The 72,089-nt window shown below is 38.1% G+C and overlaps 1 protein-coding gene across 1 annotated transcript; it reads right to left on the reverse strand.

The window, feature by feature from the left end:
- Positions 1 to 1,116: 1,116 nt before the first annotated feature.
- On the reverse strand, positions 1,117 to 35,458 carry CSRP1 (cysteine and glycine rich protein 1). Its single transcript, XM_031937128.1, has 6 exons — positions 35,346 to 35,458; positions 24,240 to 24,352; positions 14,591 to 14,759; positions 11,061 to 11,190; positions 5,315 to 5,408; positions 1,117 to 2,832 (listed from the first exon to the last, which is right to left on the reverse strand). The coding sequence occupies exons 2-6, from the start codon at positions 24,349 to 24,351 to the stop codon at positions 2,756 to 2,758; spliced, it is 582 nt and encodes a 193-aa protein (XP_031792988.1). The 5' UTR covers position 24,352; positions 35,346 to 35,458; the 3' UTR covers positions 1,117 to 2,755.
- Positions 35,459 to 72,089: the final 36,631 nt, after the last annotated feature.

A 72,089-nucleotide genomic window follows, 5' to 3' on the forward strand; every position in this document is an offset into this window, starting at 1 on the left:
TGGTTTTAAACTTTTTTATTTTTATCAATTCTTTTAAAAGACATAAAACTAGTTCTTTGCAATGACTTTCCCTACCCCAACAAGAGAAGGGTCCCTCACAGCAAAGACATGCGGTTAAGCCAATTCTTTTGATTCAAAGATGTTTTATTTATTTTTACCATCACCTCTCTATTTCTGTTATTTTTGTTTTGTCATTCTACACTCAGAGCTTATACAATCAAGATTTGGAAAATAGGTGTGTTCTGTCTTCAAACCAATATGATATTTGACCTTTTTCCTTTAGATGTCAATAAAGTCTTATTATCTAGTGGTTTTGGGGAAAGAAGAGAAAATCCACAAACTCTGCCTTGGGTAAATAAGAGAAAGGGCAAGAGTTTTTTTGACAAGTCAAAAAAAAAAAAATCTGAGAGATTCACAGAGTACACTGCAAGTCAAGCTAGTAGAGTGGGCAGCAGCAGTGGAGATATGGATCTATGTCAGAGAGAAGTCAAGAAAACCTCAGGTAGGATTAGGCAGGCGTGATCTGGACATGGGGGCCTCCTTGCTGCCTGTGATTAATATTTTCTGGACATTAGGAACTGAAATTTTTGAATGACAGATACTCAGGTCTCTAGTCTATCTCATCACTAAACCCCATCAGTCGTCTCTCCCCTCTAGGGGAAGTACACTCTCTAGTTTTGACTTGGTGATGAGTTTGATTGGGTTTTCCTCTCACTATGGGACTTCCCAGGTCAGAATTTCTGGAAGCAATCTATGGGTTTGGTTGGCCAATCTCATAGATGAGATCACAGTTCAAATGTCAAAACACCAGAAGTTCCCTGTTGGTTATCCATTAGACCGGGGGAAAGGACAGGTTACTCCACATGGTGATTAGGTTTTGAATGAACTGAGCTGGAAGGTACAACAGGGGTCACCTAGTAGTGTATGGGCCTGAATAAAAAAGACACACAATATGCCTCGAAACTAGCTATCACATTGTGCACCATCTTCCCGTGACAATCATCCCCATTAATCATATGGCATTGTCTTGAGTCCCTTATCTTCTTGCTCAGCCAGCTTTAGCTTGGTGATTTCCAAAATTCCTGATCCAAAGGAGTCAGCAAAGGGATGAAAACAAAAAGTTGAATAGGCAAAGTTTAATATTCTTTCTGGATTCTTAGGTACCTTTTTACAAGCCCATCCAAATTTCCTTCAGTTCCCAGGGGAATGACATTGTTGCCATCTTCTCAGGACTCTGGATACCAGAATTCTTTTTTTTAACAGCTTTATTGACTACAAGAAATTTGCTTAAATATGTTGCCCTTCCCAGTGGCAGCTATTGTAGTTGTATCCCTTAGAACAAATTTATCCTAACCCAATGGTTCCCCCATAGTCAATGGAATTCTTCCAAGATCATCCTGTTCATCTGGCCACAGTCCAGGCTCACACCTTCCTAAGAACTGCTTCTTCCCTCAGGATTTAACAATGATAGGGATGACTTTGGCAAGGAAGAGACCAAGAGAGGAGGTATAGAAGCATAGTAGGGGGATAAGATGAGCCAAGAGGGAGAGCCTGGAAAGACATCAATAGAGGATGACTTGGAGATGGAGTGGAATAGGGAGGAAGATACCTTTATAATCTTTAAGGTGCCTGAAAATCTTCCATTTACAAATGTTGAGAAGTTCTACAGAGTGGAGACTAGATTGAAGCACTTTTTGGGAAGAGTCAGGGAAGGATTAGGGTCTCTGGGCTGGCCACCAAAAGTTACACTCTCAAGATTCCCCAGGTTAAGAGCTGGCTTTGAGCTTCCTGAGGTTTGGGACACTGATCAGTGCTCAGGAGTCTAGTTGGTCCAGAATTCCCTATGGCACCAAAGCAATGACACAAACCCCTGGGAGATTCCAAAACTGACTCTTTCTTTGAAGGGAGAAGATTTGTACCTAATCCTGATGTTCTAGGTCTGTGGCTCACAAGGGCTTTCCGTCCCTCTTAACAGGAGTGATTCTGGGTAAGAACAGATAGGTCTCGGGCAAATAGCACTGGCCATTAAATTGATAATATTTGGAATGAAATCAAATATTTATGTGTGCCCAGGTGAGCAGGAGTGCTATCCATTTCAACACTTTGTGGGAATACCTTACTGCAAGGTTCTGTCCTGTGGAAACTTTTACCATCCCCTTGTCTGAAGGCATCTGGGAGTTTTAAAAAGTGGCCTTTTCCTTAGCCCTCTTACCTTCTCCCTCCCTCTAAATATATATGACAAACCCAAGGAAGATTTTTCATATGTCTTTTTGTCCCTTTCTCTCCATTTGTCTTCCCTTCCCACTTTCTCCAGGCTGGTAATAGCTCTCTGGATTTCATGAAATTGCTTCTGGTCCCTTGACCAAAATACTCAGCAAGGTAGAATGAGGGGCTGAAAGACAAAAGTTCTGGAGAGCAAGTGAAAAGGGTGCAAGATCATTCCCTGTAAAAAAGCATTAATACTAGTAGAATGTTCACACTGGAAATTGTGTCAGCTGGGTAGGGTGGGTGAGGCGGTGGGCCTTAGGAGCCAGTCTCCTAAGCAGAAATCCACCAAAAGCAAAGCCAAAATCTGTGGTTACAGAGGCTGGTAATAAGTGGCAGAAGAAAGCAAGAGTAGGTGAAAAAGAAAGAGATAGAAAAAAAAAAAGCACACAGCTCCCCTATCTAGCCTGGTCCACATAGGCAAGGAATGGGGCTGGCATTGGTGAGGCACCAGAGGTAAGTAGGGGAAATGGAAACATCGATGACTGCTTCACTCAGAATGGACCAAAGCCCCAGCTCCTTGGCCAAAGCCAAATCCTTTGGGTCCAAAGTTTTTGGCATAACATCCTGCAAAGGAAACAAACCATTAAATTTCTATTTGTCACAAAGGCCAGACAAGTAATAGCATGAACTGCCTACCCCAAAAGGTTGCAGTGAGAATTTGTTAACCATAAAATGTTATCGTTTCCCTGAATTCTGTTCTTCCTCTGTCAAATGGGGGTGACAGATAGCACCTTCCTCCCAGGGGTATTAGGAAGATCAAATGGAAAAATGTAGGCAAAGTATTTTGCAAACTTCAAAGGATTACATCAATGTCAGCTATCATTATCATGAGGCAATTAGGGATCATGGTAGATGTAGTGCTGGACCTGGTATCAAAGACACCCGAGTTCAGATCTGGACTCTGACACCAGTTACTAATTGTATGACCCTGGACAAGTCACCTAAGTCATCTCAGCCCCAGTTTCCTTATTTTCAAAATGGAGGTTTATAATAGTACCTTCTTGACAGAGTTGTTGTGAGGATCAAATGAACAAAAATTTTAAAATGCTTTTAATAAAAGCATTTAACTTTATATATAATAATAATAATAATATAATAATAATAATAATAATAATAATAACTTTAAAAATTACAAAAATTCCAGCTACTAATATTATGAACATCAACAGCAGCATCAGGGAGATAAGCTCTCCTGCTTCTTCAAATTAAAAATTGCATACTCAATTAGAAAGAGCCCCGGACCTCCTCTGGATGCAAGTCTTTTCTAGCCTTAAAATTCTCTTAGAGGCAGCTAATTGGTATAGTAGATAGACACCAGCCTTGAAGTCAGGAGCACCCGAGTTCAAATCTGGTCTCAGACACTGAACACTTCCTAGCTGTGTGATCCTGGGCAAGTCACTTAACCCCAATTGCCTCAGCAAAAAAAAAAAAAAAAAAAAAAAAAAAAAAAAACTTTCTTAGAAAGGACATGCAATGCACTCCAGCCATCACCAGTGAGAGTTCCTCTAATCCCTAGAGAAAGACAATTCTTATGTGAGATATTTCACAGACTTTAAAGTTAGACTCTATAAATGTCAATTAATCTGTTTCGGCTGAATCCCTCTGGCTTTATCATAAATGGTTTCCTCCTCATTCTATCCTTGGTGGAAATGGGAAAGGTACCATCCTTCATAAAAGCACTGAACTCATAGTATTTTAAGTGAGAGTCTAAAAACTTGGGCTCCCTTCCCAACTCTGCCACTGTCAAGCTGGGTGACTCTGTGAAAATCATCTTCCCTTTCTATGTCTCACTTTCCTTATGTGTAAAGTGACTGGATTAGGTTTGTTTTTCCCCAAAATTGTGTTCAAAAGAGCTCTTCATGATAATACCAAACTCTCTTTCCATAGCACTTTTAAGCTTGCAAGGCATTTGATTTGTGTATCTCTTTTGTTCCTCCCAGCAATCCAGTGAGATAGGTGCTATTATAATCCCCATTTTACAGATGAGAAAACTAATGCCAAATGGGAGTCACTAAATGGCTTTCTTAGGTCATACATCACAAGAACTGATTTTAGTTCTTTCTCCAAATTTAGTACTTAATCCACTTTCAGTCAATCCATCATCAATCCCTAACCTACTCTATGCTGGGCTCAAGAAAATGTAGATGCTAGCAAGGAGTCCTCTAAAATGTTAAATATTAAATTTTCTTGCCAACTACCTTGACGCTATAGCTGCTTCACTTTTCCCCACTCAGATCTGAACTCTGTGCACTAGACCCTCCCCGCCCCGCCCCCCGGGGGAAGTAAATCTACTCCTCCCCCCAACTCCACACCCTTTGTAACTTCTCCCTGAATCAGATCTGTCTTAAGTGAATAAAGATTAGCTTAGTCAGTTATATATCATCAGTCCCAGATCAGACTATGCATCCCATTCAGTCCTATTGTCTACACAAGTTATCTAGCCATCATGCTCATCCTGTCCTCCAACAGTGACCCCACCTCAATTTTACTTATTTTAAGTATAATAACCAAATCAGACTTTTACTTTTGGGAATAGCATGTCAATCTACTGCATCGTGGATCAAATAACCATCTTTGGCATTCCCCAGACCATCTCCCTTCCCTGGCCACCATTACCCTCCGTGTGCTATCTCTCTCAATAGAAACGAATTCCTCAAAGGCAGCTGTCTCACTATTTGTATCTCCAGCATCTAAAACTATATCTGGCACAGAGTAAGTGCTTTAAAAAAGCCTTTTCATATGTTTCTACAGCAGATTTTTAATATGAAAATTGGCTTTAATTTTCTCTATTTTGTCCCAAAGTTCTCCTGACCTCCTATTTATTCAAGGGCATTCTATACACTTAAAGTTCCTGGATTAGAATTTATAGATTCAGGCAAACATATTCCATGACCCAAAGTCTTAATTTGTAGAAGATAATAAATACTAGGTGAATACTCTGAAATACTTTCCTGACCTGAGATTTGATGTCTCTTTCATGAAACAGTGGCTTTTCTGTAATGTGAGTGGGCCTAAAGTCATATCTCACTGTCATCTCTCTACTCACCTTTGCAGTAAATTTCTCCATCCTTGTCTGCCAAGGTGGTGGACTCCAGGCCTTTGCCACACTTGGCACATCGGAAGCAGCTCTTGTGCCAGGACTAGGAAGAGAAAGGATGTGTGAGTTCTGTGGTGAATCCTCCCACTCCAGCTCCTAGGAGTAACTATTTGAATAAGTTCAAGATACTAAATAAGGTCTACATTGCCAATGGCTATGAAAAATGTGCTTTGTATTCCAGTTTGGAGAGAGACAGATAGACAGACACACACACACAGAGGAAAAATGAATGAGAAAGGAGACAGAGAGAGAATGAGAGAGACAGAGAGAGAGAGAGACAAACAGAGAGAGACAGAGACAGACAGAGAGAGAATGAGAGAGACAGAGAGACAGAAACAGAGAGAGACCGAGACAGAGACAGAGAGAGACAGAGACAGAGAGACAGAGAGAGACAGAGAGAGAGAAAGAGAAAGACAGAGAGAGAGAGAGAGAGAGAGAGAGAGAGAGAGAGAGAGAGAGCATATATGGGAGATATCACAGTTATTAACATAACCAACTGCACTGAGATGTGGCTATTAAGTCAGACAAATAGCATTTATTAAGGACCTACTATGTGCCAGATCTAGTGCTAAGTGTTAGGGATACCATAAGGAGTTCACAGCCGAATGGGGGACAGGACACAACATACAATTATGTTCAAACAGGAAAAATACAGGAGAAATTGGAGATAATCTCAGAGGAAAGGTACTAGAATCAAGGGGACTTGCAGAAGGAAGGTCCTTTAGCAGGAGGTAGCCAGGAGACTGGGATGAGGAGAGAAAACATTCCAAGCAAGGGGGCAGTGAAAATGTTCAGTGTGGTGTTCGAGGAAAAGCAAATGGGTCATCGTCACTGGACCTAAGGTATGTTGAGAGGAGTGAGATGTAAGAAGGCTGAGGAAGCAGGTAGAGGTCACATTTTGAAGGGCTTTGAAGGCCAAACTTGCTTTATTTAACACTGCATACCTTATAGGTGTTGGCTATGCTATACATTGGCAAAAAGAACAACACTCCCTCCCTTATCTCCAAGGACAGCTATTCAAATTCTCCATAAATCTTGTTATACTTACTATGAATTTTAGAAAGAAAACTCTTTCCTTATTTGTATAGTAACTTCTTATTATGCTGTTTTGTGTATATTTTGTGTATGCTCTTATAGATAATCATTCAAGCCTTTGCCTTGGGAAAAGAGGGTGGTGTATTTGGCTCATTTGTTCACTTAGAGCGTGACTTTTTCCACCTTGGGTCTCATGATTTTTAAGTTGAACACATACTGTTATTTATTTTTAGCTATAAAAATGCACTTCAGACACATTTTGCTGACAATACAAACTTTCCTAACAAAGTGAATTCAGCCATTGTCTTATGGCTGAAAAAAAAGCCAAACGATTTTATCCTAGAGATAAGGTGATGGGTTTTTGGCTATAAATCTAGATAGGTATCAGGGGATCTCCATTTTAATCATCTTTTCAAATGTCTATATCTCTTTTCCTTTTAGGATTATTTCTCATAATTCTTTTTAATAACTCATTTTATAAAAGTGGAAAGAGTACTACTGGACTTGTATTCTAATGACATTTTTAATCCTGGGCAAGTCACTTGCCTACCAGGCTTCTCTTTTCCTAACTATAAAATGAGGTTGATAAAAATAATAATAATACTGCCAGTACCTGCCTCACAGAGTTATTGGGAGAAAAGTCCTTTGTAAATCCTAAAGTATTACACAACATTTTTTAGCAGGTGTAAATCTTCCCTCTTTTATGGATGGAGAAAATAAAACTCAGAAAACATACTAACTTAATGAGGGTCAAGCAGTAAGTGAGTGACAAAAGATTCCATCCCAATCTCCAGAACTACTAGCCCAGAGCCATTATTCCCCAGCTGTGACATTTATCTCATTCTATTACAGATTATCATGATTTGCATATGTTCTGTGCCTCCCACTAGATTGTAAATTCCTTGAGGACAGGAAAGTGGTTTGTTTGATTATTTTATGCTTCCTCAAGTGTGGGCTTAAAAAAGATCTAAGCCAGATCTTAGATCTCTTGATATAAATTGCTTCCAGTTTTATTCTTCTTAACCAGATAACTGTCCCAGATCTTAAGACTTTACTGTTTCATACCTCAATTTCTCTTTCTCTCTTCCCCCTGCTCCTGCTCATATAAAACAGCAAGGGGAACTCAATCTTTCATCCCTGAGAAGGGGAGAGAGAGATGGCAAGGGAAAAAAGAAGTCTCTACAGAACAGGTGAAAACCAAAGTACTCAATCCAAATATGGAAAAAGAGCAGCTTAGTATTAATGTTAGAGTCCATCTAAATTCTTTTTTTAAATAGTATTTTAATTTTTCCAATTGTAGGTAAAGATAATTTTAACATTCTTTTTTTTTCTTTTTTAAATAGTTTTATTTTTTCTAATTACATATAGACAATTTAAACATATGTTAAGTATATAGACTATATGAACATATATATGTATATATATATATAAAACATTCATTTTTATATAAAATTTTGAGTTCCAAATTTTCTTCCTCCTTTGTTGACATTAAATAATTTAGCATAGATTATATTTGTGCAATTATATAAAATATATTTCCACATTAGTCATGTTATGAAAGAAGAAATAGATAAGGAAAAAAAACAAAAAGAAAGTGAAAATATTATGCTTCAATCTGCATTCAGACTCCATCAGTTCTTTTTCTGGATGGTCCACTTAAGTTCTTTACAAAATTCATTGAATTCAAGTGAATTTGAAGTTACTTTGGAAGGAAATCTCAGCTTCAGGATCAATTTATGTCTTCAATACTGATGCTCAGACAAAACTTCAATTTTCTACCCAAATATGAATAGTCCAGACTACCCCCTTCAAGGTCATGTATTTGAGATCTCCCTGAATTAACCAGGCCCTGGGAATTTTATCTTCTAGCTTCCCCACTCACCCAAGGGCCATTAAGAAGATTGTATTTTTTTTTTAACTTTTGATCTGATTTTTCTTGTGCTGCATGAAAGTCGTGAAGATAAGAATAATAGAAATGAACATGGTTAACATATATTGGATTATCTGCTGTCTGAGGGAGGGGGTGGTGAAGAAGGGAGGGAGAAAAAAAATTTGGAACACAAGATTTTGCAAGGGTGAATGTTGGAAACTCTATGCATATATTCTGAAAATTAAAAAAATCTATATTCAATAGGAAACAACCAAGAAATTTATATCTAAAATTATATATTCCTTATGTTGGATTACTTGCTGTCTAGAGGAGAAGGGTGGGAGGAAGAGAGGGAAAAATTTTAGAACACAAGGTTTTGCAAGGGTGAATGTCTGAAACTATGCATATGTTTTGAAAATGAAAAGCTATTATTGAAAGAAACAAAGAAAGAAAGAAAGAAAGAAAGAGAAAGAAAGAAAGATTGTACTAAAGAAGACTCTTCAAGGTGCTTTTAGTTTTAAAAGGAAAAAAAAAAAAAACACTGTCCAATGTTTCCTTAGGAATGTTAAACCACCATGGGACCATCAATGGTCATCAGTGTTTCCCATCCAGACTTTATGGCAAGTGAACAAAGATGGCTACAAGTCCCTTTATGGAAAAATGCAAGATTAAAGTTTGCGCAATTTTACTTGGGACCTCCCCAAAATAGCCAAGTTCTCAGCAGCTGGATCTCATAAAAAATCATTTAATGGGCTGAGTTGCTGATACATGGACAGCTCCCAGAGATAAAGAGAAAACCACAAGATAGTCCAGATGGGATACAATGGTACCTTTCCAGGTCAAAGAGACTGCTGGGTTTGGAGGAAAAGAGGAATACTGTGAAACAAATAGAATGAGGATGGGATTAGAATGGTAACTGCTCATTTCAGCTATAATGAGAGGCTTTCATTCCAGAAAAAGTAAAGGGAACTAGTCAATCTCTGGTTTCCTGGATCTCTGAACCTACCAAGTTTGTTCTCCCCCAGATGACCTTGGGTGAGTGGCAGTGTGGTCACTTAAGGGGCTAAGATCAGGGTGTCCCAAAATATAATTTTTGCCTCCTCAGATTACTTAAATTCCTGTTTCATATCTCTCAGGCTACAAATGGATCAAATCCTGGATCCCTACCATACCCCAGATCCTTCTTACTGTCTCTTCAACCAAGTTCTCCCCATTTCTACACTTGTACAGCTCCAAAAATGTTCTGCTTATCTAGATTACTCTTACGCTCAAAAAAGGTGGCGATAACTTTCCTTTTTCTTTCTCAACACAAAACACAACCTCTCACAAGAAGTCTTTCTGGATCCTCCCAGTTCCTAGTACCTCCTCTCATTATTTTTCTTTCCCATCATCTACAGGAAATCTTTCCCAACCCATCTTAATGCAGGCATCTTCCCTCTCTTAATTATTTCCTATTTATCCTATATATACACATTTGAATATATCTATTGGCTTGTTGTCTCCAACAACAATTAGACTGTAAGCTCACCGGCAGACTTTTTTCAGTCTCTTTTTGTATTCCCAATACTTAGTTTGGTACACAGTAAGTACTCAGTTGATATTTATTGAATGATTGCCTGACTTATTTTGTATATAATGATTTACATATATATTTTCTCCTCCAAAAGAATGTAAATTTCTAGGGGCAACTAGGTAACACAGTAGATAAAGCTCTGAACCTACAGTCAAGAAAACCTTAGTTCTGATACTTACTAGCTGTGTGACTACAAACTAGTCTCTGCCTCAGTTGCCCCAATTGCAAAATACGGATACTAGCATCTCCCTCTCAGGTTACTGTGAGATTCAAATAATATGTTATTTTAAAACTGTTAAATACAATGTTTGGCACATAGTGGGCATTTAGTAAAAATCTCTTCCCTTTGTTTCCCACCCCCTCACCATCACAATCCCACCCAGCTGAAGACAGATACTATTTCATTTTTATCTTTGAAATAAGAGTGCCTAGCACAGTTCCTGGCATACAGAAGGCATTTAATAAATGATCCTTAGTCTAGTTCAGCCTTAATTCAAATCCTAAAGGTAATAAATACATGAGATGACATTTATATCAATTGCCTTTTGTCTGTAGTAATGATGTAGAGTGATAGATAAGGAATCATAGCCTGGAAAACTAGGTCTAAGTCAGACCTTGCCTCTATAGTCATGTGATCCTGAGCATGTCACCTTCACAGGATTATAAATTTAGAGCTGAAAGAGATGTTAGGACCATCATTTCCAACCCCTGAGGTGATGTGTCTGGGGTCACATAGTAGAGTCAGGCCAGATGACTTCCCTGGACCTCAGATCCTCTTCTAGAAAACAAGGGAGTTGAATTCGGTGATCTCTCTTCCCTTCCTCTAGGATTTCCCACCAGTGTGTTTTAGTCTATATGCCCAGAGAAAGGCTAAATCTAGGCAACTATGAACAAGTGCAGACATCTTTTAAAAGTCTATTTAATGGTAACAAAATATAGTAATGAGTGTTTTGAGTTTTTTTGAAAACAGCACTACAAGGGATCTACAAGGAATCAAGTACAGCCAAGGGATCCGGCAGGCAGAGTATTAAAACAAATATAAGGAGTTCAAAGCTGTCTTCAAGAAGGTTGTGAGGAGCCTAACTCTGAAAGTGAGACATGACATTTGGCTAAATGACTTTGTTCAGAACTTATTTCAAAAAAAGCTCTTCTCTTTACCTCCCCAGCCCGCTCATTCCCCACACGTGTTACTTGGCCCTGGCCGGCTGGCGGCTTACCTTCCCAGCTCCGATCACTTTTTCCGCAGCATAGACAGCCTGTCCACACCGAGGGCAGCTTTCGGACCCTCCTATCTTCTGGGCAAACTTGGACGCATTAGGATTGGTGGTGGGTCTGTGTCCAGGGGTCCTAGAGGTGGCAAGGATGAGAATCATGATTTCCCATTTACATAACACTTTAGGTTTCTATAAAGTACTTGCAAGTACCTTATTAAACAGGGGAATTCTTATTAATCCCATTCATACACGAAGGACCTGATACTACATGGGCAAGTGATTGTGAGGCGAGGTCATAGAGTTGTCATGAAGCTGATATGAATGCTCCAAAGACTTTGGCTAAGGAATCTCTTGGAAAGACATATTACCAAACATTTCCTCCCTCCTTTTATCTGAGTCCAGGAATGGAAACCTTTGAACCACAGAGAGAGAAAAGTCCAGAGAGGGACTCAGAAAAAACTGGGGTGACTTGGATGAACTGATGCAAAGTGAAACGAGCAGAACCAGAACAATTTACACAATAACAATATGCTTTAAAGATTTAATAATTCTGATAAAACAATAACAACTCAGAAGACTCAGGAAGTTCTACTTCCAGAGAGAGAACTGATGGACTCAGAGGGCAGATTTGAGGTTGGATTTTTTTGGACATGGCCAGTGTTTAAGGCCATGGAATTTGTTTTGTTTGATTATGCATGTTAATGATGGGTTTTGTTTTTCTCACTTTCTCCATGAGGGAGAGTGAATGCAAACTCAAAATAAAATAAAATAAAATAAAAAGACCTATATAATTCTCTAGACCACTGCTCCCATTTTACAGAGGTGGAAACTGAGGTGTGGCTAAGTCAACTGTGCTAGTCTAGGTCACACAGTTAATTAATGGCAGAGCTGGGATAAGTATGCAAATATCCAAGTTCCTAGAACAATTCCTAGAACATCTTTCTGCTACAATATATTGCCTTTCCAGTCACCTATATTTAAAACCTCAGGATCATTTTCATTTCTTATTTGCAAAACAATGTACTGACCTGAACCATTCCCCAATAATCCAACAATGCTTCTGTTCTAACCTCTGTGCCATGAGACATCTAAATGCAAAGCACTCTCCACAGGACAGACCTTGGTAGAAAACTGGGCAGAAATCTTTGCGGCTTAACAGCCATGCCATTGGGACCAGGAAGCCAATACGAACTGACCACAGGCAAGTCAAAGGGTACTGTGTCTTTAAGGATAATTCTGTTGTAACCACCTGGGAAAGGGAAGTTACTTTGGACAATATCTGAGCAAAAGATGTCCCCACTGAAAGCATGGTTGTTGTAATTGGGACAAGAAATTAAAGTGGTGAGAACTTTAAGAAAAAAAAAATGGGCAAAGATTTTCTCCAAGCCTTCCAATTTTCACTGAAAGCTTTTCAAAATGCTCTGGAGCTGGGATGTAGACCAAAGAGTAGGAATCTTTCCACTATACCACAGTGGTATACTAGAAAAATCACCACACCCAGAATCAGGAGACCAGAATTCTTGGTCCAAAAGACCCAGGATTAAGTCTTTCAGTGTTAATAAAAGTAGGCCTCAGTTTCCAGCTCTGTAAAATGAGACAGCTGGATTATAGAGGATCCCTCAAGTCCTTTCCAACTCTGACATTTACAATTCCATGATTCTGTACAGCTAACTAAAGTTCCTCTGGGGCTTCAGAAATAGTCATAGTACAAGTTATGGCCATAGCCACACCAAGCTGGCTTTCAGAAAATCTCAAAGGTAGTTAAGTTGCCTAGTGGATAGAACACAAACTTAAAGTCAGTTAAGACCTGAGTTCAAATACTACCTCAGATACTTAGATGTATGATTTTGCTTTGTAGTTGAATAATTTTTTTCCAATTACATATAAAAATAATTTTTAGGGGTGCTTAGGTGGCACAGTGGATAGAACCCTGACTCTACAATCACAAGGAACTGAATTCAAATCCAGCCTCAGACACTTAATAGCTATGTGACCCTGGGCAAGTCTGATTACCTCCAAAGAAAAAAAAGACTTTGATATTCTTTTTTAAATTTTGCATTTCATTGTATACAGTAGCAGTAATAATGTGTGATAATCAACTATGATTGACTTAGTTCTTCTCAGCAATACAATAATAATCCAAGATAGTTCCAAATGCCATTCACATTTGAAGAATGAACTATGGAATCTGAACACAGATCATATTATTTTCACTTTTTTAGAGTGTTTTTTCCTTTTGTTCTGTTTCTTTTTTTACATGAAGTGGAAATGTACCACCAAGCTTTGCAGAGCCCTACCTCACTTAAATCCAATTTGCTTGCATGTCACGCTATCACCTCCCTGCTGCCAAGTCAGTCTTTGAGAATGAAAGGACAAACAACAACAATGTGGAAATGTTTCCATGATTATATAAGTATAACCTATATCAGATTGCTAGCTGTCTTGTAGAAAGGAGAGGAAATGGAAGGAAGGAGAAAAATTTGGAAGTCAAAATCTTATTTAAAAAATTAATGTTGAAAACTATCTTTACACATAATTGGAAAAAAATACTATTTTAAAAAAAATGAATTCCAAATTCTTTTTCTCTCCTCTCCCATCCCTGGGACAGCAAAGAATTTGATATAGTTCTATATATATACCATCAAACAAAACATATTTTAATATTGGTCATGTTGTGAAAGAAGAAACTAGCTTTGTAACTTTGGACAGGTCTCTCTCAGACTCAGTTTTCCCATCTTTGAAATGGGGGAATAGTACTCCCTACCTTACAGAGTTGTTGTAAGGATACAATGGGACTACCATAGAAGGTTATTACAATGTTATTACAAATAACAATTACAATGTTATTGGGTTGAGTTGTTAGTAAGTTGCTCTCTATACTGAAACAGGAGCTACCTTCCACCTCTGCTCAGGCAGTATCTCCAATGAGCAATCATCCTGTCTCTGAGGATGTCCAGTGACAAGGAGCTCCCTCCCTCCAGAGAAAGCCCATCCCCCTCTGGGATTGTTCTACTTGTTGGAATTTTTTCCCCTGTCTTGTGCAGAAATTTCTCTTATCTCCATTACTCCAACTTGTGTCCTCCAGAGCCAAGCAGGCTTCCACGTAATAGTCCTTCATATACTTTAAAGGCATTTATCATGTCTTTCCTAAATATGCTCTTCTCCAAGGTAAACATTCCCAGCTCCTTTAGCTCATCCTTCTATAGTAGAGGCTTGAAGCCTTTCACTATTCTAGTGGCATTTTTCTGGATTCTCTCTACTTTTTATTAATATCCTTCCTAAAATGTAATGTCCTCAATTAAAGACCAGATTCCATGTGTGATCTAACCAGGATCATGAGGTCAGTGAGATCATCATCTATCTAGTACTAATCCCGGTGACTCTCTAAACACAAGGTAGAAGAGTATTATTTTTTGTTTATTTCCCATGACTCCCATTAAGCTTGTAGTCCACAAAGACCTTCTGGTTGTTTTCATACAAATAACTAACCACGCCTTTCTCACTCTGTGAAAAAGATGGAATTCTGTACTCACTCCTCATGCTTGATGCCCAGCGACTCCCCTTTGTCAGTGCTCAGTGTTCCAGCTCCCTGACCATAGCCGTAGCCCTTTGGACCATACTTCTTGCCATAACAGGACTTGCAGTAAATCTCTTCACCATGAACAGCCACAGTTGTACTATCCAGATTCTTCTTGCAAACCACTGGAGAGGAAGAAATAAAAAAAAAAAAAAAAAAATCTGTGAGAGCCAGACCTAACCAGGATAGGACAACTGGGGCTTTGGCCCAGGGCATAAAATTTAGAAAGTACTAAAAGCTATTGCAATCCTTTAGGCACGTAAGAAAAAATAGCAGCTAGTTAGCCCCCAAAAAGGCAAAATAGGAAATTATAGATTCCAAGACAGTCCATGTGAATTCCACCTCATTTTAGTCCTACCACCCTTTCCCTCTAGCATGATGGCTTCTCCAGAAATGGTGTCCGAGGGTCTTGGCTTAAAAAATTGATCCTGGGAAACAACATCTTTGGTACAATGTTTCATGGTACAAAAATCATTGATTCCCATTTTAGGGTAGGTTAAAGTCACAGACAGAAATGCAATGATGAAAGGGACCAGACACCTTAGTTTACACAGGAGGAAAGTGAAGCCTGAAAAAATAAAAGACTTGCTTCCCAGGCCAACTCTTCCTCCAAACTTAATGCTCTGAGGATTTATGTACCTCTTAGAACTGAAAGGTAAAAGAATCTGGGATGATCTAGTGCACAAATTATAGAGGGTTTGGATTTAGGAAAATTTTACAGCCAATCCTGGGGCTATTCTGGCTTTAGAAAATCTCCCAAGTCCTCACCTCCAAGGAAAGGGTCACAGTAATTATCACCCTCCCCCTCATTTCACCCTCCCTTGAAGCACCCTGGACTCTTGGCTCCCTGTTTTTGTTTTTTTATTTTGGTACAAATAGCAGTTATCTTTCCTTAAAGGTCCCTTGACTAATTCTTCCTCTACTCTCCCGCCCCTGAATCTTCAGGTTAGAGATTTTTGCCTAAATATAGGTCCTCCTGGCCTGCCCCTGTCCCTCCCAATCCTCACCCTAATCCAGTACAGAAGCAAGACTAAATAAGGAACTTTCCAGCCTCTTCTCTAATGGGCTGGCCTCCCAGGAGGAGCTCCCTGTGGTGAGGAAGGAGGGAGAGGGACAAAAGGCCAAAGGCTCCAACATTCCCATCTAGGGATAAGAAGTCTCCAGATTTGGCCAGGATCATCCTTTTCCTCCCTTGAAGCCCAGATGAGACCAAAGGGAAGGTGGGAAACCTTGAAGAAGCTAAGAGGATTAAAGGGGCTCTTAATTTAAAATATTAGATCTAGAAGAGATCTAAAAGAACATCTGGCCCAGTACCTTCATCTTACAGATAGGAAAGAAAGCGAGATGCTGAGCAGGGAATTAACCTTTGGGAGACTCAGTTTCCTCATCTGTAAGATGGCCATGATCGTGATACCACCTATTTCAGGATTACTTTGATGAAAGCACTTTGTACACCCTTATATTCTCTAAGATCCTGGCAGATCCAGGGTTATAATACAAGTGCCCCGAAACCGTGCTCCATACCACCCCCTCCTTTTTTTGAGACAGGCTTTAAAAATTTAAGCAGTTTTATGTACAATGCAGCATCATACCATGGAGAGCATACATTCAGACACATTTGAAATACTTCTTAAGGGTTCAAAACAGGAACACAGAAAAATAAACAGGAATATACTGAACACTGACCAAAAAAAAAAATGATATGATAAAGAATATAAAGTATCATTTTGCTTTCAACACTTCCAAAGATACATATGTGGGGGTAGCTAGATGGCTCAGTGGATAGAGCACCTGCTCTGGAGTTAAAAGAACCTGAGTTTGAATTATATACACGTAACATCAAAAAGGCTCACCTCATCACATGCTAAAAGCATTGCTTTTTAGTGTAAGGCTATTATCATTTGAGCTTAAATAAGACATATTAGAGCTCAGAGTCCAGATGTTAAACCCAAGGGCCTCAGGCTCCCTTCTAATTATCACTATCTAGTTGTATCTGATTTTTGTGATCCAACCCGGGTTTTCTTGACAAGGATACTGGAATGGTTTGCCTTTTCCTTCTTCAGTGAATTAAGGCAAACAGAGTTTAAATTTCTTGCCCAGGATCACACAGCCAGTGAATGTCTGAGAACAGATTTAAACTAACATCCTTTGGACTCCAGGCTCAGCCCTCAATTTGCTGAATCTCTAGGGTCATTTTTATACCAGAATAAGGTTTAGAAAGAAAAATTTAGTAGTAAAGTCCCATGTTTCAGTGATTTTAGTAATTTATATCCCAGTCATAGGGCTCTTGACCAAAAATATTCAGGGATTCTACACTGTAAATACTCTTGGGAGGTTCTATTGTCCAGTCAGCAAAACTGGAGCAGCCAAATCTAACACTTCACCTGAATATGAAATTAAACTAACCATTTATTCTAATGAAGTTCCCTCCCTATTAGTGTCACTCTTGTATACAGATTTTTCTTTTCAATCAAAAGGGAAGTAATAACAAGTATAATAAGTAGCTGACTGGCCTTGGACTCCAAAAGATCTGAGTTTGAGTTCTGCCACTGACACAAACTGGCTGCATGGCCTTAAACAACTCTGAAGATCATAAATCCAAGCCAGATTTCAGAAGACTTGGAATTCATGACTTTCCCCTCATAGAGATTCAAATAACTTCTCAAAATCCCCAGGGAACTTTAAACAGTAAATAGTAGAGCAAGTGTTATTCTACATTGGTAGAGAGAATTTCCTTAGTGAGAATTCTCTAAATCCATAAAACCACAATCTGATTTTCCAAAAAGTTTCTGAGAGATTTCTGTACTGCTCTTTACCAACCTGTGGGAGCCATCATTGCAGACACCAAAAAAGAGGTCCCCTGGTACATCTTAATAGGGATTTAAGTTAGATTAAAACCTAATTAGAAAATATTTAGCAGAATAAATAACCATACAATAAAACATAGATAATGTTAATTTGTGGTTTTCTATATGTATAGATTAGTGGTCTCCCTTTAGAGCATCTAGGTGGTGAAGTGAGTAGAGAGGTCTGGAGTCAGGAAAGATACTTACTAGCTACGACATTGAGCAAGTAACTTAAATTAACCCTGTTTGTCTCAGTTGCTCATCTATAAAATGACTTGGAAAAGAAAATGGCAAACTACTCCAGTATCTTTGCCAAGAAAATCCTAAATGAGGTCAAGAAGAGTTAGACATGACTAAACAACAATGCTATGGCCAAGTACTGAGGATTCAAATATAAGATGAATAAATGTATATTCATCTATTCACATAGTGAATAAATATTTATTCATTCATTCATACTGTCAACCTACTAGTGACTACTTTCATTAATCAAGGTTAAGACCGATTGAATTTTAATTTCCACAGGGTTCACTGCCAAATACTTCTTTTCCCCAAGAGATGTTTTTTATATATACTTCCTCTCTTCTCAGGATAAACACATGCTCATAAAGCAGGGAACCTGAGACATTGAGGTGGATTGTTTATCAATCATTGCTAGCTACTCTATCTTAACCCTTACTACAAAAATACTGGGAATCCCTTGAAAATATTTAGCACTTGTCTGGCCCCACGTTTCCCCTCCAAGTTGCCTCTTTTTGTGCTTGTTGGATGTCCCATATGCCTCCCATCTCTCTACAACTACTGGTTCCAAGTTTGATTCCTCCCTGCTCTATCTGGTATATCCTAGCTTTCCCTTGTCCTGCCCAAAGTGGTCATACCAGATCAGGAAAATCCACAACCAAGGACTCAAAATGTCAGAGGAAAACAATCTCAAGGTTTTAAGGACAGTAATACGATTATTTCTTTTACAGCTGGTTCAGAGTTTGGCATAGTAGTACCAGGAACTCTGCCTAGACCTCAAATCCTGACGAACCCATCTATTCTTCTAGGAAGGAAAAAAGTCCTTTTATATTGTTGATCTCCCTAAATTCAAATTGAGAGCTGCCATCAGATTAACAAACATCTTCTTGATCACAAATTTTTTCCCTTTGCCTGAAATTTCAATTCAGATTGTGATAGGTTTATAAGTGATGTATCAGAGAACCTCATTATTAGAAAGTATTTCAGAATCCATCAAGTACAAAAAATCCTTTTTTAACCAGGAATAATCTCAATGAAATCTCTAGCTTGTGCTGAGATTTCATTGAGATTATTCCTGGTTAAAAAAGGACTAGCTTGTGCTGAAGAAGAAAGAAAAGAAGGATGGAAGGAAGGAAGGAAGAAAGGAAGGAGGAAGTAGGGGAGAGGAAAGAGAGAGAGAGAGAAAGAGAGAGAGAGAAGAGAAGAGAAGAGGAGAGGAGAAGAGAGAGAGAGAGAGAGAGAGAGAGAGAGAGAGAGAGAGAGAGAAAGAGAGAGACAGAGAGAGAGAGAGAGAGAGAGAGAGAGAGAGAAAGAGAGAGAGACAGAGAGAGAGACAGAGAGAGAGAGAGAGAGAGAGAGAGAATGAGAATCAGTCAACTGCCCAGTGATTCAAAGTGAAAAACATACTACTGTCTGAATTATCTGCACATATCAGTCAAAGGTATTTTTCCAGCCCAGGATATCCAGAGTGTTGCCAATTCCCCATTAGATAAAAATTAGAAGTGAAATGAACAAAATGGAGAACTGGCAATCTGGTGAACAACATGGCAAATTCAACTGGATACTTAAAAGCAAAAGAGACATCTATGACCAAAGAGCCAATATGGCTTCCTAGATACATCAAAGCAATAAATTATCTAGAATCTAACATCTCTCATTGCTCCACAGGTAATATAGCCCATTGGTTACTCCCCAAAAAGGACATTCATCTCTTGCCTCAGTACCTTTGTACAGGTTGTCGCTGATACCTGCCATACTTTCCCTCTTCATCTCCCCTTCCTTAGAATTCTTAGCTCTCTTTAAGGTCATTTCAAGTACTACCTCCTACGTGACGCCTTTTCCAATTCCCCCAGTTGTAGGGCTCTCCTCCCAATGACCATGTATCTATTTTGTATATATCCTGAATTTACTCACCTGAGAACATGCTCTCTTCCTTGATAAGGGAAGGTAAGGACTGTCTCACTTTTTTCATCTGTGTCTCCAGTGCCTATTACAGTGCCTGGGACATGGATACTAAGGTATAGTTGGGAATTACCAGGTAGAGAAGTTCATTCTTCTGTTGCAGGTGAGCACCTCCTCTGCAGCTCATAGTCTTACAGAGTCAGTGTCCCAGTAAGTCCCCTGCCCAGGGTCACACAGCTAATATGTGCCAGAGGCACAGGACTTTCTTGTTTTGGGGCCAGTTCTCTATTCATTACTCCAAGCTACCTTTTAACTACTTAGAACATGATTGGTGCTAACTTAACAAAAGCGCCCTGATTAATAATATTCAGGAACCAGTTTGGATATTCCTGCAAATGTTCCCCAGGAGAATGAACTGTCATTTAAGAATACATTCTGTTCCTTTGGCATGTGTGTGTGTGTGTGTGTGTGTGTGTGTATGTGTGTGTGTGCTCCTTTTATGCCTTTTCCAGCTTTGGATACTGGTCATGTCATGATTGAAAATGCAGAATCATGGTCTCTGTGGTAATCTGGCCCCAGATCCTGCCCTTGCCTATCTGCACCATAGTCCATTTCTGACTATCTCCATTTGTTGTCTTGACTAATCCTGATTAGAAACAAAATCATTCAGGCTACAAGAAAGCTAATACCCCAGCTAGCCCTGTTTAGACAGAGATTAAACAACATTCTTCTGGAAACTGCTCCTCCCCAGAAGACAGGACCCTCCTCTCCACCAGCTTGCCAAGACAGCTCCCACTCACTCTGGAAAGATAAACAACTCAAAAATTCCAAAGTGGAGGCTCTGACAGAAAGCTGCTGATAACAAGATGCTGCTGCTTCTGAGCTCTCCACTGTAGGCCAGGGGCCAACAGGGACTCACTGGGGTCCATTGGGTACATGCTCACCAAACATATCCCTTCCGGCTGTCAACTGAGAGGAAATCAGCAATAACCTTTCTTAGATATGTTTGGGATATCTTCAGCCTGATTAACTTAGCAATAAGGAAAGAGGAATGTCAGTGGACATGGAGCTAATTTTATCTTCTCAGTTAAACTGGATAATTCAAGCTTATATCCTTCCTCAACTTGCCCTGCCATCCACTAATCTTCTTTTCTACCTGGTTCAAATGAATACACAATTAACCAATCTCTGCTTTAACTAGTATAACTCAGAAATAGCCTCAATTTGCAGAATCTCTAAAATGGACTGGGAGCTTTCGGATGTTTCTACAGTAGGATTTGGGGTGATTGGGGAGAACTTTTGATTTCATTCATGTAGGGAATTCCAAACACAAAAACTCTTTCAATGCAACTATAATTTTTGTTTTTAAAGAGTTGCCCAAGACACCGAGAAATTTAATCATTTACTAGTCATACAGCTAGTAAGGCACTACTAGCTTGCCTGTCATTGTAACTTCAGGGACAGGACTTGACTCTAGTTCCTTATAAATCCAAGACCAGTTCCCTATTCTTTGTGCTACAATGTCTCCTGGGCTTTGACTTCAGGTTCCTTACAGATCTTCTCTGGACTGTGCCATACCTCAATGTCTCCCCTTTAATTCTTTAATTAAACCTCTTCCCAGGAAAATCATTACAAACCACTAGATAGATAGAACATACTAATATTCCATAAGGGCAGAAGTCAGATTTTCTTAATCTCTGTTTTCATTGTAGTACCTAGCACAAAGCATTGCTCAAAGTAGGCACACAACAAATGTTAGTGGGGAGGAGGGGTGATGGGGAAGGGAAAGAAAAGGAAAAAATGGAATTTTATATGAAATATTAAGTGTGGTTCAGAGGAAAGGGCACTGGATTTGGAGCCAGAAGGCTTGAGTTTGGCTCCTGTCTCTGCCACAAGGACCCTATGACCTTGAACAAGTCAACTCCCTTCCCTGAGTCTCAGTTTCTTCATCTGTAAAGTGAAGAGATTGGGATGGATAACCTTTACACTTCTGTCTATTCAAAATATCTGATTCTATAATCCTACCTCTTCTAAACATCATAATCTTAGTGGTATCTTCAGCTTCTCTTTTAAGCTCACTCCATGTATTCAGTCTGTTGCTGTTGTTATTTTAGTCATGTCCAATTTTTTATGATCCCATTTGGGATTTTCTTGGCAAAGATACTGGAGTGGTTTGCCATTTCCTTCTCCAGATGAGGAAACCAAGATAAATGGTATTACCCCTTACTTTCCCCTCTGACACTTATTGCACGCCTATTTTGGGCAATATCTACATTGGACACAGAGAGTAAGAAAGTCTGACTCCTGCCCTCATGTAACATACAATAGACTGTAAATGACTTGCCCAATGTCACATAGCTAGTACCTGTCTGAGGTAGGATTTGAACTCAGGGAGGAAGAGTCTTCCTAACTCAGGCCTGGCCCTCTATCCACTGTACCACCTAGCTGCCCCAATCTATTGCTAATTCTTGTTATTTCTACCTTTACAGCATTCTCATCTATGTCTCCATCTCTCCAAGCATCCAGCCACCACTCTGCTAGTGCCCTTATTTACCTTGCCTCTTGTCTCTCTGCACTCCAAGCAGTCCTTCACTCAGCTGTCAAAGTGATTTTTCCTGCCCCACAGGTCTGATCATAGCAATTCTCCCCACTCACTCAACTCAATCCAGTGGCTCTTTATTGCTTTTAGAATCAAATATAAAACCCCGTGTTTGGCATTTAAAGGGCTTCACAACTTGACCCTCTCCTACATTTCCAGTCTCATACTTCCTTCATTCCTTTCTAAGTATTCTGTAATCCAGAAACAGTGACCTTCTTCCTCATACTCTGGATCCCAGCACCCCATTCCTTTCCTCTGGCTATCCATTACTGCTCTCCTTCCTAACCTCCACCTCCTATTTTCCAGTTTTCATCAAGAACCAGCTCAAATTTCATCTTCCTGGTTTCACTCCACCTTAACTCCTCCCTCTAAATTATATTGCAGCTATTCTGTACATACTTTTAGATGTGCTTAATTGTTTACACAGTGCTTAACATAGCACCTAATAGGTGCATGTAGTAGATGCTTAATAAAGGCTTCTTGATTTGGCTTAAAAGTTGATTCTCATTAGAATATGAAAACCTTAAGGATAAGTAATGGATCTTTGCCTGTCATTGTAACTTCAGGGCTTAAGTGTGTTGACAGGTTAAATTCAATCATTAAGTGATCAAGGAAGAGTATTCCAAAGTTCTTATAATCTCTCTCTCTCTCTCTCTCTCTCTCTCTCTCTCTCTCTCTCTCTCTTTCTCTCTGTCTCTCTCTCTTTCCCCCCTTCTCTCTCTCTCTCTCTCTCTCCCCTCGAACTGTCTCTCTCTCTTTCTGTCTTGCTCTCTCTTTCTCTGTCTCTCTCTGTCTCTCTCTCCCTTTTATTCTCTTTCTTCCTCCCTCCCTCCCTCTCTCTCTGTGTCTGTCTCTGTCTCTCTGCTTGTCTGTCTATCTGTCTGTCTGTCTCTCTCTCTCTCCCTCCCTTCCTCCTTCCCACATCTCTCCCTATATCTCTTCTCTGTCCTCTCCTCCCTCTGTCTCTCTCTTTTCTCTCTACCTATATTTCTATATTTCTCTCTTTCTTTCTCATCATCTCTGTCTTTGTGTCTGTTTTTTCAAAGAAACTCAAGGATAAAGAAAAAGTCCCCTTTGGATACATATGAAGATTTTGCCAGCTGCTGAAAGAGCCCTTTTCAGACAGTGTGGACGGTTCATAAGCATTGGCTTTAACCTCCTTAGACTGAGGAGTTGGTAGGAATAGCACAAGTTTCAGGACATTTCCAATCCTACTGAATGCTCAGCAAATATTTCCTCACTGACCTGCCTTCTTTTGCTACCAACTTGACCTTAGGAATGGGCTACTCCAATGATCAAACAAAAGTCATAAGAAGGCAGGATTCCTAGGAAGCTCAAGCTAGTGATACAGGCAGATCTCTCTGCCTTCCCACACACTCCAGGTCTGCTAAAGGGTAAATTCTCCCTTGTGACGATTGGGATCTGTTAAGAGTTTGTAGCTCTGAGCTCCTTCCTCTTCCTCCTCTGAATATGAATAAGATCAGCTGGAGGGATGGAAAACATAGATAATGAGTGGGCTAAGTGGTTGAGAATTCCTAAGAGACAACAGGGATAGAGATCTAACCCCAGATTCGGGCCAGTTCTACTCTCTAGAGTCACCATTTTCTGATATTCGATGTCTTATAATAAGAAAAACTTTGGCTCCAAAGGCTAGTGATTCCTTGGGGTCCAAGGGTCTGTCTCCTGAATGTCTGGATTATGACTGGGATGAAAAGAATAAAAATCCAAAGCAGCAAAGTTTTGTTTACAAAGTCCCAACATGTTCTCTTCTCATCCCCTAGACATCATGCCATTGCCACCAACTCTCTGGCCGGTTCATCTCCTAGGAAAGCAGCTTCTTGGGAGAACAAAGAAGTCCTTACAGCATTGCCCTCCCCGGTTGCTGTTTCAGCCAAATTTCAGGCTGTTTATATCCTGTATGATGGGTTCCCTTGAGGGTTGACAGGCCCAGTCAATGCTAGCGGGCCCTGGTCCCAACTACCCATGGCAACGGCAGGGCCCAGGGGCACCATACTCACTGCACAGGAAGCAGGACTTGTGGAAGCTGTTGCCTTCACACTGAACCTCTTCGGCAAAGTAAACTGTCTTTTGGCACACGCCACATTTCTTGCCTCCTCCCCAGTTCGGCATCCTGAGAGAGAAACACAGAAACAGGCATGGGAAAGCTGTGCAGACATGGAGAAAAGACAAAAGGTCAAGAATAACGAGGCAGAACTGGAGCTAGATCCGAGACCAGCATGTTTCCTAATGGCAACCATCCATGGACAGAATGCCTCCCCACCCCGGTCTTCATTTCCTCAAGCTTACCCTCCCTTGATCCTGCTATCCTATGTAGGTTTCTATCCAAAACAAGTCAACAGTTGGTTATCAAGTGTCTACTCTGTCACAATTTTAGAGCATGTCAATTCAAGGATTTCCCCAAGCCAACAAAAGCCAAAAAAAAAGATGATGATGATTGCAGTTGACATGAAACACATGTTGATAAACCCCCGTAAATGTGTTATTTCAGCATAACCGAGTATCCAGATCCTACAGCTCTCCTATATGTTTCCCAAGGTTCAGTGGTCCTACATGTCCACTCCTCTGATTTCCACCTGTCATAAAAAAAGCTGGAAGGTCCTGTGCTGGACTCTAAGGGAAGATGTAGCTCCAAGCTAGTTCTTTGGTCAAGGAAACACAACACACAGAGAAACTGAAAGGACACACAATAAAGATTTTGTCTTAGCCATCTCTGAATTCTTCCCTCTATCTGTCATCCGAATACCCAGAACCAAGCTAGACATACACAGGCATTGGGTAAATATTTGTTCATTGATAATTGTTTGGAGAAGTTGGAGTGAGCATGCTACAACAATTGAAGTGAACAAACTGGCAAAATTTGTCCCATTCTTGAAGGGGTTCCAAAGGAGGTAGAGAGTTCTCTATTTGAGCAGAATTAGGGAAGAAAGCTTCAAATGGGACTTGACTCCCGGGATCTCTCTTCTTTCCAATCCTACCGAATGCTCAGCAAATATTTCCTCATCACCTGCCTTCATTTGCTACCAACTTGACCTTAGGAATGACTACTCCAATGATCAAACAAAAGCCATAAGAAGGCAGCATTTCTAGGAAGCGCAAGGTAGTTGACACAGGCAGATCTCTCTGTCCTGCCCCCTTCCTCCATCTTTCCACCCACTCCAAGTCTGCTAAAGGGTAAATTCTCCCTTGCGATGATTGGGATCAGTTAAGAGTTTGTGGCTACATTTCCAGTCTCATACTTTATTCCTTTCTAAGTATTCTGTAATCCAGAACCGGTGACCTTCCTGCTGTTCCCCATACTCTGGATCCCAACACCTCATTCCTTGCCTCTGGCTATCCACTCATTAGGTAGAAGACGATAACATCAGAAAGTATCTAGAGCCAAATAAAGGAAGGATCAAATAGTGAAAAAAAAAAAAAAAAAAGACTATCACCCTCCTTTTCCGAAACAGAGGTTGACAGAAACATACACCATAGGATCACAATTGCTGAGTTGGATGGGATCTTGGAGACCATCTATTCCAAAACCTTCCTTTTACAGATGAGGCAACTGAGGCAAGGGTGTGATTTGCCTGAGATCAGAGAAGTAAATGACAATGCCAGAAAGCAAACACAAATTTTGTTCATTTGATGTTCAATGCTCCAGAGTACTTTTCCCTGTACCATGCTGTCTCCAGCATCTTGAAATATGTTTGGCTTACATGTGGCATGGCCAAGTTAAAATACCAGCTCTGCCACTGACTCCCTGTGATTTGAATAAGTAAGTCACTTTATCTCTGGGCTTCAGTTTCCCCTTTTAAGAAATATGAGTGAACTAGTTGACCTCTAAGCTCCCTGAAAACTCCCTACTTATGTTTCTATGATTCTGCAACCTCTAGCTATGCTTCCAAACAGTATATAATCTGCTTCCAAAGAATTCAGGGGACTCTCAGCTCTGCTCTTTGTCATCAATTCTTATTCCTTAATCTAATCTCTACTACCATTTCTTTCACCCCAACCCCTGGAGCATCTCTGAGTCTTAATGATTTTATCTGGTATGATGGGTACCTTCACAGTTTCATATCTACATAGCCTTTAGGAGCTTACAAAGTACTTTCCTGTAAACAACTCTAAACAGAACAACTATTATCGTCCCCATTTTATACACCAGGACACTGAAGATAAGAGAGCTTGATATTTGCCCACAATCATACGCCTAATATCTACTGGAGGAAGAATTCAAATCCCGGTCTTCTGATAGCTCTCTGCCTCCAGAAGGTGAATTATGGTTCTAAAATTCAACAAGAGGCTATGCAATCCCATCAACAGTAAATCTTGCCCTATCCTAAGTGATGGAGAGCCAGCTTACAAGTGAAATTTTGTTTTAAGTACAAGAGCTCTTTGCCCCGGGGGGAGATCTACAACACTCCATAGCTGAGCTACATAGAAGCTGGACCTTGTTTCTTCTGGCTTTAAGCCATAGGCAAACTTCCAGGCAAGTTTCCAGGGAATAAGAAACTATAGAAGAAAAGACGGAGACCAGAAGACCAGTCAGAGAGAAAATCTATCCCCAGAGACTTCTTACTGGGGTGTTCTTATATAACAGATAAAACCAGTTTTTAGCCTGGTCTCATCAGATTCCATTAATCACTTGGTTGGATTCTTCCCTCTGAAGACGGGAGTTCAAGACCCATCGGACTTAAAGTCATTAATAAAAGAGAAGTTCAGAGCTAGGGCAGAAGAAGGTGCAGAGAGGTCTTTGGACGCATGTATGCATAGGGTTTGGTGATTTTTGATTTAATACTAGGGAATGTCTTGCCAGCTTCATATTAGGGGAGAGTCTACACTGAAAGGAGACTGAAAGAAGAACAGCTAAGTCTCCCTTTGTCTTTATAGGGGGGAACAAGTTGGGTTTCCAGTTCATTTCTCTCTCCACCTCCCGGTTTCTGCCCAACCCCTTTCTTTTTGGCCAAGTCCTTGACATCTGGAATCCTGGATTGCCTTAAAAGGAGGCCTATTTCTCCAAGGCTCTATGTCACCAGTAGGTGGGAGGGGTGCCTCCTTTTTATGCTTCTTGAAAAAGAGGAGGCCTACAGGAGGCTCTGAAAATGGCAAATACTTTCCTGGGAGACTCATCCCTGAACCCTCACAAAACCTGCTCAAATCAAGACACTGCTGTTCATCATCAATGGGCTCTCCAACAAAGTCCTTAAACCTCCCTCCCAAGCACAGATGCTTAGGCAGCATCCTAGGTAGTTTTTTCTTGAAAGCCTGCTGAATTCTCTCTCAACTATGCTGATGGGGATGGGACACAATACTTGGACCTCAGTTCTCTTATGTAATATGTGCCTTCCTGTTATAATTGTTATACAAACATATATAGTTGTTATAGTTCAGTCATGTTTTACTGTGTATAAATAACCCCATGAATGTTTTGTCCATGGAAATTTTTTTTTTTCAAAGATACTGAAGTGGTTTACCATTTCATTCTCCAATGTGTTCCCATTTTACAGATAGGAAACTGAGGCAAATAGGAGCTAAGTGACTTGCCCAGGGTCACACAGCTAACAAGTATCTGAGGCTGTATTTTAACTTGGGTTTTCCTGCTTCCAAGCCCAGTGCTCTATCTTCTGTCCTGCCCAATATGCATCTTATGTATTTGTTAACTTGACTCTCACAATTACCCTTTCATTTGGATTATACAAGAATAGATGAGGAGACTGAAGTCCAGAAAGGTTGTGATAATGCCAGGGTCACACAGTTTGAAACGTACAGGGCTAGAATTTCAATTAAAGCCTTTATTTACAAATAATTTCCCTCTGAGATTTCTTCCCATTTATACTTTGTTATGTGTGTTTGTATGTTGTATCCCCATTCCAATTTTAACCCATTAAGAGTAGGGACTGGTTTTTGTTGTTGTTGTTATTTTAGTCTTTCTTCATATTCCCATCTCTTAGTATAGTACTTACCACCTAACACTTATAAATGCTTGTTGTTTGAATATTTCCATTACGTTATCTTGCTTTTTTATAGATATGCAAAGAATATATTTCTGGCTCAAAAAAGGCTGCAAAAAATAGAGATCTACTTTTCAATTTTAGTCTATATAACCAACTCTCCTGCACAATGTCCTAGATGGTGGTTAATAATTGTTACTTCGAATAAGAGTGCCAACCACACATTTGCTGGGTGCAGAGAGTCCCTTTTGTATTGTCCTAGGTGCTATATACCCACCCTCCTGTGCACAAATGGAAAGTCCCATCTAATTTAAAGGTAGGTACACAATAAATGTATTTGGAGTTCAACTCCAACAAATCAGTTATTAGAACACAACCCTTTGAGCAAGGTAAAAATTGCCTCCTGTTATCTGTTCACTTCCAATGACATGCAATCTTGGGCTGGCCCCTTTTGATAAGCTCCTAGTTTCAATTGTCAAATTCTGTCATTTGATGGCAATCACCCTGTACATGAGATACTCTTGAAGAGGGATCTGAGATAACAGCACCTTCCTCACCTGGTTCCTCTTTAATTCTATTTTTAAATAGGGCTTGAGATGATTTTTTTCAGGTTCAGAAGAGCTAGTGTTTAAAGAAAATTAAATCAAAACTATGCAATTCAATTCATTATAAATTAGTGAAAACAGAATTGGATCTAGAGGGAAAGGATTTCAGTTTGAATATTAATTCTGCTACTTTCTTAATTTCTCAGTCTCAGTTTCTTCATCTGTAAAGTGAAGAAGATTTTGGGGTCCTTTTCCATCCTAAATCTATGATCCTATGGAAAGTGTGTTTGATTCCCAGTCTTTTTAGCTTTTTAGACTACGCTGGAGTATGTGTTAAGTGACTGGGGAAAAAAAAAAAAAAAAAACTGTTAACCTTGGTGTCTGTTTCCTCATCTGTAAAATGGCAACAATAATGGTTATACCTCCTTTCTCAAAAGTCTTTTTAAAGGCAAGACTTTAGTTTAAAAGGCCCAACATCATCCATTGCATCCAGGACTATTACCAGTACTTTTATCCTCCTAATAGACTTTGATGACTCTGAAGGAGAGAGTGAGGTTGATGACATTGTGCAGCTCTACTTCATTTAAATCCAGTTCAGGAGCAAGTCAAAACATCACCCATGATGTCATCAGTCCTCTTAGAGAAAGAGAATTGAAGGGAGAACAACAGACTTTTATAAAGAAAGCATTTTGAAGCACTTATGTAGAGTGCTAGACTTGAAGTCAGGAGGACGTGAACCCTAGCTCTCTCAATTCAGTTTCCTCATGTGTAAAATGGAGATAATAATAGCACTCATCTCCCAGGGTTATTGTGAGGACCAATGAGATAATGAATACAAATGCTTTGCAAATCTTAAGGTATTATATAAAGGTCAGATCTGCGCATTTACAAAAGCCACTATACATATATGAATCAATAATCCACAGACAATATTTGGCTTAATTATTAACATAGGACCTCTCCATCACTGCCCAAAGTAAGGCAGAATAAGGGGTTGCTTCTTTCCCCCTTCCCCTTATCCCATTAATTCATTTGTCAAAAAGAAACACTACATGGTGTACTCTTAATATCTTGTTTCTCTCAGCCCAAACACAATCAAGATTGAGCATGGAAAAAGAACAGCACTCAAACATTCCCTCTAAGTCCCCACCCACACTCGGTTTGGTGGAGACCTGTCCAGTGTTTGCCTAGTTAAGAAATATGCTGCTGACATTACCTGGGCTCTTTGGTATCTGGCCAGGTATACAGAAGAGCTATCACTCCTTTGAGTTTTGCAACCTCAGCTTGCCTAATCCTCCAAATTGCAGAGAGCTGACAAAAGAGAAAGAACAGGACTTACCCTATTAGGGCTCAGAGTTAATGTCTAGAAAGTGACACCTGAATAGCCTAGATAGATTCCCAAAGCACAGGAGCCACTTAGAGGAGTAAACAGCATCGAGAGAAAGAAGCAGATCAGTCCAAGGATGACAATGCTGGCCTTGGAAGCTAAGTTTCTCAATATGTCTACTGAAGACTACTAGTACTTCTTGAAAGTACTTGTTCCTGTAATGGGAGATCCTGGTTCAGTGGTACCATATGGCAAGTTTGGGAACCACACAATCAATGGCAGTGAGAGTACAGTAAAAAAAATATAATAAACCTAGAACCAATCTTAATTTGCTTTATGACCTTCATATCTCTAAAACTCAGTCTCCTTATCTGAAGAGAAAAAAGGGGGAGAGGGAGTATTGAACTACATGATCTCAAACAATAGTCCTTTCCAATTCTAAATCTAGACTCCCAGGTTCTCTGAGATAGTTGCCTTTCACTTCTAACAGCCAAAGAATCTCATCCTTTGGGCACTCCATTCCTCCAGTACTGAAAACCCTCCCTCTTCCTCTCAACTAAGCCATGATACTCCCTGTCTTTGTAAATCTGCTCTGAACTCACCTCCTCCAGGAAGCTTTCCTTGATTGATATCATCCCATTCCTCCTTATCACATGAGACTTCACTTTGTGCTATTTTCATTTGAAATTGTTCATGTGAATATGCATTTTCACTTCTTTATATGTCTGGCTACTCAAAACATGAACTATCCATGGGCAAGAACAAGGGAAAGCTTAAAAAATTAGCTTTCCTGTCCATCCTTTGTATCTCCCTGTGTATCTCCCTTCTGTAGGATTCTATGCATAGAAACTGAATCATGGTGAAGAATAGAAGCAACAATATGGATATCACTGCTCTCTTAGGAAGATCATGGCTCTAGAACAGGAATTGTCATCTTCTCCCCTTATCTTATAGGTCAGGAAATTTAAGGAGATGAAGACACTTCCAAGGTCAAAAAAGTTAGTAAATGGGAGGGAGAAAATTTGAACCCAAGTCTTCTGGCTTTAGAGCAAATATTGTTTCCTTCTATCATATTGCTTCTCAAAGATAAAGGTAGTAGAGATAGAAGGAGTTTATGAATTACTAAGTTCTGGAGGGTTTTTTGTTCTGTTTTGTTTTTAATTCACTGATTCTACTCCTCCTTCTTCACTCCCTAAACAAGGATACTAGTGAAGAAAACATTTGATATTTCTGAGGGCAGATCCCAGACTCTAGTAGCTATCTTCCAGTTTATTTTCCCCAATATGTCATTATTCAGGAGCCCAGACACTTCCTCTGGCCCAGGGGAAGCCACTGAACCCAAGCTTGGAAATACCAGAAGTCTCAATATTTACACACTTTACCATACATGGGAATCATTAATAGCCTACGTCAGACAAATTCCTAGGGAGCGATGTATTCCAGCCACATCATTATCATATAAATTCCTGACAACTGGAGGCAGCCGGCAGGATACAAGGGGCTTACCCTCCAGACAGTGACAGAGGAACTTATTAGTAATGCTCATTCTCCTCCTTTACCCCTCATTACACCTTCATTTCTTTGTTGTCCTGAAAGAGCTCTCTTTAATCCTTATTCTTTCAAGAAATCCCTTTTCTAGACTTATTCTTCTCATAAATTAAGCTTCCTTAGATCCAGTGTGATCTTATGCATAAGAATTCCAGGAACTGATTCTCTTCTATCTAGAATTATGTACTTGACAGAAAAGTAGAGGGGATGAGAACTAATCTACCTCTCATTATGGTGCTGTGTGACTTTTTGTAAGTTGCTTTATTTCTTTAAAATGTGAAAAATCCATATTTTCTTCAAAATGGCTATAGATAATTATAAAATTATAAAAAATCTTAAAAATCCCAACATGTAATACCAAATACTACTGTCTTACAGTTGCAGTTTTTCTAACCATGATCACTTCGGTGTTACACAGTGTTAAAGGCAAGACTTCAAAGATTGCCTAGCCTGTTGAATGTTGAGAAGCAAGGCAAAAATTCCAAAAGAACCAGCTTGTTTGGACTCCATCTGAGCCGTCTTATGTACATTTTTACTTTTGTCCCTGTGGGACAGTTCAGATAAGACTGAGATAACCCATTAGGTTTGCCTCCTATTAAGAATACTATTTTTAACTCAATACTTTTCTTCCTGGATCTCATTTCTGTTCCGAGCTCTCTGGAAGGCTGGTTTTACTCACAAATATATAAACTCCAACAGCCAACAAAATCTTTCCAAATCTGCTTCTCCTTTCCAAAATACCACACAATTCTTTTAATGTTTTTCTACTTCTCTAGCCTCTATTTTCTATATGTTGCTAAGTGTAAGAAAAAGGGCAAGTCACTCTTTAACATGGTTTCAATAAAATCAAAGAAAGATGATGAATAAAATCCCATTCATTTACCAACCAATGGGACAGTTAGATTAAGAATTCCAGATTTCTAAAACATAGTCTTGAGCTCTGTCTCTCACTGCCAGAAGAAAAAGTATTTGAAGTTAAACGAAAAAAGATCCAGCAGTCAGGGGAAAAAAAGCCAGACTCAAAAATGGTGGGAAAAGGAATGGAGTTGTTCTCTCTCCTCATTTTCCTCTGTGTCTCTATCAGGGGAAAAAAAAAAAAAAAAAAACAGACTCAAGAAGTTAGATTTAAATGGTGGGAAAAGGAATGGAGTTGTTATCTCCCCTCATTTTCCTCTGTGTCTCTGCTGCATCTCTCTGTGTCTCCTTGTCTATGTCTCTCTGTGTCTCTGACTCTGTCTCTCTCCTTCCTCACTATATCACTCATTAGCAGCCCCTGTGCTCTCAGAGCTTCCTCCCAGCACTAAAATGTCATGCTTCTATAATGAAAATGCAGCCTTCTCTGTCCAGCTGACCAGTCGCTAAACCTCCCCAATCCCTTTTAATGAAAAGCTAAAAAGTCCAGTTCCTCCCTTTTATCACCCTATATAACACTCCTTAATGAACTTCCTTTCCTCTGACCTACTACACACAGCTTAATTCAGGATATCCCCAAAGGAAGGTTTAAGATAGAAGTATGAACTCTGGGCTAATTTCACAGTGTAAACTGACCTGCTGGGTTGGACCTGTGAAAAAATTCAACAAAGCTCATACTTTCTTCTAAACCCTGTGTCAGAGATGGCTTAGTGATCTGGGAAAAGGATGATCCAATAGGACTAGAGAAGTGAGACTGGGCTCCAAAGATAGCAGAGCTTTTCAGTTATCCAAGAAAACAAGGGAATCAAGGGGTTCTCTATTTCCTCCATTCTATGTGAGGGAAGCTCTCTCCTTAACTTCAGAACTGATGAGGGAATTAATGAATTCCCTTCAACATGAGATTTCTTTGAAAGGGAAGAAACAGTCAAGGAGATCATAGTTTTAGATCTGGAAGAACACCAATGGCCATCTAGTCTAGCCCCCTCATTTTAAAGATGAGAAATTGAGGACTAGTCTGGTTAGAGGATTTGCCTGAGTTCATACCAAGATTAGGTGGTAGAGGTAGGATATGAGCTCACTTCTTCCAGACCCCAATCCAAGCACTTTATCCACTATAATATGCACTGCTTGATGTGGAGAATTAAAAAATAATAAGATAAAAGACACCAAAATGGTTTAATAAGCTCTGCCTTAATATTCTAATAACTTCTTCCTATTGTCATTACATTTTTTACCTGGAGGGAAGTTTAAAGGTGCTTGTTATTTTATTATAGCTTATATATAAATAAATAGATGACAGCAAGCAATAAACGTTCTGGTGCTGTGTATAATTTCATTTGTAATTCTGATTTTTAAATTGAGATTATTATTCAGTTTATGAGGGTTTTTTTTTTCCCTGAGGCAATTGGGGTTAAGTGACTTGCCCAGGGTCACACAGCTATAGTTTATGTTTTTTCCTCAACATTATGCTGATTGATACTGTGGGACTGGCTCTGAGCAGGCTCTGAAAGAAAGACACAATAAATCTCAAAGTTTAAGCCCAACCAAGGGTAGTCTATTCCATTTAATCCCCCAAGACAGGGCAAAGGTCATTTAGACAGATCAGTTCTCCTATGCCCTAAAATGGAGGAACTCAAGTAGGCAAAGGCAGAACCCAGCATTTTATACAAGGAAGTTAAGGAAGTACATTGTACAGCTGCCATCTATGAGGCAGATCCTGATTCAAACTCAAAAAAAAAAAAAAAAAAAAAAAGACAGGAAAAGGCGGGAACAGAGGGTTTGGATTAGACAGTTCTTTAGTTCCTTCCAGCTGTATTCTTCTATGTCTCATATCAGGAAAGCCAGAACTAGGGGTTGGGCTGCCAGGGACCCCAAGAGATCACGCAATTATGTGAATTTTCAGGCCTCTGGAATTTTCTCTCTGCAGCCAAGCCCAAGATGCAGGTCTTAAATATATGGCACAGATCCTAAGCATAAGAACAGGAAAAGCAGATCTTACAAGCACGTAGAGAAAGGCAGCTGGAAAGAAAGGGTACTTTCAGAGAACTCGAAAGAACTCACAGTTAACTAATATTTCTGTGTCAAAGGCCTAGAGGCCACCAGAGGAAGGAGGGATCCAGTCTAGATTTGAAGCTTTGAGTCCTCTCCAGTCACCCCTCTGCCTCCTCCCCCAGTCACATAGTCCTTCATTTCTGGGCCCCAAACGAGACAGGAAGCCAGAGGAGGGAGGAGCAGGGGACAGCGCAGAGCACATCAGAGGGACTTGATTGAATGGAATGACACAGATGTCTACATTTCCCCTTCGATAAGCAATCAAGAAGCAGCTCTGTAGTCATCACTGTTACTCAGGCTCATCAGAAATGAGGAGAAAGGAAGGATGAGGAAAGAGGGAAATCTCCGCAGGGCCAAAGCTGCAGGGGCTATTGGGGAGGAGACGAGTTGGGGAGGACCCTCCAGGAGAGAGAAGTCAAGCCAGAGCGCTAGCGCAGCCCGCAGTACGTCGCAGCTGGCCGTGCAACACCAGACGGCCAAAACGTTTAATGTTTCTCCCCAGTTGCCCCTCTCTGTCCCTTCGCTTCCCGCTCAGCTCCGAGGGACCCTGGAAACCCTCAGGAAAACTCCCTCCCGGCCGTCGGTGGAGCCAGTGTGGGCAGGGGGGAGGGCCAGGCGGCCGAGCCGAGCAGGCTGCCAGCCAGGCTGGAGAGGGGAGGATGGGAGGGGAGGGGCGGGAGTGCCCACTGCCCACCGCACGAGCCGGGCGGGGGAGAGCACGGCCCTGGCCGGCCGCCCGGCGCCCGCAGCTGCGGGTCGGCCGGAGGGTGGGAGCGGCTCACTCACCTGACGGCGGTGCTGGCTCCGAGGGTGCGCAGGCTGCAGGGAGCTCTCGGCAGTGGCCCGTTGGGTCCCGCTCGGGCCCCTCCGCTTTGTTTTTGTTCTCCTCCCGAGAAGGCGTGTCCCGGAGTAACACCAACCATCAGAAAGCTTTGCACACAGCACCAGCGGGGTGCTGATGTCATGTTTTCCTGAGCACAGTCGCGGGGGCGCCAAAGGACCCCGGGGCAGCCCGGCCCGGCGTAGCCCAGCCCGTCGGGGAGACCCGGAGCCGGCTGGGAACCGGGAACCCTTCATCCCACTCGGTACCCCGACCGCGGTCCCGGGGCGGGGGGAAACGCGGAGGCTTAGATGACTGGACCCGGCACCTTCTTTCCGAAAAGTCCGCTTAAAGTGTCTTTATGAACAAGGTGGAAAGTGGAAATCCCTCTTGAGGGGTCTACTGGCTTTATTCGATTTCTTTCTTGGAGAGGAGGGGGCCCAGGGAAATGAGATATTGCATGCTTTGTCATATGATTGGTTTTTGCTGAACAATTTTTATTTGTTTTTAAGCATTGTAATAAGAGAAGGCCCAGTGAGTAGGGAGGGACACATTCCAAAACGAAGGTAATAAACAAAACTAATTTTTAAAATAATACTTTCAAATTCCTTTAGTCCACTCGTTCCCAAGGGCTCATCCTCATCCCCCAAAATAAAGATCACTACTCTCAGAATTGTAGAACTTACTCTATTCCCCTAAGCCTAAATTTTCTTCCAACCACCTAGAAGCTGCTCTCAGCCCTGCTTTTCCCATCTCTAAAAGGGATTGAAATTTTCCTCTGACACCCCCCCCCCAATCTCTAGTTTGTAAAACCTTTTCTTGGGATGTTCAGTTTTTGCCCCCCTTGGGCTTGTAGCTGAAAATGTAATTTCCTTGATATAAGGAACTCCTTGATGAGGGAGCTCCATATACCAGTATAGAATGACCTCTTCTCTGCTAAGGGGTTGTAACTTGTCCAAGATCACACACTACAATGAGTATTTATGAAGCACTTCGTGCCAGACACTGTGCTAAAGGCTGGGAATACAAATAAGACACTGTCTCTGTCCTCAAAGAGCTTATAATCTTTTTAAAGTTAATTGGTTAATTTATTTTTAATAGACATTGCTTTATGAATCATGTTAGGAGAGAAAAATCAGAACAAAAAGGAAAAACCATGGGAGAGGGAAAAAAAAAAAAAAACAGAAAAAAGAAGTGAACGTAACAATGTTGATTCATATTCAATCTCCACAGTTCTTTTTCTGGCTGCAAACAGCATTTTCTATCCAAAGTCTATTGGGATTACTTTGGAAGGGATCTTATAATCAAATGAGGAAAACAATATACAAAAGGAAGCCAAAAAAAGAGAGAGATGATAATGAGGGGAGGAGGGAATCAAAACCAAGCAAAGCATCTGGTGAAAAAAGAAGAAATGACTGGGATTCTGAGTCTTTTATAAAGTGAGATCTTAGGAGTTTTTTCCTCTACCCTCCAAGCCTCCATCCAAGACCAAATGAGGGTTATTAATGAAGTGTAAGTATCAAAACTGAAGCAATCTCCACTGCAATGAGTTTCCTGATGCTAAGCTAACCAGAAAGAAAGAAGATGATGATGATGGTGGTGGTGGTGGTCATGGTGAAATTAAGCCAAGCAGAGCATCTGGTGGCAAATGAAGAGACCCAGACCTTACCCTCAAATCTAAGCCTCAGCCATACCCACTCAGGGCCAGTGGCCCCCACCCTGGGTGGGACAAAGAGGCAGGATTTGATCTTCCACTCCACTCGGCCATGGTTCTTCTCTATGGCAGCAGCATGCAATAACACCCATTATTTTCTCCCCTTTTCCCTCTCACATCCTCAGTTCTAGTGGGGAAAAGTTTGAGGAAGAAGATAAGAGGGACTTGATGAATTTCAGGATTCCAAACAGGGCATACACCTTCCTGAATATATAAGATTCAAATTGAAGAGAAACACCATAAATGCAACAATCTCTTCTCTTGTTTCCCATATCATCTGGAGCTAACCATGTCCTTTCTCTTTCTGCCTGAAACACGTACCCCTACTCTACCTTCTTAGAGCAAAAGACTTAATCTCTTGGTTTATAAAAAGACTGATGTCCTCTTGAAACGGGATCTTGATATACCATTATGCTATAATGATATGCCACCAAGCTCCTCAATATTATTACTCACTCAGAATAGTCAAAGTGGGAAGAGATCACCCTAATCTTTGGTAAAGATAATCCCTTTACTTGAGCCCTTGCAGGAACAACTCTGGACTTGCAGGTGACTCTTCTATTTACTTGTTGTGTGACTTTGGGTAAGTAATTTGACTTCTCGGGGACTCAACTTTCTCATTTTTAAAAATGAAGTTGAATTAGAGGATTTCAAAGGGCTCTCTAAGGGCAATGTGTCACAATAGTCAGGAGATCTGGATCTGAAACCTGCTTTTGATACTATCTGTGGATAGGGGGTAGATCACTTAGCTTTTCAGAACCTCAGATTCCTTTTCTGTTAATTGGGGACAATGCTAGTTATATTAACTATATCACAGAGTGGTTCTGAGGAAAGTACAAAAGTGATCTTTGTGGTTCAGTCATGTCTGACTCTCTGTAACCCCATTTGGGGTTTACTTGGCAAAGATACTGGAGTGTTTTGCCATTTACTTCTCCAACTCATTGTACAAATGAGGAAACTGAGGCAAACAGGGTTAGGTGACTTGCCCAAGGTCATATAGCTAGTAAGTATCTGAGACTGAATTTGAATTAGAATAGGTCTTCCTAGAGGCAGCTAGTTGCTGTAGTGGATAGAACACCAATCCTGAAGTCAGGAGGACCTGAGTTCAAATCTAGTCTCAGACAATTAATACTTCTTGACTGTGTGACCCTGGGAAAGTCACTTAACCCCAATTGCCTCAGAGGGAAAAAAGAATAGGTCTTCCTAACTCTCAGCCATCGAGCTACCCTAAAATGCTATAAAAACATGAATTATTATTTAATCTACTAAACCCTCCCATCTCCTTGAAATAGATAAAGTTAGGGAGGGGCCTTCCCAAAATTTTGATTTATTGTAAACTTAGTCAATAAGCATTCAGTAAGTACCTATTCCATGGCAGGCATTATACTAACCCCTGGAAATACCAAAAAAGAAAAAATATAATCCCTAAATTTTTTCAAGAAGTTCACAGTCTATTCTGCTGCTCTTCCTGGATGCTGGATAAAGATCTTCTTATCAAGGAATCTGGAACAATCAGAACAATTGAATGCCCTCAGTAAATTAGAAGGCATTTCAAGGATGATTATCATAAGATCACAGATCCAGGAGAGAACTCAATGACCATTTCACCCATCCCCCTCATTTTATAATGGAAAAGACTGAGACTGAGGATGGACACAGAAAGGAAACATCAAAGGTAGCACTTGAATCCTGGTCATTCGACTTCATGGCCAGGGCTCCTTAAACTTCCCCATTGCCAGCTACAAAGAGTAGGCAGCATTTTTATAGGCCCACAAATTAGCCAGTAGAGTATACCACCACCAAGTGAAGGATAATTTATCTTTTTCTAGAGAAAGAGAGAATGAGCACAGAGTTGTTTCCCATGAGTGAGAAATCCCCACATAAGAACATAAAGGAAGAATGGGAAAGGACCTTAGAGATCAGACTGTGATACAGAGTTGAACATTAGTAGAGAATGTACCTAGTATCCAGTAGAGATTGATTACATTGTTGTTCTGGGCCATATGCTACAACTGGACAATGACATAACCAATACTCCTATACAAGCAGACACACCAATGATACACAGTGAGTTTCTTACCACTGGAATCAATGAACTAGCATTTATTTGCTAATTAATATGTGTTGAGTTCTTTGCTAAGGAAGCACTTGGGGTTGCAAAAACAAAAAAAGTGAAAAGTTATGCACTTAAAAAGCTTACATTTAACAGTAAAGATAGCATGTGTGTATATATAAATATTTATGAAATACAGATAAATATATATAAAGTAACTTTTAGAGGGGAAAGTGCCACTAGTGTGTAGGACTAGAGAACCAGGGAGGAAAAAAGGAAGCCAGATATTCTAAAAGACAGAAATGAGGATGGAGAGCATCTTTAGCTTGGGAGACAGTGAGTGCAAAGGCTCAGAGATGGCTAGAGAGGACAACAGGTAGGAGGGAAGTAAGGTTTGATTGTGAAACACTTTCAATGTTGAACAGACACTAGAATTATTTGGGAACCACTGGAGTTTGCAAGACCAATTTATCTGGTACAAGGAGTATATGAATGGGGTTCTTCAAGGATTGGGAACACTTTGTAGACAACAAGGCTAGGGCCAGTAGAGATATAGATATGGAAAATCATAGAACAATCTCCTGGAGAAGACCAGAGAAGATGAGATGAAGGGTACATATCAACGGATTGCCCTTGGCAAGTTTGTGAGGGTCATCTTTTCATATAAAACAGTAAAGGAAGATATAGTGAGGAAAATATATCTGACTGAAGGGAGATCAGGAGGGAAAACAACTGAGCTCTTGGTGAATGCCCTCAATTATTTTTGTTGCAATAGAAGAGGAAGTCTCTGTTAAAAGGTCTAGGGGAAGGTGGTACTTTGGGAACTTTAAGAAGAGACAAGACAATTTGGAACAGCCCCATGATGAGAGAAAAGCAAACTGATTAGGGAAAAGTAGAATGTATCCTAAATGACTGGGAAAATTATTACCAGACATAAGTATTGAGTCCAAGTATCTTTCCTGAGATCCAGTCTCCTATCATTAATTGTCAACAGGCATTTCCAGTGGATGTTCTGTAGGTATCTCAAAGTCAACATGGCCAAAAACAAACTCATTATCTTTTTCTAAATAAATAATTCCTCTCCCTACTTTCCTGTTTCTGTTAAAGGCATCACCATTCTCCCAGTCCCCCATATTTACAACTATGAAATCCCCCATATTCCTTCACTTGCCTCATCTTATCCATCATTCCTCTGTATCCACTTATACTACATACCTACAATTGATGTCCCTGACTCAAATCTCCAATGTCCAAATTAATGTTTCTAAAGAACAGGTTTGACCATGTCACTCCTCAGCTCAGACAGATATAATATATAATATAAAATATAACAAATGATATATATATATAATAATAAAAATAAAATAATATAGCTCACTCTATTTTATAGGATAAAATACAAACAAATGTTAAAGTCCTTCATACTTTGTTTAGTCTATTTTTATAAGTTGATTACACAACTTAGGATACATTTAGTGGAAAAACATTTAAGAGAGATTTTAGAGATAGAATGGACAAGATTTGGTGAGAAACTACCTGTAGGGAATGAGGGAGAGTGATGATGACTTCCTGGTTTCAAACCTTGGTGATTGGAAGGAAGTCTTTGACAGAAATAAGAAAATTAGGAATAAAACTGGATATGGGGAGGGTGAGAGATAATAAGTTCTTTTCCAGACATGCTGACACTAAAATAACTAAGGGGCATATGGTGGGAAATGTCCACTACATGATGCCCACCAGGCAATGGATGATTGGAGCTCCAAAGATTCTAGGACTGGATATTTAACTCTGAGAATCATCTTCATAATCATTTTGGATTCATACTACTCCTTCCTAATTTGCTCTCCCACTCTCCAGATAGGCTATTCCACTGTTCTCCCCCTCAACCTCAGGGCCCTAGGGTCAAAACCAAGAAGATATAAAAAAAAGCCCAGACAGAGAAGATAGTCTGGGAAAGTGTCAAGAAAATAGAGGTCAAGATAAAGATGGAAAACATTTAAGAGGAAAATAGACATGGAAGGAGAGGGATGAGAGGCAGTTACGCTCAGAGAAATGTTAAGTTTACTGGACCATAGATGTGATCTGGAAGGGTCTTCAGAAGCTAGCTAGAAAAACCCTCTCATCTTACAAATAAGGAAACTGCAACCCAGGAAGGGCTCTTGTCACACAGGTAGTATCAGAGAGAATAATAGCTAGTATTTATGTAGTATATTGAGGTTTGTAAAGTGCTTTACAAGTATTGTCTCATTGGAGCCTCATGAGTTATGGGCTATTATTACCTTCCTTTTGCATACAAGCAAACTGAAGTTCAGAGAGGTTAAATGACTTGCTCAGGATCACAGAGCTAGTACATGCCTGAGGAATATTTAACATTCTATCCACATAGCACCTACTTGTAGGATTTGAATACAGGTTCTCTATAACCTGTACATTTGGCCACTGTTACACATTTCCCCTTTGTGGATTATAGGGAGAGCAAGCTTGCCACCATCCCTGAGCATTCTGAAATGGACAAAAGCCATAAGACATGAGACTTGAGGGGTTTCTAAAGTAGGCGGTCAAGGAATTTGAGGAAACATCAAGATATGTATTAAAGACCACTAATAATAGGGCTGTAGTAAACAGTGGAGAAGACTGCCTACCAGGTATTAAATTCCTTTAGAAATGGAAAATCTTAAAAGTTGTTGTGAAGATTAAGATAAACTGAAGTCAGTGAGTCATCCTACAAACATTTATCAGGCCCTGAGGCTATGTGCTAAACCCTGGAGGTGCAAAGAAAGGCAAAAATGTGGCTCCTGCCTCTATGACAACATGCAAAGAATTAGTATGTATGAGATAATATAGTGGAAATGGAAAATAACCTCAAAGAGAAGGCGCTACCTGGGGGGAGAGATGAGCTCACCTACAGATGATGGCATGAAAGGTTCTGTTGGAGAAGGCTCATATTCACTCAGTATTTCTTAAATTTTCAGTATGAACATTTACACTTTAGAAATAAGAAAATGCCACAAATCAGGGCTTGTCTTGTTTTGCTGATTGCCTAGACTTAGGAAAGAGATAGAGAAAATATTAATAACGCAGATTGAACATAAAAAGGTGTTCTGCATACATTTTTAGAGCCAGTTGTTTTTATTTAATTATTATTTATTTAATGGTAACATCTAAAAATTTTTTGAGTTCCAATTCTCTCCCTCCCTCAGCTTCCCCACCCATTGAGCAAGCAAGCGATATATCAATTATGCATGTGAAAATCATGCAAAATATATTTCCATATTAGCATGTTGTTGTTTTTTTTAAAGATAGAAAATAAAGTGAAAAAAGTACACTTTGATTTGAACTCAGACTTCATTAATTCTTTCTCTGGAGGTAGAAAGCACTTTTTATCATGAGTCCTTCGGAATTATTTTCAATCATTGTATTGATCAAAGTAGTTAGATCTTTCACAGATGTTCATCATTACAATATTGCTAGCAGTGTTTACAATCATCTCCTTGTCCTGCTCACTTCACTCTGCAGCAATTTGTATAGGTCTTATCAGATTTTTCTGAAACCATCTTACTCTTCATTTCTTATAGCACTATAGTTGTTTTGTTATCGACATTTCAGTCATGTCACATCTTTTTACTCCATTTGGAGTTTTCTTGGCAGAGATACTGGAGTGGTTTGCCATTTCCTGCTCCAGTTCATTTTATAGATGAGGAACTGAAGCAAACAACATTAAGTAACTTGCCTAAGGTCACATAGTTAGTATGTGAAACCAGATTTGAACTAATAAAGTTGAGTCTTCTTGAATTCAGGACTGGTACTCTACTGAGTCACCTAATTGCTCCATAGCATAATAGTATTTTGTCACAATCACATGCCACACATTTTTTAGCTATTCCCTACATGATGAGTATCACCTCAATTTCCAATTCTTTGCCACCAGAAAAAGAGCTGCTATAAATACTTTTGTACATATGGGTCTTATTTCTTTTTCTTTTAGCTCATTGGGATATAGACCTAGTATTACTGGGTCAACGTGCACAGTTTTTAGCCCTTTGGGGGTAGTTTCAAATTGTTCTTGAGACCAATTCACAGCTCCACCTGCAATGTATTAGCATCCCTACTTTTCTACATCCTCTCCAGAATTTGTCATTTTCCATTTTTGTCATGTTAGACAAACTGAAAAGTGGAAAGTGACACTTCAGAACTGTTTTAATTTGCATTTCTTTAATCAATAGTGATTTAAAGAATTTAAAGAATAATGGCTTTAGATAGCTTTAATTCTTCTTCTTGTTTGGGACAAAAAGACCTACCCAAATTGACTATTCAGAGATCACTCATAGAAAGCAGAATTATTTATTAGAATCTTGAGAAGCAGACCCCATCCTGGTCTGCGAGCAAAATTTCCCAGCAAGATAGGGCCAGAAGCCTTGAAAATGCTTACAGCTTTTATACATTTCAGACAAAGAATCTCTAAAATCCTGCCCTCTATATGTTGTGATTGATCACATAAGTCTACTGTTCCCCTAGTTGGTCAGTGGAATGTAGTAGACAAGGTGATATACAGCTTCTTGGTCCATGTAATAATCCCTTTGTTGGACAATGGAATGTAGTCCAGGTCTTATCTAAACTCACGTGATTCTGGAGAAGCTGAAAATGAGACCTGTAAGGCTTGATCTATTTTAGAATCTGTAAGTTCTTCACCTTTTCCCACACATTCTGAAAACCACCCATGCATATCCTTTGACCATTTATCAATTGGGGAATGACTCATTCTTATAATTCAACTCACTTCCCTAAATCTTTGAGAAATTTTATCAGAGAAATTTGCTATAAGAATTATTCACCGGTTTCAAACTTTTCTTCTCATTTTGGCTACATTGGTTTGGATTAAAACTTTTTAATTTCTTGTGTTAGAAATGTACTCTTGATACTAAAAATCAGATTTCGAGGAAATTTTATTAAAGAAGAATCTTTAGGAATCGTCTTAACATTTCTGGTCAGAAGCAGGCTTTGCTCCTGTTTGGGAAGAGGGGGCCCTGAGCACAGAAGCAAGAGAAGCTTTATATTTTTTAGTCTGACATTATCTCTTCCTTCAGAGACAGGATTGATCTGTTCCCTTCTGGGTTACAATCTTTCTAATATGCCCACTGTATGTTTCCCCCAAGGATGTATAAACATGTTCCCCCTCCCTTGTCATACATCCCATGTTCAAAAATGGTGGAAAACTCTTCCTATGGGGTTTTGTTTAATATTCAATTAGCCTGTTAGGCAGGTGCAACAGTGATTTGGTCAAGTCAGGTCACTGACCCCAACTGATTGAATCTACCTCTGCCTTCCTAGCTCTCCAATTTCTTGTTTGCTCAAGGTTTTTATTGATCATTTTATTGTTTTGTGGAATCTTAACTTTCCTTAATCTCTCACATTCTCATAACCTTTTGGTCAGTGGTACTCGCTATCCATACTATCCCAAAGCTTGCAGTACTCTATGGAAATCCAGCTTTAGTATTTCTCACACGTGAAATAAAAATTATCCATTATACTTCCCATAATCCTCTCTGCCTCTTATTTGGTCACAAACTCTTCTCTTATCCATAATTCTGACAGGTAAAATTTTTCACATTCCCCTAGTTTGCTTATGAAATCACTCTTTATGTCTAAATCTTGTACCCATTTTGACCATAGAGTATAAGATGCTGGTCTATGCTTAGTTTCTGCTAAATTGTTTTCCAGTTTCCCCAGCAATTTTTGTCATATAGTTAGTTCTTGCCCCCAAAGCTGAGATCTTTGATTTTATCAAATGCTAGATCACTATGGTCATTTGCTATAGTATATCGTACACTCACTCTATTCCACTGATTCACCACTCTATTTCAGAAATCCAATTGCTAAATACTTACTTGTTTACCCCTGGCTAGATGTATAAATCCTTATATTTATCTGTAGATATATAAGATATAGATATCTTTCATATGTCTTAGATCTATATTATCATATCACTTGTGCCTTTGCTCTAAAGAGATTGGGGAGGAGGTGCCTTGAGGTGGGGCCATTCAGGAGCCAAAGAACCAAGAATCAGCTGAGAATGCTAGCAATGTTCTGTCTTTTACACATGTGAAAACTAAGCCTAGAAAATCCAATGTCTTTTTCTAGCCTTTTATGGTAACTAAATGGCAGAAAACAGAGAAACAGTAAAAAGTACCTCCTTTGAAGTCCAAGATTCAGTATGTCTCACTCTTCATACCTCATAAACCATGTTGTCCATAATGTTTTCTTGGCAAAGACACTGGAATGGTTCACCATTTCCTTCTCCAATAGATTAAAGCAAAAAGAAGTTATGTGATTTGTTCAAATTCACATTGCTAATAAATGTCTGAGGCAGAATCTGAATTCTGGTCTTCCTGACTCCAGGCCTAGCACTCTAAGCACTGAGCCACCCAGCTGGCTACCCCCTAAAATCCAAGAACCCAAATTCAAATCTTCTTTCCCATTTTGAATATCTGTGATTTTGAGTAAATCATTAAACTTCCCTTATCTACAAAATCAAACCCATAAATATTTATTAAATACCATGTATCAATCACCATGCTAAGGTCTGGGTGACCATTCCAACTCTAGATTTATGGTTTCTCAACCTCAGTCCGTTTCACTAAATTACTATTTCCACAGGTAGTTTCCTGGGAGTTTTGGGGGTACCAGAGAAAAATGTTCATATACATGGGGACTTGGGGGATTTTTTTGAAGAAGAAAAGAGAATCTATCAGACAAATGGTAGAAGGCTAATTTGGAGAAAGACAATTAGAAATTTTTTGACCAAAAGCCTGGAGACAAAGGATAGAAGGAAACTGAGATGGAAACAAAGTGAGATTATGAAGCATAAAAAATAGAGAATGAAGTTCCTAGCAGGGGAATCTGGTCTCAGGATTTTATTGGGGATTATTAAGACTTTTCCAGAGCTAAAGAAGACTCTCAAGAACTGTCTGAGCTTTAGCTTTGGAGCTATGTTCCACACAGTTATTTTGAAACAGGCAAGATAGCTTTTCAAATGACCACATCCTCTTTTTTCAGATGATCCAGATGACTTTATATGACCACTTCCGTTCTACGGTAGCCAGTGGCTGCCTGGAAAGATAGAAGGCCTCTCAGAACAGGGGCTGGCAGTGACAATCGGCCAGTTTCCAGCATGGTATAGGTAAGGAGAAGGGGTAAATTGGGGAGATCTGGATGGAAAATCTTCAATGGGGGTACCATGACCAGAAAGCATTAGGAAAAGAATGTCAGGAGGTTTGAGCTGTCTTAGAATTTTTTAGGCAGGAGGGATGGACCCAGGGGATTTGTAGATTTGGAAGAGATCTTAGAGTTGTTGTTTTTTTTTAATAGCCTTTTATTTACAGGTTATATGTATGGGTAACTTGACAGCATTAACAATTGCCAAACCTCTTGTTCCAATTTTTCACCTCTTACCCCCCACCCCCTCCCCCAGATGGCAGGATGACCAGTAGATGTTAAATATATTTAAATATAAATTAGATACACAATAAGTATACATGACCAAACCGTTATTTTGCTGTACAAAAAGAATCAGATTCTGAAATATTGTACAATTAGCCTGTGAAGGAAAACAAAGATGCAGGTGGGCATAAATATAGGGATTGGGAATTCAATGTAATGGTTTTTAGTCATCTCCCAGAGTTCTTTGTCTGAGCGTAGCTGGTTCAGTTCATTACTGCTCCATTGGAAATGATTTGGTTGGAGATCTTAGAGTTGTAAAGGACCTTAGAAGTTACCTTGTGTAATTCATTCTCCAAAAAAGGGAATAGAGGCTCAACAATGTTGACAAGCCACAGATACTGAAAAGCAGATTTGAACTCAGGTTTGCTGACTCCATACCTGATGCTCTTTCTCCTGTCATTCACCAATGCATATTTCCTGAGCTTAAGGACAAGAATCACAGTTAATATAGTAGGAACGTTCTAGCTCATTCATCCCCAATTCTTGTGTGCCTCCCATTTTCACCCCCCCCCCTAATTTCCTACACTTCTGCTGATGCCCTCTGCCCCTCATCGTAAAGCTCATCCCATCCCAACAGTTTTTCAGCCATGGTGCTCTAAAGCTACTCTGGCTCTGGGATTGACTAAAACCTGGGTAAATATCAGGGGGTTTGAAATAATGAAAAGAAGGGTAAGGATATAGTGACATCTACTGGGAGAAGTTGGGATAAATCCTATTTGTCAAATCAAATCCAATTTAGATCAAGTCACTTAACTTGTCAATAATCTGCAAAAGAGTGCCTCTCATACTTGGGCTAGTCCATTCCTGTGAACCAGTAAAAATTCACATTCATGCTCTCAAGTGTTCAGATGGACTTGATATGTCGTCCATTTCTATTAAATTTTGAGCTGCAATATAGGAGAAAACTTCTAGAATTAAGTCATCAATAAACCTTTCTTAAGTATCTACTATACGCAAGGTACTATGCTAAGGCTGGAATTATCAAAAAAGGCAAAAAATAGTCTTTGTTCTCAAGGAGCTTACAATCTGATGGAAGAAATATAATGCATCAGGAAAAACTGGAAATAATAGGGGACTAGAATTAAAAGAGGCTGGGGAAGATTTCCAGTAGCAGATGGGATTTTAATTGTCAGTAATCGAAGCAGAGGAAGGAGAACATCCAAGACTTGGGGAGACAATCAGGAAGCCAGTGTCAGTGGACCAGAGAGTAAAGTATTAAGAAAACTGTTAAGCAGGAGAGGGCTAGCTTGTGAATGTCAAACAACATTTAATCCTGGAGGCACAAGGAGCCACTGGAGTTTACGGAGGGATGGCACAGTTGGATCTGTGCTTTAGGAACACCACTTTGGCGGCTGAACGGAGGATGCATTGGAGTGGGGAGAGACTAGAGACAGACTGACTCAGGAGCAGGCTGTTGTAGTCATCAAGGTTTGAAATGATAAGTGCCTGTTCCACAATGGCAGAAGTGTCAGAGGAGAGAAAGAGACCTATTTAAGAGATACTGCACAGGTCAAATTGACAGGTCTTGGAAACAGCTTGGATATAGGGGGAAGAGATAAAGAGGAGTCCAAGATGAGCCTGAGGGAATGAAAGGATGGGGTTGCCCTCTACAGAAATAAGGAAGGCAAGAAGTAAGGAGGCAAGGAGGATTTAGGGGGAAAGATACTGAATGCTGTTGTGTAAATATTGAGTTTCATATATACATATGAATATACATATTTTGTCATATATACATTTATTTTTTTAAGTTTTATTGACATGTTCCGTTTTTATATTACAAACATTTTCAGATTACTGCCACTCTATGAGCAGTATCTTGTAATAAAATAACTAACCAAACCAATAGTACAGTTACCTCAACATTCCACATCTAGCAGTTCCCAATCTATTTTAAAAAATTGTGATGCAACTGGAATTCAGTAACATATCCAGGGTCACTTACAAGTATCTGAAACTGGATTTGAACTCAGGTCCTCTTGACTCCAGGGCTGATTTCTATTCATTGTGTCATTTAGTTGTACCTTTAAAAATGTCTTTTCTTTTTTTTTTTTTTCTGAGGCAATTGGGATTAAATAGTTTGCCCAAGGTCACACAGCTAGGAAATATTAAGTGTCTGAGGCCATATTTTTTGTGTGTCTGAAGCCAGATCTGAGGACACAAGTTCTCAGTTCAGGGCTGGTGTTCTGGCCACTGCGTCACCTAGCTACCCCCAAGATGAATCTATTTTCTCTCCCCTCTACTCTCCACTTCATTAAAGAAAAAAGAGAAACAAATTCCTTTTAACAAATATGCATAACCAAGCAAAACAAATTCTCCTGTTGCACCAAAAATATTTATATAACTCAGTCCACACACCAAACCCATTACCCTTCTGAAGGAAGTGAAAAGTATTTTTTATAATTCCATTCTCTGAAATTATGGATGGTCATTATAAAGATCATAGTTCTAATACCACTCAAAAATTTTCACCTTTACAATATTATGATTATTCTATAAATTGTTCTTCTGCTCATTCCATCCTTTGTTAGTTTATAAGTCTTTGAAATTATTCATTTTTATCATATGAATAGTCTATTATTTGTTCTTTAATTTCTGTTTTTGCAATCCCTAAAAAAGAACTATTGTAAATATGTGTATATGTGTATATATATATGATTTATTATTATTTGTTTAAAATCTCCTTTGAGTAATAGTGCTTAATAGTGCTATAGCTGGGCCAAAATATATTGTTTAGTAACTTTTTGTTTATAATTCCAGATTTCCAGATTTCTATTTATTATGTTGTCTCATTCAATGTTTATTATTCCATGTTTATTGAACAAGATTATTATTTCTCTTTTAATATCTTTTAAAGAATCTTGGGTGATTTTGAAATATGAATGGGAGACACTACAATTGGAGGAGACCCTTTAAGATGGGGTTCTGCTCTACTGAATCATGTTGGGGCTTTTTCATTTTTGTTTCTTTTTTCTTCATCAGAAAAAAAAAATTATAAAGGAACCACCTTCTTTTAGGTAGGTACAGTGGAATCATATTCTCTATATCTTTCAGTTCATTGTGAAATGATAAAGAGATATGTTCGTTTGATGAATATTACAAGCAAAAAGCATGCTTGTTCCTACTAATACTTTCATTGAAGATAGTCTCAATTTGTCGATAGATGACCCTCAAAATGACTTTGTATAGCTGTGAGAAACTAGATGACATAATAATTGGAGCACTGGGCCTAAAGTCAGGAAGATTAATTTTCCTAAGTTCAAATCTGGTCTCAGACACCTACTAGCTTACTAGCTGGTAGTCACCTACCCTTGTTTGCTTTAATTTTCTCCTCTGCAAAATGATCTGGAGGAAATGGCAAACCACTCCAGTATTTTTTGCAAAAAAAAAAAAACAACTCAAATAGAATCATAAAGAGTTAGATACAACTGAATGATGATAACAGCATGATTAAGAACACGGATCAGTAATTGGTAAGTCACCTTTTTTCCATGAATAAAGTCCATTTTTTTCTAAGTTGTTGGGTCTTTTTTTTACATCTTTGATATCTTCTTATCTTACAGATGATTTGCATATCAGTCCCTCAATTCCTTCACAACTGTGTCATCTTCAGCACTGATTTCCTTTATGTATATAGCCCATACTGTTTTCCCCATTTTTTGTTTCTCTTTGTTCATTTCTGTCTTTCTTTTAGAGTCTTGAAGTTCAAATATAGAAGTCCCATTGTCTGTTACAATAATCTCTGAAGCTCCTTTTCATTCAGTCCCCTTCTCCAACCAATACCTATGCCCTCTCTCTTTGTTGAACCAATCTATCCCATTCCATGGGAGAGTTCTTTCATTTTGTATTGTCCTGTCTGTGTTCTCCTATGTATACTTTCTCTCGTTTCTGTTTTGCTATGATTGGAATAAATGATTTTCTTTGCTATTCACTATGTATGTTTATTGTAGAAGTGATATTTGGTGGGAAAGGGCTCAAGCCCTGGATATAGAGCTTGGGGTTCTCCTCTTCCCCAATAATAATGGCAAGATAACCAGAAGTTAGATTGAGCCTAATCATATCCTCTACATGAATACGATTTAAGGGAGCAAATAGACTATCTCTATCCCAGTATCCCCTCTCTCTGAGGAGAGCAGAGTAGTGGCCTCTAACCTCAATAAAATGCTTCCCCTCCTAGCAAGGATGTAAATCTCCCTTGGAGAAAAGATGCTAGAGATATTTATTCTGCCTCCCTTCAAGTCACATAAGGATGATCCTTACTTCAAATGGAAGTCGTGCTTACCCATTGCTTTTGCTTTTTCTACTTTTATCCTTAAATCCCCCAGGGATGCATTTGTTTAGATGAATTTCTTGCCAAGTTTCCTTTCATCTATTTCTTTCCCCCCACTTTTCCCTGCTTTATAAACTGAAACTGCTTATAATTAATTTTCTTAAAATTTTTACAAACAAGTTTATATTCTAAATTGGTTTTGACTTTGACTTCTTGTCAAGAAAAGATAGCCGCTGAAGTTTGTGCCTGTTAATGATTGTTAAGTTCATAATAAAAAGCAAAATAAAATTAAAACAACTAAATCAAATGTTGCTGACTAGCATGTTTTCTAAGCTCTTCTGGACTCATGGTGATTCATTTACATTGCTTATACTGCTGTATAAAAATATGTGTTGTCATTTCTAATATCCATTTTTCATGGTCAATTTCCTTTTTAAATAGTTCAGAACTGAGTCATTTGAACTCATCTTTTTCTCATTTATTACCCTTTCTCATTGTTTTTTGGGGAAAGTGCCTCACTGCTCTTCATAGCCTTGTCCCTTTTTACCTTAACTGTCTCTTTACATATATGCATAATCCTTTCTATTTAATTCTACCAGACAGCTTCTAAATCAGGCCACTTCATAACTGTGCCCCCTTTCCCCTTCCCCAACTTTCACTTTCATAAGGCACAGGTATAGAAAGGGTGAAAAAGCTACATAATGCCTTCCGGAGAGAAGGAAATTAGCTCAGTTATAAAACCATCATTTTCCTTTCTTCTCAAAACCCAATTACTTCTTGGCAGTCTATTTCTAGCTCTTTTACATCCCCAGATAATTTTTCAATCCTCTGCGCTTGAGTTCAACAGACTCTAAAGTTCTTACTGACCCTCTTCTCTGGCCCATCTCCCATTTTGAATGATAACTAGGAGGATAATAATTCATTCATTATTAACCTTCAGGATACAGATGGGAGCTGGAAAGCAGATTGTCATTAAATCCTTTTTGAATTGAGGATTGAACTCCATTTCCCAAGCTAGAATAGATGGGAAGAGTACAGATGAAAGGTCCCCCACTGGATGAGGGAGGGATCATATATAACAGATAGCTCATGCAGAGCCAAGGGTCCATTACTATTTTAACAGATTTGGTATATGACCAGATCTTCTAAAATGACATCACTATATGAAAGACACTTAGATCCTACTCCTGGGAGAACTAATAGATGTATAGACATTCTGGGTCAGCGCACCACACTATCGGGAGCAAATTTTTTCCATTGGTTCTGTAAAAAGAATCATCCATGTCAAACCAAACAATCTGTCTCTCTTTCCCACATTCATGTCTAGAAATGAAGGACTCAGAATCACAGATTATATCCTTCATCAAAGTCTTCCCCCCCTTAACTAGAAACACAGATTGACTATCAAGAGTCTAGAAGTAGAAGTCTGGATCAGAAGCATGAATAGCTATAGGATTAGGAAATTTTTCCGATGCCAGGAGAAGGCAGAAGGTCTGGGTTTCACATAATCCAATACAATTTATTATTAACTCTTGAGGAACATATGATTTTGTTTTCCTCTAACTAAACTTTAACTCGAGCCTCTAAAAAGTTAGGGAAGTCCTCAAAAATGGTGTGCTCATGTATCAATATGGTTTTAATGCAATTGAACCCGGAGATGGGGAGAAAGACTGAATGATCAATGGATGAACTTATCAACTCTCATATTTCAATGGAAAGAATACAAATCTAAAAGTCTCAAATCTAAAACCAACTGACTGTGATCTTTAAGAAAGTCATTCCACTCCACCCCATCTCTGGGCCTCAGTCTCATTTTCTGTAAAATGAGTAGACTGGATTTTAGGTCCTCAAATTTTCTTCCTAACATTCAGTGATTCAATAACAATAAGAACTATGCTATCATTGGTGATTAGCTTGTTTTCTCATTAGCAAGGGGGAAAAAAGAAGAATAAGTTGCTCCCTCTGGTGGTTTGTTGGTGAATCACCTCTTGGCATCATTTCCAAAGAGGGCTAAAAAGTAGATTTGGGAAGATGAAAGGCTCATTGATTTGGGGCATAGAAGTAGATAGACATCAGAGAGCCATGTAGTCCAACACACACTCACACACACACACACACACACACACACACACACACACACATTGATGAGAGAAATGAGACCCAGGGAGTTTTAAGTGTTTTGTCCAAGATTATTGTAAATTGTAGATATTCGTGCATCAGGCAAGATGCTGGACTAGATTCTCAATAACAATGAAGAATGACACTTTTAGTTCAGCCAAGCAGTTTCTTCTTTCTTTCTTTCTTCTCTTCCTTTTTTTCTTTCTCTCTTTCTTTCATCTTCTTCTTCTTTTCCTTCTCCTTTTTCTTCATTTCCTCCTTCCCATCCTCTTCCTACTGTTGCTGCTGCTTTATTTTCTTTCAACATTGACTGAAGATGAATGGATTCATAAGTGGAGAAACTCTTAATAGGTATGGAACTACTTTTTTCCCAGCCAAGGTTTTTGGTGTTTTTTTTTTTTTTTCTGTGTAGAGGATTCATTTTTCTCCCCTGAAAAATCCTATCTCTGTAGGACCCATAGGACTAAATCTCTTTCTTTGTCCCAATAAATAGTCTTCTTGGATCTCACCTTCACTGTAAAGAAACTTCTAATATAGTTAGAGAATAGAGGAAATAGTTGGGAATAGAACATGTACTTTATGGATGTCATTTTAACTATGGCAGACATGCTTTGGTTAACTTGTTCACTTATTCTAGTTTTCAACTTCCAATACTCAGGGACCCCCATAATGGTCACTGGATGTCCCATATCACTATCAAGATACACCTTCCAAGGAGGGCACTTTAATAATGGGATCATCTTCTTCATGTGTGGTATTCATTAAATGAAAGAATTAGACTATCAACTTATCTGTTGACAGCTTCTCTCAAACTTTTCTCTTCTCAAACTGAGCCTTAATAATATTTGTCTTTTTCTTGAAGTCTAACTTATTATCTTTCACATATTAGGCACTCAATAAATGTTTGTTGGATTGAAATTGAATCATAATAAGAACAGCTGTCATTTAAATAGTATTTTAAGATTACAAAGTAGATTCACATACATTATCTCACTTGATCTTCACAACCCTATGAAGTAGTTAGCAAAAGTATCATCAGTCCCTTTCATTAGAAAAGGAAACAGATTCAGAGAGATTAAATTATTTGCCCAAGGCCACACAATTAGCAAATAATAGAGCTGGTTTTTGAATCTAAATTTGGTTCAAGAAGAGACTTGAATTAGGGTCAGGTTTAAACCTCTGACTCAGAGACAAGGCTTAAGTTAACAAACAGCCCAAGTCAATCTTCCATATTCTCCATGTTGGTATAGAGAAAATGAGATAGCGTGGAGGATAGGGTGTCAAAAAGAGACTGAGTTCAAATTTGACCTCAAATATCTACTTATCAGCTATATGATCCTAGAAAAGAGTAAAAACACTTAGATGGTCAAATCTAGTCATTTCTATATTCACAACATTTTCCCTAAATATCTCCTCTCTATCAACAACCACCCTGATGGGTCAGAAAGACCTACATTCCTCCATTCTTCCAATGGCCTTCTAGTTGATCATCCAGCCTCCGTTCTTGCCCCACTCCAATCCTTCCTCCATTAAAGTGCCAAAGTGATCTTTACAACACATAGATTTTACCATGTCATTCTTATTTTTTTAAATTAACTTCAATTAATTCCTGCGACCTCCAAGATCAAGTATAAAATTCTTTATTTGGTTTTTAAAGCTCTTCACAGCATGGCTTTTTCCTACTTCTCCAATCTTCTACTTTATTCTCTTCCACATCTTGGATGATCCAATGACACTGGTCTTCTTAGTTTAGTCACATACCACACTCCATCTTCTGACTCCATGGAGTCAACTTGTCCTCCATATCAAGAATGTTCTCCCTTTTCAACTCTACCTCTTAAGAGTTTTCATTTCATTTCAAAAAGTTTCTTGGAGGAAATGATTAATGAATTCTATTTATTTTTTACTTTGTCTTCTTCAAATATCTAAGCAGTTTTCTTGAAAAGATGCCTTGAAATATAATGTCCAGTCTCATTTTCTTGGACATGCATTTTAGGTAGTTCAGTGATTCTTAAACTATGTCTCTTGGATTTCTTTTTTAGGTCAATTGTTTTCAGTATGAGAGATTTTATAATTTTGCCTATTTTCCACAATCTTGTAACTTAATTTTGATGCTTCTTATTGTCTTACGGAGCCATTGACTTCTGTTTGATTTTTTTTCATTTTTAAGGATTCATCACTTTGATGAAGTTTTGTATTTTAAATGCTAAGATGTTAATTCTTTTTTCTAATGACTATAGTTATGTGAACCAAAAACAAACAAACAACAAAAATGGAGCTGAATTCAGATCAATTGCAATGACTAATCTTGGTCTAGGTCAATAAATAAAAACATTTCCCTCTTCCCAATAGAGAGACAGCTAGGGGGTACAGTGAATAAAGTCAAAAAGACCTGAATCCTGCCTCAGACACTCACTAGCTTTGTGCTTCTTATAAGTCACTTATCTTCTCTGAATTTCAGTTTCCTTATCTGTAAAAAATAGAGTAATAAGAACATCTCTCAAAGAGCTGTTGTGATGATCAAGTGAGATAATATATGTCTAATATTAGGCATAGCTGCTGTCCCCAGAGGGTCTGAGCCACTGTATCCACTTCCTGTCTACTAAGGGGCCCCTTTCTTCTCTGGGACCACATAATAGATATAATGGGCCCTGAGGAGTTTGACTTCTCACAAGAAGGATCAAACTCCCTTTTTATACTTGTTAGCTCATTACATTTCCCGTTTTGGTGTCCTGGGGAAAAATTGGTTAAAATTTAAATTATTTCTCATGGTTACATGACAGGGAGAGAAGGCAAAAAAAGTACTCACTTTGCAATGTAAAACTAGTTTGGGGGAGATTTTTATTTGCACAAACGTATTTAAGAATGGAAAAGACTTACAACATGCATTAACAGAACTGGATAAGTAACCACTTATAACTACTGTTAGGCTCTTTTGGGAAGTTGATATTTAAACTTCATTAGAACATAAAGACATTTCTAAGTCTATTAATTAGGCATTCTGTGTTGTACCTTGGTTATTTACTGCCCAAACAAGTCCTGATGCATGTCTTCTGGCAAACAAGAAATGGTTTGGAACCACCATAGTAGTGGTTATGTTTAAGAAAGCTGTGGTAATTGCTGCTGACTCCTCCCCTTGCCTCCTGTCAACTCTGTCCAATACTTTCCTACCTTCTGTACTCACAAGGTCACCTCCAGGCCCAAACGTGTCCATCTTGGATTTGATACTTATTCATCTAAAACCAGGAAAGAACAAACACAGAAACAACAGCACAAACACAGATTCCAACTTCCCCAGGTAGAGTATGTAATTTATCCACCATGTGCTTGAAGCCATATGGTAACAGAGTAAAAGATCGGGCAAATACTGAGCAGTCACTCTTTCAAATATCGATTGAATTGTCAACTCTTCCTGTTCTGTAGCCAATAAAAAGTCTGTCCCATCATCTTGAAGCTCCAAGCCTCACAAATGTAAAGTGATTTCTAACCAGAAGCAGAAAGATCAGCTCTATACACTTCCAAAAATGATCCCAATTATGTATATAAACAAGTGTATAAATATTGAACTCTATATTAATGTAAACAACTATGTCTACCACAAGTATGAGAGGCTGCTTATAAGGTTTTTGTTTTGTTTTAGTTTTGTCAGTCAATTTTATTCAACTATTCCTCTTTATTAAAAAGAGGCTTCAATGAGAGAGAATAAATCAGAAAATAACTCTGGTATTTAAAAAAAATAAAGGATATTATTAAAATTTTTAAATATACAAAGTATAATAATATGAGGATTTTAGCCCCTGACCAACTTATTGAAACAAATCATTTAAACTGGAGGGGTTCTTTTGAAGATTTAGCCCATATTTGATTCAACTGTTTTGTTGGCAATTTTTGTAAATGTTGTATTTGTGGTAATGATAATGATTTTTTAAAACATAAATGAGCATAATTTACCTGACTCAGACTAATATTTCAGGATGCTAAAAGAATCTGAAGAACTCTGAGCTATGATGGAGAATGGGAGATGTTCCAATTTCTAAAAGGAGAAGATTGGCTTCCCAAGGGAATGTGAATTTGACATTGCCCTAGAAAAAATTCTGGAATATGTGACTTGAGAGCCCTTGAAAAGAGAAGCGGAGGTCATTAGAAGACCACATGGGTTTTCTAAGAATGGTTTAAGTCAAATTTTATTTAGTCTTTAGCATGATTATTAAACTGGCAGAGAAGAGGACTTGTTATAGACCTTCACCTTGATTTCAATAAAGCACTTGATGCAGTGTCTTTTGATATCCTTGAGGAAAAGATGAATGAATAACAAACAGATGGTAGATTAGAGTAGAAAGAATGTTAGTTCTGTAATCAAAAGATCTGGATTAAATTCCAACTTTCACCAGTTACTAAATACATAACATTTGGCAGCCTAGGTAACCTGGACCTCAGTATTCCCATTTGTAAAATAAAGAAACTGAATTAAATGATAATTGAGATCTCTTCCATGTTTAAACATATAATTCTATTAGCATAGGTTGATTTGTAACAAAAAGATATTATTGATCAATGTCACTATGAAGGAGGTCTTTAGTGTAATATCATAGGGCTCTACTTTTAACCCAATTCTATCTAACACTTTGATTGATAAACTGATTAAAGCTGTGTCAATTTTGCAGATCACAAAAAATGTCATACACACACATCCTCAAATCATCCAGTAAATTCCAATGACTTCCTATAACCTCCAGGATCAAATAAAAAAATCATCTATTGGACATTCAAAGCTTTTCATTACCTAGTATTCTCTTCATTCTTTCCAATTTTCTTACACCTTATTCCCTACCACTGAGCTCTTTGCTGTTCCATGAATAAAAAACTCCATCTCTCCATTCCAGGTTTTTTCCCACCCTTTGGCTTTTCCCCAAGCCTAGAATGTTATCCTTTCTCATCTCTGTCTATTGGTTTCCTTTAATTCTCAACTAAAATTCTATTTTCTACAGAATGTCTTTTCTAATTTTTTTTTTTTTTGGCTAAGGCAATTGGGGTTAAGTGACTTGCCCAGGGACACACAACTAAGAAATATTAGGTGTCTGAGACCGGATTTGAGCTCAGGTCCTCCTGACTTCAGGTGCACTGCTTTATCCACTGTGCCATCTAGCTGCCCCGTTTTCTGATTTTTTTTAATGCAACTGTTTTACCTTCTTTTCATTACTTCCTATTTTGGGGGTACATAGATTGTATATATGTGTCATCTCCCATGAGATTGTAAGCTCCATAGGGACAAGGACTGATATTCATCTCTTTTTTTTTTTTTTTTTGGTATCCCCAGCACTTAGCACTATGTCTGCCATATAGTGGATATTCAATGTTTTTTTTTTTTTTTTGGTTCATTGAAAAATCAAAGACTGAAACTAAGGTCAAATGTTTACCAAACTGTTTACATTTCTTAGCAAAGAACTGTAAACAAAGTGGGTTCCTATCAGTTTAAATGACTAAAAAATAAGAAATGACAAACATAAGCAATTCAGAAAAACATGGGAAGATGTATATGAATCAATGTAGAGTAAAACAAAGCCAAGAGAATAACATACACAATATCCACAACCATGTGAAAAAAATTGTTAATAGTTAAAAGAAATACTCTAAGTTAAAAAAAAAACCTCTAAAATAAAGTTAAAACTCTTAAGTAAAAACTGATAAACCAATGAAGTTCTTAAGAAATAGATAGCAAAACATTGCTCTCCCATCTTTCACCCCCTCCACCTCCAACAAAGAGGATTACCAGAATAGAATGTTGCCTACATTGTCAGACATGATCACTTCATCTGATGTTTTTGATTACTTTTTTTCCCTTTGTCACAAAAGGTTGAAGGTGTTCAAATGATGACATAAAACAACAATCACCAATAAATGTGTGTTTTTTAAAATTGTAAATTTTAAATCTTTATATAACTGAAACTGTTTTATTGTGACCAGTCATCTAAATTAAAGCATGCAAGCAAAATAAAACAAGAACAACTAAATTAAACATCTGATTTCATGTCCCTATTTGTTTTTTACTTTCCTAAAAAAATATTTAATTTTTTTTGGTTATATATGCACACTTTTTTTTTCCTTTTTTTATTATAGCTTTTTATTGATAGAACATATGTATGGGTAATTTTTCAACACTGACCTTGCAATCACTTCTGCTCCAACTTTCCCCTGCCTTCCCTTCACCTCCTCCCCTAGATGGTGGGCAGTCTCATATATGTTAAACATGTTAAAGTATATCTTAAATACAATATATGTGTACATATTTATACAGTTCTCTTGTTGCACCAAAAAAAAATGAATAGAAAGGTAAAAATAACCTGGGAAGAAAAAAATGCAAGCTGTCCACACTCATTTCCCAGTGTTCTTTCTCTAGATGTAGCAAGTACTGTTCATCATTGATCAATTGGATCTGAATTGAATCCTCTCATTGCCAAAGATAGATAGCCACTTCCATCAGAAGTGATCATCATATAGTATTGCTGTTGAAGTGTATAATGATCTCCTGGTTCTGCTCATTTCACTCAGCATCAGTTCATGTAAGTCTCTCCAAGCTTCTCTGTATTCATCCTGCTGGTCATTTCTTACAGAACAATAATATTCCATAATATTCATATACCACAATTTATTCAGCCATTCTCCAATTGATGGGCATCCACTCAGCTTCCAGTTTATTGCCACTTTGTAATGTTCTTTATTTCTTGTTTAGTCATAAATTCCTCCCTTCTCCAAAGATCTGACAAGTAAACCATCCCTTGATCTACATTACCCTTTATTATTGCTTATACTGTCACCCTTTATGTCTAAATCATATACCCATTTCAATCTTATCTTGATATAGGGTTTAAGATGTTGTTCTATGCCTAATTTCTGCCATACTATTTCTCAGTGTTCCTGGCAATTTTTGTCAAATACTGAGTTTTTATTCCAGAAGCTGGGATCTTTGGATTTATTGAACAGTAGATTACCATAGTCATTGTTATGTCCCTAATTTTAAATGGTTTTTACAGCCTTGGGTTGTCCCTGAGGTTAGATTTTGGTGATTTTCAAGAGCACAGTTTTCACTTGGGGTAGTATTCACCAATAAATCTTGAAGCATGAGATGAAAGGAACCCAAAGCTTTGGGTCTAGTGGCCATGAGGGTCAAGAAAAATTTGGAACCAAATGACAATGGAACATGAAGAAAAATAGGGTGGTTGGTTACAGAAGGGAAGTTAGAATGAAAGAATGAGAAAGCCTGGGGGGAAAAAAAACAACACAGTATTTCATTGCGATAGAGAGAAAGTAGACAAACAATGAGAAGGAGGTGCTGGATCAAACCTTCACTGCAGAAACCAAACTTATCCTTGTAGTGGGGTCTTCAAAACCATATAGAGTCAAGAACTGCAATAAGTATTATTGTAAATTTGCAGAGATTGAAAGTTCAATCTTTGCAAAGGGAAAGAGCTTACTAAGAAGATTTCCCTAGTTACTTAGCTAAGGACACAGATGGAAATATTTTCTATGTTTTTTACATCTAAAATAAAACCTCTTCTATGGTTAATGCATTTTTAGCCTAAGTGATTACAGAGGACTTCGGAACCACTTAAGAGACAAAAGCCTAATTTTGATGTTATGTAGAGGAGACTCTGAGCTAAGGCATGAGTCATCAATTCTATTAATGGAGAAGGACCTCTAAGATTGCATGTGGTCCATCCCAGCAGAGTTCAGGGCCTGATTCTGGTTAGATTTGAGGTGTCCAGTGCAAGGGCCTTGATTTAAAGTCAAGAAGTCAAAATCAGATCTGAGAGGGGAATGGTCTGGGCCATTGCATAAAATGGAATCACCAGGATGAATTCACCATTGGGATATTTCAAAACATGATTGCAAAGACAGTTGGGTGTTATAGAGTAAAGAGACCCCAGGTGTGGAGGAAAGTTCCAGAATAAAATAGAAGAAAGTATAAGGTATATGATTTTTAAAAATGATTTTGAAACAAATCAAATGATTCAGACCAATTCCAATGATGTTGTGATGAAGAGGGCCATCTACACCCAAAGAGAGGACTCTGAGAACTGAATATAGACCACAACATAGAATTTTCATTCTTTGTGTTATTGTTTGCTTGCATTTTATTTTCTTTCTCATTTTTTCCTTTTTCTTTTGATTTTTCTTGTGCAGCAAGATAATTGTATTTATGTGTATGCATATAACAGATGTAACATATATTTTTACCATGTTTAACATGTATTGGATTACTTGCTATCTAGGGAAAGGGATGGGGAAAAGGGGGGGGGGGAATTGGAATATAAGGTTTTTCAAGAGTTAATGTTGAAAATTTATCCGTGCATATCTTTTGAAAATTAAAAATCTTTAATTAAAAAAAAAAGAAAACAAATCAAAGAGAGAGAAATTAAGAATCAATGGACACCTTGGAAACAATTATTTTTAAAAGCCTGGAAACTACCTCAAGAAATCACAAATGAAAAGAGCCCAAATCTTTTAGAACCAGAGGGCAAAGTGAAGGTAGACAGAATCCCCAATCATCTCCTGAAATAAATTTCAGAAGGCAAAAAACAAAGCAAAACTCGTAGCTCCCAAATCAAAGAGCAAATGCTGCAAACATTACAAAGAAATTCAAGTAACAAGAAGTACAATCAGGGCTCACACAAGACTTGTCATCATCTATTATAAATGAGAGGAGATATTGTAATGCAATATCCCAAAAGGCAAAGGATATGAGCTCACATCATTATTTTACCTGAGAAAATTAATTATAATTTTCTAGAGGGGAGTGGGGAATAGGGTGGGAAATGGACTTTTAATGAAACAATGGACTTTTAAGCATTAGTGTTGAAAAAACTAGAACTAAATAGAAACTTTAAAATACAAACACAAAAATCAGAACATGGGAAGGTAAATTTATCTGAGCAACAAATGAAGGGGTTGGAAATAGTTAAATGATGTGAAAGTTAAATGATGTTGTGGTGTTAACATTTTAATTGAAGAGAAGAAACACGTATTCCTTTAAACCTTAATGTTTTCTAAGAATTTTGAGGGAGTTTTAACTAAGAAAAACAGAGGAGCTGTTTCTGTTCTGGAAGTTTTAAGAGAGAAGAGAGAAGGAAGGAGAAAAGAATACATTAATATAGAGAGGAATAAAAAGATGGTGGAACTTTCTGATTCTTAGAATTGGTTTATATAAGAAGTACTCAAACATGGATGGAAGTGGCTCATATGAAATTGACAAAAGAGGATTCAACACACACACACATATAATTTGGTGTAGAAATGTATGGGACTAGGAAGACCCCTACCCAAAATGACTGCTCAGAGATCACTCAAAGTAGAAAGCAGAAAGATTGTTTATTGTAGCATCTCATGAGAGGCGGACAGTCCAGCTGCGAGAGATAAAGGAAAATGAAAATACTCACAGCAGGAGGGCGGAAGAATCATTGAATATACACAGCTTTTATAGATTTTGTTACAAGAGATTACATCACAAGGAAGAGAGCATTGGGGGTGGGGGTGGGGAGCATCTAATTGGTTGTTGCTATTCAGAGAGATTGGAATGGAAGGTTTCTGGCTTAGGTCTTCAGGCTTTAGATAATTGAACCGACAGTGGTCAACCTAATAGACTAAATATCAATAAATGTCATACACAGATAAATGTCACCAACTTAGGTTAAGTAAATATGCCTGTAACTAACTAAGGTTTAATATAGGCCTGCACATATTGTACTTATGCAGGTCATAGGGAAACACAGGAATAATGAAAATAAAGAAAAAGAATTCACACATTACTGTAAGTTCTTCATCTCTCCATTCCACACAGAAATATATCAAACAACAGGCAAACAACAGGGATGGAATAGAAAGAGAAGAGTAATCTAGGAGAGGGAATAGTTCTCAAGAAAAATAAACTTTCTGATCCAAAAGGAAAATTTTTAAAGGGAATTAATTACAAAAAACAAAACAAAACAAAAAACTAAGGCAGTACCTACCAATTGAAGAATAACTGAAAAAAAAATGTGGGTATGTGAATGTAGTAAAATGTTATTGCAATGTAAGAAAAGATGAAATAGATATTTTTAGAAAATTTGGATTAGTATAAACTGAAGCAAAGAAAGGGCAACAATTTATATAAAAAAATCAAGAAAATCAATTCCGATTTTTCTTGTGCAGCAAGATTATTGTATAAATATGTATATATATAGGATTTAACATATACTTTGACATATTTAACATATATTGGACTACCTGCCATCTAGAGGAGGGGTTAGGGAGAAAGAAGGGGAAAATTGGAACAGAAGGTTTTGCAAGGGTCAATGTTGAAAAATTACCCATGCATATGTTTTAAATAAAAAGCTATAATAAAAAAGAAAGAAAAGAAAATCAACTTTGAAAGGCTTAAGAATTATGATTAATGAAGTAATGAACTGATAGGGTTTGCCACAAAATATTGGGGAGAAGGGGTTTTAGATCACTTAAGTATATTGGAGTTACAAGCCAATGCCACGGCTTGTCTCAAAAGAAGTTTTAAATTTAGATTTTCTCTGAATCAAGAAGCAAAGATTTTATTACACTCCTAAGAGTGTAGCTCTTAAGAGCAAGCTAAATGCATAAGGGTTTTTTTAGCAAAGAAAAAGGATTTTAGCAATTAATAGGGAAAAGAGATGTTCCCTAGCAGAACTCACAGTTAGCCAGAGGGAAGACGCTATTCCTAATGACTTCCTAATGAAAGACTTCCTAATCCTAATTAAGGGTTCCTAATGAACCCTTGATTCCATAAAGTAGGCTAACTCTGAAAAGGAGTTAGAGTCCCAGTAAATGTTAGCCAGCTAAATGGTGTTTAGCAAGTGGACTAAATCTAAAAAGAAGTTAGTGGGCTAAACCTAAAAAGGATTACTTGAAGAGAGCTACTAAATTAGTAAAACTCTGGAGGTCTTTTATAGAGAAAGTATAACCCTGAGGCAACCCACACAAGGCTTTCAGGATTTCTTGGCTTTCTGATTGGATACAGTAATCATGGAATTATGATGCAAAGAATTTGACTAAAAATTCAACCTGGGATGGGACAGTAATAAAAATCCATTTAAAGAACAAAAATCGAAAGGTTCCCTTTTGATCCTATCAGTGGTCCTCCCTGCTTAGCTCAGAAAGTAGCTTGGCTTCCAGATTGTCAGGTTCTCGCTATCAATGTCCATCTAGCTGCCAAGGACCACAACGATGTCTCCAAATGATATATGATGTTACGCATCTTCTGAACGAGAAACACGATGGATTCCAGGTACAGAAAAAGACATACGTTTTTGGACGCGGTTACTGATGAGGTCCTGAGTGTGGTTGGCAAACAAAGAATGAAACATCAGTGTAATTGCTCCCTGGGGCAGGCTGGGAAGGGCACTGATAGGACCATGAAGCTAAACGGTGTGCATCCAAGAAATCTAAATTACGTCAAACCCTTGAGGTTAAGTTTCTACTATAAATCTGTCCATGGCTCACGCCATCTTTGCTGAAGCCCTTTGGGTTATAGCCTGCCATGGCACTCTGCTTTTTGGTGTCTTTTCCCTCCCCCATGCTAAGTGGTGTCTTTCTTCTCATCCCCCACTATGCCTTATGGTGTCTCATGTCTCACACCATCATGCCTCATTGAATTTTTATCCTTCTTATAACTATTCTTTTAGGATCCTAATGGCATCCTGCAACCTCATGGGATGTTCCCTTTTTCCTGGTTAATAGTGAGTTCCAGTAGGGAATTTGTTTTTTCTATCATTAAATGTTAAAACGTCTTTCCTTGCTATGTGTTTTCCCAACTCTCTTCCATATTTGCCATTCCTATTATCTATTGCAAATATTGCAAATATACTGCAAAATATTCATTATGTCTGTAACCTCTTCTAAATAAATCTACCTTTTGCCAAAGAGAATACCATTGTAAGTTCTTTTTATGACTAAACCCAATATTTGGTTCTAAACCCCAAATACATCATTTGGAACCAGCAATTGCTCTTCTATGCCAGAACAATTGCAAAATAACAATCCTGGGAGGTGAGTGCTATTATCTTCATTTGAAATATGAGTAAACTGAGACTGGGAGTAGTGAAGGGACTTGCTTGGGGTCATGTAGCTAATAAATATCTTGAAGCAGAATTTGAACTGATGTTTTTCACTCCAAGTCCAGCACCTTATTTATTCTGATTCCCAAATGACTATCCCAGTATCAATTATAGTTCTAAGAATACAAGGGACTGTGAATAACTGTAATCAGGAATAAGGGACCTATTGCAAAACATTATTGCCTTGTTATCCCCAGAAGGAAGAAGATGAAGTGGAAAGATGGAAGTTCTCACAGTTCCTGTGCCTCAATCAAAAATATTGAACCTGCTGCTGCACCAGGTCTTCTAAATCCATTTACAGAACTGGGGCTCCACTAAGTGTACAGTCATTTTGCAAGTATTAGGAACCAAACTTTTGGGGAGAGAAGGGAGTTCACTGGGAAGGGCTCTCCACAATTGCTTTACTGAGGGCATGGATAGAATCCTTTTTTTGCCTTTAAAATAAAGATTTCTTTTGTCTTTAATGCCTTTGTTAGCCTGAGTGCCTGGAGGAGAGTTAAAAAAAAAACTCCCCACAAGAGAGAAGAGTCTATTTCTGACATTCTGACATAGCCTGGGTGAAGGCTAGAAACATTAAGATTATTATTAGAGAAAGACCTCTATAGTTGAATTTAGTTCATTGTGTCAGAGGTCAGAGTTGGCACACAAGTTACATCCATCTATAAAAACCAACTCAGGATACTATACTGCAAGATATCTGTGGAAAAAAAAGATTTTTTTTTCCATTCATGGAAATTGTAACTTATCATTGTATCTTAGAGCTTCCCAATCAAAGTTCTACTTTGGGCTGGCAAAATAACTAATGTCAATAGAAATCCTCAGCTGAGGACCATTCAGCTCAACACAGCTCCAGAGTAGGGGTTGGTACCACATAACAAAGAATGTTGTTTTAAAAGGAAAAAAAGAAAGAGAAAAATAGTCAGCAAAATTGATCAATACACTCCCCCAAAAGTCTAAAATAGATGGAATATTCCATACCCAGTGATTTCCCACCTTTGTAAAGGAGTAAGAAATAATCTTCTTATATCTTATTTTGTAGCCCTGGTCATTCTCTGTGAAGGTTTTCTGGAGGCAGCCTCAGTTTCAGTTAAAATAAATAATTACTCCAAAATCGCAGCCATCTGGTAAAAATGCAAATATTTATTTCTCCTTCCAAAATAGCCCAGTTAGTTGAGGCTGTGATTCTGATTATTTCATGGTGCTTGTTCCTTCCATTTTCATTATTGTGTTCATTAAGCATGTTATTTTCTTAGCGCTGCTTACTGCACTCTACATCAGTTCATTCAAGTCTGAACATGTTTCTCTGTATTTTTTATATTCATTTCTTATAGCATAATAATATCCTATTAGATTCATAAGCTATAGTTTGTTTAGCCCAAAGGTTCTCAAACTTTTAAGTTTCAGGTTCCCTTTGCATTCCTAAAAGAATATCAAGATGCTTTTATTTGTGTGAGTTATACCTCTTAATAAGTCCCAAGAGCTTTTATTTATGTGAGTTATATCTATTTATATTTACTGTATTAGAAATTAAAATCTATAAACCTTTAAAAATTTATCCATGAATTCATCTTAAATAACAATAACAATTACCTTCTATCTAAACATATTTTAATTCCTCTTTCAGATTGTGGATATTCTTATACTAATTCAAAGCTAGACAAACAGTAGCTTCTTAAAGGTTAGTTATAGAATATAATCTGAAACTTTGTGAATAATATTTCATATACTGTTACATTAAAATGTATTGATCTTTCTTGCACCTTGAATGGATCTTTTATCCATGCATGATTCTGTAACATAATGTGTTTGTCTTTTGTAAAATATTGGTTCACTGAGTCATGAAGATCTTCTAAATGTTGATATATTTCATTATACAACTTCAAAACAATTACATTTATTAATATCAGCATTGATCCCATCAGAAGTTGTCAAGCTCACAAAGGCAGAATCAAGTTTTCTCAAATTCTAATTTCTGCTCAAAAGCTCACAATTTAGATTGACAATAAATATTGTCAGTTGTTTCTTTTGAAGTGAGCACATCACTTCGTTTTTGAGAAAATGTCCGCCAAATATCCAAACTTGAATAGCCATAGTTTTTCAGTTGTTGTTTCAAGTACCCAAATCTAATAACTATAATTGTCATTCTTTCAAGTAAAAATGATATTCCATGAAAGTAAGAATAGTTTTGAGTGAATAAGTTATTTTGTCTATTATGAACAGCCAAATTATCTATAAAAGACATATGAAGGAATTCACTATCTGCATCCAGAGGAAGAACTCATAAATAAATGTATAGGATAATTTGACATGCATATGTCTATATACACACACATACACACATACATATATATATATATATATATATATACACACACACACATATACCTATTTGTGTTTAATAGTGGCCATCTCTAGGGTAGTAAGGAGGGAAGAAAAAAAGGGAGAAGGTAATTTACATGATAATTTTGTTGTATAGTTGAAAGGAGTAGTAATTTGCACATAGTAGATTTGCAGTTTCATATGCAATTGTCTTTTTATTGTTTTATATTATGTAAATGCTTGTTTTATTCCATAAAATAAATAGAAACTTTAAAAAATAATAGAAAAAAGCAGATTTGCTATTAGCAATTTGCTAGTCATTTTTATGCAGCATGCTATGAATATTTCCCATTTCATCCCACTGAGCATTAAAAATCTCTATACTCAAGGATTGACATTAACATTAAAAGTAATAATTGTTGTCATTTCATCAAGAACACTTTTGTTGTTGTTCTTTACTTCATTCTCACTTCCCAAAGTCTTCTTCATCCCTCACAATAGACTCATCCCTTATCCTAAAAAGTACAGTTAAATAAAGGGAATATTCATCAAGAATATTCTTTTAAAATTATTTTTCTATTTTGATAATAGCTTTTTTATTTTCAAAATACATGCAAAAATGTTTTCAACAAAACCCTATGTTCTAAATTTTTCTCCCTCCCTTCCCCCAGACAGCAATTAATACAATGTGTGTTAAACATGTGCAATTCTAAACATATTTCTAATTTATCATGTTGCATGAGAAAAATCAGATCAAAAAGGAAGAAAAATTAGAAAGGAAAAAAAACAAGCAAACAACAACATAAGTGAAAATACTATGTTGGTTATCCATGTTCAGTCCCCACAATCCCCTTTTTGGATGCAGATGGCTCTCTCCATCACAAATCTATAAGAATTGGTCTGAATCACTTCATTGTTGGAAAGAGCCAAATCCATCAACAGTAGATCATCACAATTTTTTTTTGTTGCTGTGTACAGTGTTCTCTTGGTTCTAGTCACTTCACTTAGTATTAGTTCATATAAATCTCTCCAGGCCTCTCTGGAATCCTGCTGATCATTTCTTTACAGAACAATAATATTCCATGACATTCATGCACCATAATTTATTCAACCATTCCCCAACTGATGGGCATCCACTCAGTTTCCAGTTTCTTGCCACTAGGGGCTGATTCAAACATTTTTGCACATGTGGGACCTTTTCTCTTTTGTATAATGTCTTTGGGATGCAGGCCCAATAGAGACACTTCTGGATCAAAGGATATGCAGTTTGATAGCCCTTTGGACATAGTTCCATCTTGCTCTCCAGAATGGTAGGATCAGCTCATAACTCCACCAACAATGTATGTGTCGCAGTTTTCCCACATTCCCTCCAGCATTAATCATTATCTTTTCCTGTCATCTTAGTCAATCGGAGAGGTGTAAAGTGTTAGCTCAGAATTGCTTAATTTGTATTTCTCTAATCAATAGTGATTTAGAGCATTTTTCATATGACTGGAAATGGTTTTAATTTCTTCATCTGAAAATTATCTGTTCATGTCCTTTGACCATTTATCAATTGGAAAATGGCATGAATTCTTATAAATTTGAGTTAATTCTCTACATATTTTAAAAAATGAGGTCTTTATCAGAATCCTCATCAAAGATATTCTTAAATGAAACTGGATTTTATTTTTATTTTTATTTTTATTTTTTTGAAAGTTCCAGCCTTTATTATAATTTTTTTTTTATTTAATAGCCTTTAATTTACAGGATATATATACATGGGTAACTTTACAGCATTAACAATTGCCAAACCTCTTGTTCCAATTTTTCACCTCTTACCCCCCCCACCCCCTCCCCTAAATGGCAGGATGACCAGTAGATGTTAAATATATTAAAATATAACTTAGATACACAATAAGTATACATGACCACAACATTATTTTGCTGTACAAAAAGAATCAGACTCTGAATTATTGTACAATTAGCTTGTGAAGGAAATCAAAGATGCAGGTGTGCATAAATATAGGGACTGGGAATTCAATGTAATGGTTTTTAGTCATCTCCCAGAGTTCTTTTTCTGGGTATAGCTAGTTCAGTTCATTACTGCTCCATTAGAAATGATTTGGTTGATCTCGTTGCTGAGGATGGCCTGGTCCATCAGAACTGGTCATCATATAGTATTGTTGTTGAAGTATATAATGATCTCCTGGTCCTGCTCATTTCACTCAGCATCAGTTCGTGTAAGTCTCTCCAGGCCTTTCTGAAATCATCCTGTTGGTCATTTCTTACAGAACAGTAATATTCCATAATTTTCATATACCACAATTTATTCAGCCATTCTCCAACTGATGGACATCCATTCAGTTTCCAGTTTCTAGCCACTACAAAAAGGGCTGCCACAAACATTCGTGCACATACAGGTCCCTTTCCCTTCTTTATAATCTCTTTGGGATATAATCCCAGTAGTAACACTGCTGGATCAAAGGGTATGCACAGTTTGATAACTTTTTGAGCATAGTTCCAAACTACTCTCCAAAATGGTTGGATTCGTTCACAACTCCACCAACAATGAATCAATGTCCCAGTTTTCCCACATCCCTTCCAACAATCATCATTATTTTTTCCTGTCATCTTAGCCAATCTGACAGGTGTGTAGTGGTATCTTAGAGTTGTCTTAATTTGCATTTCTCTGATTAATAATGACTTGGAGCATCTTTTCATATGACTAGAAATAGTTTCAATTTCTTCATCTGAGAATTGTCTGTTCATATCCTTTGACCATTTTTCAATTGGAGAATGGCTTGATTTTTTATAAATTAGAGTTAATTCTCTATATATTTTGGATGGATTTTATTTTTAAAGGTAAGTATCTGGCAGTGAAGAATACAGTGATCACCAAAATAGTTTGATACCATTGTCTTGTTTTGTGCTAAGGTGTTTACAACTTTACCATCACTGTATTTTCATCATAAATACAAATATCAACATAGTTGTTCCAGGATGCATATCATGACACTCCAAAAAGGTATTCAACACTTTGACTGTCATCATTTACTCCTGTTGCTGTGCATTCATGTAGAAGAAGGTCTTCTTTGATGATTAGTTGGTGCACAAAAAGGATGATGATAAGGAAAACTGCAAGTCCAACCAAATCTGTAGATTCATCCATTTCTTGACCCAGAAGGCTCGGAAAGGAAAAGTGATCTTCACTCACTTAAATCCAATTCACTTGCATATCATGGCATCACCTCCCTGACATGATCATCTTTGAGAACAAAGGACAAAGAACAACAAAAACAAAACAAAAATACAATTCCATAGATGAGACAGTTAGCCAGGCTTCAGGTTAGCAACTAAATCTTTTTTTTTTAATAATTATAACTTTTTATTGACAGAACCTATGCCTGGATAATTTTTTTTTACAACATTTTCCCTTGCACTCACTTCTGTTCTGATTTTTCCCTCCCTCCATTCACCCCCTCCCCCAGATGGCAAGCAGTCCTATACATGTTAAATATGTCACTGTATATGCTAGATACAATATATGTGTGCAGAACCGAACAGTTCTCTTGATGCACAGGAAGAATTGGATTCAGAAGGTAAAAATAACCCAGGAAGAAAAACAAAAATGCAGTTTACATTTCCCAGTGTTCCTTCTCTGGGTGTAGCTGATTCTGTTGATCAAACATTGATCATTGATCAATTGAAACTGAGTTAGATCTTCTCTTTGTCGAGGAAATCCATTTCCATCAGAATACATCCTCATACAGTATTGTTGAGCAACTAAATCTTTAATCCTATTAGTTTATTAATATATTGTTAGAAAGTGTAAATGAAATTATTCTTTTGCCTGTCTTTTCATCCAACAACCATTCAGCAATCTCTGTTGTACAAAGTTTTATTAGTCTCTCAGCTATTGTTTGTTCTTCTCCATTACACTGTGTATAACTTAGCTTATAAGATGCTTCTTCAGTAGCTTTATCATTTCCAGTATGAGGTCATAGAAAACAATTTTTGGCTTTTAATGAGTTCATCACCTGTATGTTTAAAATATTCAATTCCCTTTCTTCACCTTTGAATGACTAATTTCAAAATGCTGTACCTTTCCTGACACCATAATTTCTTTATGTAAAATTAAACAGCTTCTTGTACAAACATTTTTAAATTTTAATACATATCGCTTTATGAATCATGTTAGGAGAGGAAAAGGGAAAAACCAGAGGAGAAATTAAAAAAACAGAAAAAAAGAAGTGGACATAGCACGTGTTGATTTATATTTAGTCTTAGTTCTTTTTCTGGATGCAGATGGCATTTTCTGTCCAAAGTCTGTTAGGATTGCTTTAGATCACTGAACTGCTGAGAAGAACCAAGTCTTTCATAGTTTATCATAGCACATTTTTTGCTGTTATTTTATACAATATATTTCTTGTTCTTCTTGTTTTGCTCAACATCAGTCCATGTAAATCTTTTCAGGCCTTTCTATAATCAGCTTGTTCATCATTTTTTACAGAACAATAATATTCCATTACCTTTTTGTACTAGAGTTTGTACAAACAAAATTGATCCATTTAGGATTAAAAGAGAAATGGACAAATGTGGGGTGGGAGGGGGAAAGGGGAGTAAGAATCTTTATATTAGATT

The sequence above is a fragment of the Sarcophilus harrisii genome, chromosome 4 (genome assembly GCF_902635505.1).
Source record: "Sarcophilus harrisii chromosome 4, mSarHar1.11, whole genome shotgun sequence".
Classification (NCBI taxonomy): Eukaryota; Metazoa; Chordata; class Mammalia; order Dasyuromorphia; family Dasyuridae; genus Sarcophilus; species Sarcophilus harrisii.

Coding starts and splice junctions, on each gene's coding strand:
- CSRP1 (XM_031937128.1), bottom strand. CDS start 24,351: ATGCCGAACTGGGGAGGAGGCAAGAAATGTGGCGTGTGCCAAAAGACA. Junction 14,760..24,239: donor CAAGTCCTGCTTCCTGTGCA/GTGAGTATGGTG, acceptor CTTCCTCTCCAG/TGGTTTGCAAGAAGAATCTG. Junction 11,191..14,590: donor CTGGGCATCAAGCATGAGGA/GTGAGTACAGAA, acceptor TGCCACCTCTAG/GACCCCTGGACACAGACCCA.